The 72,089-nt window shown below is 35.1% G+C and overlaps 1 protein-coding gene across 2 annotated transcripts; it reads right to left on the reverse strand.

The window, feature by feature from the left end:
• Window positions 1-8,657: 8,657 nt before the first annotated feature.
• On the reverse strand, window positions 8,658-31,127 carry LOC141671178 (nuclear pore complex protein NUP160). 2 transcript variants are annotated; one of them, XM_074477332.1, is made up of 27 exons: window positions 30,805-31,127; window positions 29,844-29,976; window positions 29,496-29,760; window positions 29,257-29,317; window positions 27,124-27,281; window positions 26,208-26,293; window positions 25,874-25,975; window positions 25,671-25,768; window positions 25,034-25,154; window positions 18,916-19,098; window positions 18,386-18,578; window positions 17,728-18,293; window positions 16,157-16,319; window positions 15,292-15,569; window positions 14,996-15,183; window positions 13,870-13,946; window positions 13,441-13,787; window positions 11,970-12,038; window positions 11,592-11,877; window positions 11,339-11,455; window positions 11,150-11,258; window positions 10,994-11,065; window positions 10,736-10,862; window positions 10,246-10,353; window positions 9,782-9,922; window positions 9,312-9,485; window positions 8,658-9,211 (listed from the first exon to the last, which is right to left on the reverse strand). In XM_074477332.1, the coding sequence occupies exons 1-27, from the start codon at window positions 30,978-30,980 to the stop codon at window positions 9,125-9,127; spliced, it is 4,485 nt and encodes a 1,494-aa protein (XP_074333433.1). In that variant the 5' UTR covers window positions 30,981-31,127; the 3' UTR covers window positions 8,658-9,124. The 2 variants fall into 2 exon arrangements, with proteins under 2 accessions (XP_074333433.1, XP_074333432.1); XM_074477331.1 differs by having other exon boundaries at window positions 11,559-11,877.
• Between the last annotated feature and the right edge of the window lie 40,962 nt (window positions 31,128-72,089).

Below are 72,089 nucleotides of genomic sequence, written 5' to 3' on the forward strand. Positions count from 1 at the left end.
CTAGTTCTGACACCTGCTTCAGGATCTCCAATAATTAAGTCAGGTGTATGTGATTTGGTCCACTTCCTTGCAGATTGAAGTTGACTTCTAGAACTGGATCCTCCCCATGATCCATGTTGTCTCCATCAGCATTTTCTGATGCTCCCCCTGTAGTTATACTCTCTGAGACTTCAGAGTTTGATTTGGATCATTCAGGATTTGAAGTATCAGAGCTTCCAGAATTATCAGAATTTAACTCATCATAACCAGATGAATCAGAGTTTGAAGAGCTAGTATCAGGTTCTGATGCTTCTTTAGAGTCTTGAGATGTGGTAGGATCTTCAGCTTGCTCCTCCTGGACAGGTGCATTTTCCTTTGGAGTTATTACCACAGATTCAATGACATCAGTACTTACAGGATCAGGGTTTAAGTCATCAGAATTTACGAATCAGAATTTAAGTCTTCATTTTCAAATCTCAGCTGATCGTGATCATTGGAATCTTCAAGTCCAGTAATCTTCTTATCATCAAAAGATACATTGATAGATTCCATGACAACCGTTATTCTTAAATTGTAGACTCCGAAGGCTTTTGTGGAAAGTGGTTATCCAACAAAAATTCCTTCATCAGCTTTTAGATCAAATTTTGACAGCTGTTCAGGATGAGTCTTAAGAACAAAACACTTACATCCAAATACATGAAAGTATTTCAGATTTGGCTTCTTTTTCTTCACCATCTCATATGGTATTTTTCTATGCTTGTTTATGAGTGTTGCATTCTGTGTAAAACAAGCAGTCTGCACAGCTTCAGCCCAAAAGTAGGTTGGCAGCTTTGCTTCATCAAGCATAGTTCGTGGAGCTTCAATGAGAGTCCTGTTCTTTCTTTCTACAACTCCATTTTGCTGTGAAGTTCCAGTGCAGAAAATTCCCGTTTGATTCCATGCTCTTTGCAGAACTCTTCCATTATTGAATTCTTGAACTCAGTGCCATTATCACTTCTTATAATTTTAACAGAATCTTTGACCAACTTATCCAGCTGTCTGACATGATCAGTTAGAGTAAATGCAGTTTCATTCTTCTTGTGCAAGAAGTACACCCAGGTGTACCTTGTGAACTCATCCACTATAACCATAGCATATTTCTTCTTTGCAATAGACATGACATTGACTGGACCAAATAGATCAACATGCAGTAGGTGATAAGGCTCAAGAATTGATGACTCGGTTTTGCTCTTGAATTAAAATTTTCTTTGTTTTGCCTTTTGACATGAATCACAAAGGCCATCAGGAGCAAATACTGATTTTGGAAATCCTCTCACAAGATCTTTTTTTACAAGCTCATTTATGTTGTTGAAGTTTAAATGAGAGAGTCTTTTGTGCCAATTCCAGCTTTCTTCAATTGATGCTCTACTCAACAGACAAATTGCAGAATCATCAGTACTTGTTGCAAGTATGGCTTCATAAATGTTACCATGCATGTAACCTTTCAGAACCACTTTGCCTGTAGAATTGCTTACAACTTCACAGTGTTCTTCAAAGAAATCCACATGATAACCTCTGTCACAGATTTGACTCACACTCAGCAGATTGTGTTTAAGTCCTGAGACAAGAGCTACTGTTTCAATGATGACATTCCCAAGATTAATATCATCATATCCCAGAGTTTTTCCCATGTTGCCATCTCCACAAGAAACTTTTGGGCCAGCTTTCTCCACAAAGTCTGAGAACAGGGCTTTATTTCCAGCCATATGTCCTGAACATCCACTATCCAGTACTAGGATGTTTCTACTGTTGCCCTGCAATCACAAAGACCACTAATGGTTAGTTTTAAGGACCCAGACTTGCTTGGATCCTTTGGCCTTTTTAAGTTTGTTAGCATTTGCAGCGGATTTAATATCAGAGTTTATGCTAACATGCTGTTTATCAGAACTTATATCAGACTTTGCATCATATTTTACACTAGAAAGAATTAAAGCAATTTTCTTCAAAGAAGGTTTTATTTGATAATAATCATAGTATAAACTATGATATTCCTTACAAGTATAAATGGAATGCCATAAACTACCACAATGAAAACAAGGATTTTGTGGCTTAAACCTAACAGACTGACTCTTAACTCCTGACTTAGGAGGTAAAGAGTTTATATTCTTATTCTTCCTGCAAAAAGAAGCAAGATGGTTAGAGTTTCCACAATTATAACATTTCTTTCTAGGAGCATTAGGAACAGGCATATAGCTATTGCTTTTATTCACACCTTCATTTCCATTCCTATTTTTCCTAGTTGCCTTAACCTTGTTGACATTCCTTATTTCTTTCAGCTTATGCTTAAGCTGCTTCTTTGTCATTAAGCCTATGTTGACTTCAGCCGGTTTATCCTGTTCTAATTTGTCAGAAGTTGACTCCTCCTTAACTTCTGTCACAGACTCATTCATCTTTTCGGAATCAGACTTTACAGTTTTTGCTACAAACTTAACAGGATTTACCTTTGGCTTAAAAGTTTATTTAACAATAATTGGCTCAATTTGTTCAGTTCCTTTTTCACTTTTGTTATTTCCATAACCTAAGCCCTCTTTCCAGTTTCCACTACTTAATAAGTTCTGAGTTCCAGAGTTAGTCCAAGTCCTGATAATCTCTTTTTCTTTTTCTAACTCAGTTTTGAGAGATTTATTCAATTTTAGCAATTCATCTCTAACATTAAAAGCATCATCTCTCTCTTTCTGAGTTTGATGGAACATAACTAACTCCTTTTCTAAATAATCATTCCTTTTCTTAAAAGCAAGATTTTCAGAGGTTAATCTTTCACATGTTAAAGTTTGATCTCTGTAGCTAATAAACATGGTTTTAAGATTTAATCTCAACTCAGTAATATCATCAGTATGAAAGGCATAAGTTGTTTGAGGTACCATTAATTCAGCTATTTCAGGGCTGCCATCAGCATTTGCCATCAAAGCATAGTTCACCTCATCTTCAGAATCTGAAGAATCTGTCCAGCTTTTCTTCTTTGTGACAAGTGCCTTTCCTTTGTCACTTTTTCATTTCTTGCAGTCAGGAGATATGTGGTTTTTCTCACCACAAATGTAGCATTTGACATTTGAGTAATCTCCTATGTCAAACTTTCCTCCTCTACCTTCAGATTTTCTGAAACCCTTCTTATCAGTACTTCCACCTTTCTTGAAAAACTTATTTCCCCTTCTGAATTTCCTGTAAGCTATCTTTGTGATATCCTTCACCATAAGAGCACACAATTTCATCATCTCTTCATCAACATCTATTTCAGGTAAACTTTCAGTTTCTGAATCATCATCATCAGAACTTGATGATTCTGAATCAGACTTTGTGATGAGAGATTTTACTTTGCCTTTCTTTGAGACAGCCACTTTGGGGAATTCCGCCTCAGCCTTAAGAGCAACTGTCCTTGACTTTCTCCCTTGTCTCTTGTTTCTTTAATCCATCTCAAGTTCATAAGTATTGAGCGTACCATAAATTTCATCAAGAGTAGTTTCATCAAGAGCATAGTTGTCTCTTATAATAGTAGCCTTCAAATCCCAACTTTCAGGAAGAGCTAAAAGGAATTTTAGATTTGAATCTTCAAGATCATATTCCTTGTCCACTAGCGACAGATCATTCAAAATTTTGACAAACCTGTCATATAAGCTAGTTAATGACTCGTCACTTTTTGAGTCAAAGTGCTCATATTCTTCAGTGAGTATAGTCATCCTGTTCTTTTTGATTGCATCAATTCCCTGGCATCTTGTCTCCAAAGCATCCCATATCTCCTTTGCAATCTTGCAGTGAATTACTCTGTTTGACATGACATTATCAATGGCACTATGCAGCAAATGCCTTATCTTTGCATCCTTGGCAATGGATGAGATATCTTCAGTTGTGTATTCACTTTTCTCCTTTGGTATGGTCTTTGCTGGCTGATCTGCAACTACAACAGAGAGCTTGGTTGGCTTATGCGGTCCTTCATTAATTTTGTCAAGGTATTCTAGATCTGTAATTTCCAGAAACATAGCCATCTTCACTTTCCATATGGGGTACTCAGAAGGTCTTAGTATGGGACCCTTATAGTCTCATATCGACTGTGGATTTGAGTCTTTTGAGTTTCTTCAGTTTTGGCGGGCTTGGTTGGATTTTCTGCTTCTTCAGACATGATTATTTTGGATCTTTACTGTATGTGTGTTAACATAGAGGCTCTGATACCACTTGTTAGGTCACACAACACTGTAGAAGGGGGTTGAATATAGTGTAGAATATAATCAAATCGATTTCGAACACAAGTAACAGTAAACAGATATATTCGATATAATAAACTCTGTTACAATGGAACTGTTCTCTCTCAGTGATGAACAAATATCACGAGAGCTGCTAGGTTACAATGTATAATCTTCTCGATAATGATAACACATAGAGTGTAAACCTATGTTTGTGTTTATATAGTACAAAATTACAAGATAACTTCTAATTGATATAGAATATAATTCTGTCTTCTAAAATATATCAATCAGATATCTTATACAATTCTTTAAGTCCTCTAACTCTTTCCATGCATATCTTGAGTTTGTATTAGTCTCGATCTTCTTTCCTGTAAATCAGCTTCTTTCCTTAATTGTTAGTCCTCCAGTACTTAAGTTCTGATATCCATCTTCAGATATTATCTTCTGATAATCTAAGTTCTGATATCCTTAAGTTCTGACTTCCAGCAAGTACTGATATTTCCTATTTGTTAAGATCTGAAAACCAAACATGAAACATATTAAACATGACATCTCAAATATATCTAACAGAGCGTTTATGTCGCCTCACTCTATTATTCTAATTTTATCAAATTTTAAAGTTGATAAATATTAAAAATTATGATTATCTTATATTTTCCTAAACTTTCTCCACGATTTTCATAATTTAACTTACTATTATTATTAAAGAAATTTCAGTTACCTTAATTTAATAGAAAATATATTTTATACTGTAATCTTATAACCTTCATACTATCATACAGTTGCAATATGTTGATACGGGGTTTCTTGATTTTATATTTTCACAATCTCCATGGATGAATAACAATTTGTTTTTACTCCAATCTTTGTTATTATGCTCATAATTATTTTATTATTTTGTACATATTTATTTTGAGTTTGATAATGGTTTACTTGAATTGATTTTCAGGGTGATAAACAGATAATATATGTGGACATAAATCATTAATGAAATTGTAGTGTTGCTAAGTTTACGAGACTTTATCTAATTTTGTGAATTTATATGTATTTACTTCTGTTGTGCTGTAGAGTAGTTTGGATGTTAATACTCGATAGTTGATAGGCTTCGTGGTTCGTGCTATATGATCAGGGACATCAAAAGATAAAATTTAAAAATACAAATTTATAATCATTAGTGCATTGTTGTCAAGCAGAATTTTACTGTAGTGATGCTACCGGGAATGTCTATCATTACCTGAAAGTTTCGGGTTTTTAGGAGTTATTGTAAATTCAAAATAGTCAAAGTTTTTAATACAAATAGAAAGGTATATATATGAAAAAAAAAATTATAAAATATTGTTAGTTTTCTTTATTATGTATATTTGTTACCATGAGTGTCAACTTAAAAAAAATACTATAAAAAATATATGAATAAAATTATTTAATTTGTACAACATTGCATTAATTAATCTGATATTACAGATTCTTTTATCGATATTTTTTTTAATTTGAAATGTTTTTGAAATTAACAACTTCTAATTCTCCTAAAATTTCTTGATCAGATTAATATTTACTTAAATTATAGATTGTAAATAATAATAGAGTGGTTCATTGGAGCAAACATACTTAATACGAAATAGCAGTTATTTAAACTTATATTTTTTCCGAATGACCAAGACTATGGTTGAACATTCGGTCGGTTCGGTCAGGTTGGGTTGAGCATTCGGTCGGTTCGGTCAGGTTTCACGAAACCTGACCGAACCGAATTAACCGAAAATCGAATTATAATTTTTTTGAAAATAAAACCAAACCGATTTAATATCTGAACCGAACCGTTTACCGAACCGAAATATTTCGGTAAATTCGGTCCGGTTTTTCAAATCGAACTATTATAAAAAATCAGGCAACTCCAACAGTCCAACTCCAATAGTACTGTAGTCTGTGAATCTGTACTTTAGACTGGAGCAAGCAAAACACAACCTGTTAAATGTCATTCACTGGGTTTGCGGATTCTGGAAAATAATTTTGAAAATGAATCTGCATTCTGCAAAACAAGATGCAAGGCAATTAAAAGAACCATTCTAAGAATCTTGCACTTGAATTAGCAGTGCTACAATCAAGACGAATTTACAGTGAAGATCGATGATGGATCACCTTCATGCAAGAGCTATATCTAAGAAATGAATTTGCAGTTAAATACACCATTAGGAATTCTGATAAGATGAATGAAGGAAATAGATTGGATAGAAGAGCTTCGCGACATATGATGATCTCGTGTCAATATTAATGGGAACCCATTATCCTGATATATCAATTCTTCCGTTCCAACAGGAGATGCATCATATCCAAAGATTAATAATTTGGTATTGATACTAAATATAATATATATATATATATAATATAATATAATATAATTAAAAAATATAGATATATTTATTTCGGTTAATTCGGTTAAAACCGAACCAAAAATCTGGTAAACATTTCCGAACCGATTTTAATTCGGTTAAAACCGAAAAACCAAAATAACTGGAATTTTTTAAAAAAAAACTTAAACTAAACCGAACTTAAATTTACCGGTTCGATTCGATTTTTCGGTTTCGGTTGGATTGTGCTCACCCCTAACAAGACCAAATAGAAAATGTGAAAAAATAATCAGCATTTTTTAATTTTAAAAACCTTTTTATTTATTTTTATTCAAATACACATTTTTTATAAATATATAAAAAAAAAATATAAAGTCAGCTACGAAACAAGGTTTACTAAACAAGTTACTGTTGGACGAGGAGCATGATTCTAACATGTAAACAATTCTGACAGATGAGGTACGTACCTGTGCCATAAGTATTTGATTCAGACGGGGAATTCTTAACAACTAGGAACTATTGAATTTTAAAGTTTATGATTTTTTGTTAATTTATCAAACAATAAATAAAATACAAATTCAATTCAAAATAAATAAATTAATTAATAAAAAATATAGACAACTGATGTTTTAATTTATTTATTTTTTTGATGTTATATTCCCATTTGACAAGATAAGATATATCTTTCAACAATTTTTATTTATGTTATATTGTCTAATTAATGTTGCATATAAATTGGTAAAAAACATATATAATATTTAAATAACTATATATTTCCTGAGGCCTTTGTAAAAAGTCGGAAACAATCGTCTAAGGTGGGCTTGGAGTAGAGCTCTAGTCCCAGCCCCTGCCCCCTTAAACCCCCCCTAAAACCCTAATCTCCTGCATCCTATATAATACGTATATAGATTCCCCCTTTAACTTGTAAAAGTAAAAATAACCATGAATGCAATGGCTCAAAAAGATATAGCAGCTGCTTTGCAACTTTGTTCTTGGAAACACCTTGATCTTGATCCTCAAACAGCCCATGAATTAGAACAAGAGAAACGCTTCCAAAAACAAAGGCTGCAGCAGACTATTCCTCCTCCTCCTCCGAACCCACAAACAATTCAGTACGTTCCTCCGACGGAGAATGACAAATTTCCTTCAGCGTTGCGTCGACTTGTCGGAGAACGCAGCCCCTCATGGGAGAAACAGATGACAAGTAGTGACTTGTTGATTAGTCAGACAAGGTTACTGCTAAAACAAAGCTATGTGAAAAATTACTTGTATCCACTTCTGAGTACTAGACAAGTCGACAAACTTAAGAAAGGTGGATTTGTGGTGAATGTTTATGACTGGAGAGGGAATATCTATGAGATGGAATTCAAGCTTTGGGGATATAAGGCGCATGTGCTTACTAGCCAAAACTGGCTTGAGTTTGCAAAACATCATAATCTGGTGAAAGATAAAGATTGGATTACTCTTTGGATGTTCAAGCATGTTGATACTCATCAGATATGTTTCGCCATTATTTCTGAGAGGAAACCTCTGACCGCCGTCCCTGCTGCTGCCGGAGACAAGAGGAAGAAGGTTGTTAGCATCAATCAGTGCAACCGCTTGGAAAGAAGAAGAAAGAATGATCCATGATGTAGGTTATATTATTATTATCAGATGGGTATATTATAATCGTTTATAATTCTGTTAACTTAGTCGCATATAGACATGAGACAGAACTAGTACTAACAACTATATATAGGATCTTACCATGGCCCACAATTAGGGCTTTGTTATAGCTTTGGTACTGGAAATCACCAATCTTTTTGGACTGAAGTTGGTTGATGCATTCAATGTTGACTGGAAAAATATTATAAAAGTATATTAGTTATATACACATTGCTCTCTGATTTATAATGCTTCTGTTGGTTTGTTTTTGTTAATCATGTTTGTTTTGCTAAAGTTTTCTGTTGGTTAACAATGAATGGATTGACATTTGCTTCTTCTTCGTAATAATATAACATCACCAGCTATGGATGATGAATTTCGTTGAAAAGTAAATAAATAAAAAGAGACAAAAAGCATGTCAATGCACAACAAAACAAATGCAGTTATTAATGAATTGTTGATGCAATGCAAATCATCAATAAGAGGGGCTATTCCATTCCACTATTTTTGCATTAGTTTCTGACTTTTGAGCACATATAATTCATTCAGTTACAAAACCTATACAACATCAGTAGCTAGTACATCGCCTTTACGATTTTCTTTTTTAAAGAACCTTAAAGATTTTTTACATGTCATGAAAAGGCCTATTCTATAGAACTTTTGTTCATCTGGCAAGAACTACAACTTTTGACTTGTACATTAAAGCAGGGGCATCCTCTCCATAAACTAGTGAGCCATAGCAATTCTTTACTGGTTCCCCAGTTGATCTAATTTTTCATTAGGTTGCTTAATACGAACCTTGTATTTCATCCTGAGTATTAACGATATTTTTAACTTATATCCTTGTGCCTTCAAATAATACGAGGCACCTCACAGCCTTGTTCAATCAGGTGAAAAAGAAGGTTTGTCGTGTGGTTGTCCATGCAATGAAATGTGGAAAATTTAGCTCTCATGCAACACTTCTTCTGTTTGATGGAGTTTATTACCATGTTGCTGAAGAGAGAGCATATCATCTGAGTCCACCTTTAGCTGAAGGGAAGAGAAAAAGAAGGTAATGTATACACTATGGACTATATACAAAACAGCAGAATAAGATGAAAAATCTATTCTTTAAAAGCCGGTAGAATACCATATTGAGATGATTCCGCAAAGAGCCTTCTATCAACTTTTTGAGCTTCTCACATTGATCAACCATATGCCCTGAGCTAATCATCTCCTTAAGGCGATACCACAAGCGCTCAATAGTCGTGTAAGGAAACCAAACTCCTGCTGTTTTCTTCCGACGAGTAATATCAGCAGGTCTCTGCAATAATCACAACTTCCATCACTGTAGCAAACTGAGTTTATGAAAAACAAGGTCGACAAAAGCTGGAAGATCTAGGCTTTTATAATCACTTAGCAGCAATTGGCCATTACTTAATAAATTGGTTTACATTTCTACTTTTTTAATCAACAGAAGATGATAAGCAAAAAGAAATCTTCAAACCATAGGTGTTGTATCCAATGTTCATTTCCCAAGTTGTAACAGATTTACAAAAAATATTATTAACATAGGTTTCATAAGCTAGTAGTAATGCAAGAAGGAAAGCCTTGATTTACCAAAGAGGCTAGGGACTCGATGTACTCGAGCAGCAGATTTGTAGCTTCTGCATATCGGCCATAATCAACATACAATCGTAGCAATGATGCAGGAGATGATTCATTTCCAGCCATGCCCAGAGTACTTTCTCTTCTACCACCCTGCCATGACAGTTCTTGGTAACTGATAACTTGCAACGATTGACTAGTTAAATTAACTTCATCTCTTTTTAGTGTTTTAGCATGTAATCATGTATGCATCAATTCCCTCCGGTCAAATAACATCAATTTTAACTTTACTTTTCAAAAAACAATCTAAATTTCCAACTTGCCTATTTATTTCCTTGCATATCACACAATCTAATTAACTGCCAGGCAAACAATTTTAGATGGTTGTAATAATAGGATAAAAGATGATAATGTAAGAATTAGATTGTACTATTACGAACTCATAAAATTTCATATAAATGAATTATCAGATTTACCTTAAATAGACGAACTAGCCAAAGAGGCAATTCAATTTGTGCATCACTAGAAAGAAGAGTCTCAGCGATTGCTACTGGTAATCCGGGATGGAATCCTCTGTATTTTTCCTACAAATTTCAGAACATAGATGTTAATGATAAGAAAGAAAATGATTGGTCAGATATTAGCACAGAAATCCAGACTATTTCAGTTTTAAAGAGTAGCAGAGCTTTCATGTACTATTTATATAAATATCAATTGATGCTGGTGTGCCCAGTTTCATGCACTATTCATATAGATATACGAGAACATCCAACTATATCCTGCAAAAATACTGCATGATGGAAACAAGTGCTGAGCACATATAAATGGCAGATAAAAATGATAGGAAAAAAAAATTATCGCAATTTTGTCTACATTAAGACATTTCAGATCTCACTAGCATTCCAGGCACAAACACAATCAAAAAGAAATGTTTCACTTAAACAAAATGGAATACGGTGCACTAACAAGGTAAAATTCTAGTGTTTCCCAGTGGTTCCCAGTAGATTGGTATGTTGAAGGGGCTGTGTCAACGGAACCATAAGCTGGCTCGTCCTTTGATGATTGTAGTAGAAGACCACGCATCTTATTGTTCCTAAAAAGATCACGTACAGAGTTTCTTTAATAAACTATATGCTTAGAGAAAATAATAAGCCAAATTGGCCTAAGAGATGGTAGCGTCAAACAAATTCAAAACACAAAAACTTATCCGAGGAGATAACTTACCCAACCAACAGCGTACCATCAGTGATTGAACAGCATTTTAATGACATCTGAGCAAAAACTCTCTCTAAATGCCTGAAGAAGGATCATGCATATAGACCAGATAGAATTAAACACTAGACATGCAATGACTTTGATATTGGTCATAGATAAGCTAACCTTTTTAATTCTGACCCTCTCCAAAATTTAAGAAGAACTGCAAATGCTGTGTCATATAAATTAGATTGGACCAGAAGGTCAACCAAGTCTAGAGAAGGTTCTCCATTCCCTGAACCATAAAACCAGTAAACCCCGCTTAATTCTCTTTCAAAAAGTAAATGTAGACTTTTAAGCCAGTTGTTAAATTACCGGTATTTGTCCATTTAACATCTGCTAACGAAAGCAAGTATTCTGCTGAGGCCAACACAAACTCATTTTCCAGGATTTCAATATCTACATATGACTGTGGCCTTTTATCACCAGTTGCTGCAGACAATTGCAATGGGAAAACATAATATATTAAGGGAAAAGCAGCAAAAGACAAGCACTTAGAAATGAACATGAATTCATTTTCAAAAGAGTTAGTTACTTTGTTCTTCTATAGTTATTCTAGCCTTTTTACTTGGATAATTTTCTCTGTGTAGAGAGCTCTGATCAGGTATAGGGTCGATCCATGCATAAGCAGGATGAACAAGATGCAGTGCATTAATGGCTGCAGACAGTCCATTCAGCCTCTCTTGCAGCATCGAGGACCGGTGCTGGTAATCTTTCACTGCTGCTTCAGTCCTCAATCGAGCTGAATACAAGTAAATGTAATAAGATGCTCTTCGCCAGTTATGTCGGTGCATCTCACATGCATAAAGAAGCTTAAATGGATTCGGCTTTGCATAAGTATCTGAGCTAAGAGCCTACATATTTAACAAGAATCTCTGGGTTTAATATCAATCTGCCAAGAAATTAGATACAGTAGTATCTTGCTAGAACTACTATTAGCACACACCTTCCAAACAAGCTCTTGTTCCACCTTCTCTGTTAGTCCAATTAAAGGCAGTTGACCATTACAAAGAATCTGCATCGTGAAACATGAATAACATTAGCTGACATTTTTTAGATCAGAATTTAAAAAAAGAAACATGTTACTGTACTTAACTTTTACTCCCTATGTCCCTCCCATTTGTTTACACTTTCCTTTTTGGGATGTCCCTTCTAATTGTTTACATTTCAAAATTTTCCAAAAATAGTAAAGTTTTTATAATTTTTAAAATAACTACATTCACTACTCTCCACTATACCCATTTTATACATATAATATTAATCGGTCTCCCTACTTTACTCACTTTTTTAACTTTCCTCCACTATTTTATCATTTTTGTTAAACTTCGTGCCCAACCCAAATGTAAACATTTGGGAGGGACGGAGGGAGTACAAAATTCAACCAAACTTATACAACATTGAAAAAAATTCAATAAGACATGTGAACAATCTAATGCAAAAAAATTTACAATGAAGTGGGAATCACACACTATAACAAAAATCTAACGCAGAATAAGCAAAGCTGTAACGTGTTTTAATTCACTATCCACAAATTATTTTCGGCCCTTTCCTTGATCAGTATGCGTGAAGGATTCCATTATAAGCCTTACAGAAGAATTATGATTTATCTCACTTCAGTATAACTAGTTTGGCATTTATTGTTAGGAGGATACCCGTACAAGATTTATCACCAACCAATGCATAGCACACAGAAAACCAAAAAATTAGTTGACAGGTTCCACTAAGCCGTGGTAACGCCTTATTCAAATAGCACGTGAAAACAACCACGTCCTAACTTGTATTATTAATCAAACCAATTATAAATAATACAATCAATCAAAAGGATGTCTTAGCCTAACAATACTTAAGCATCCACTCCCGAGCAGTACTTAAATCTACATCTGAAGCACTACAATATAATATGACTATGTATATAGTCATCCCAAAATTAGCTACCAAACTTTACCATTCTTGTTATACAAGTCTTACCATCTTTAATTATTACAGTACCTAATTGCATACCTTTGTGAATAAGACATACAATCTGTAATAATTTTCTACACATACAAATAATACCAAACTCATATATGCATTGCATCACCAAGGCGCATACAACCATATTGGGTCGAACCCAACATTCATTGCAAGGTAATACATGACAGTATTTCCTTGTGCTTTCGATATGCAAATATAGACATACTAAAGAATCTGTTCCTAGGCTTCTATAAGTGCAAAGGCCAGACCAGAATCACCAATTTGCATATAGGCAATTCCTCCAAATTTTTAATTGACAGGTGATTCCTTGTTATCAGTGTTAATTATGGCTTCAGGGTCCGTTCCCAGGCGTAAGTGCAAAGGCAAGATCGGAATCACGAAGTTGGTCAGTAATATCACTAAACCAGTTGAAAAAAATTGAAAAACATGAACATATGTCTGACCTGAACTGTGCCACGCTCGTAAAGAACAATTATGAAACGCCTTAGACATATGTACTTGCTTTCTTCATCTGGATTGGAAATCATTGCACAATACGCATCATAGTAATTATTAAGATCTAATGTGAACTTAAAGACATTGGCCCAAAGTCGTCCCCTGACAACATTTGCGGATTCTTGAAGTTGATCTACCCCAGAGCTATCTTCTGCAAAATTAAGAGCTTCATCTACTTGTTCTAGTGCAGCAAAAGCAAATTGGGAAGCAGCTTCACTCAAATTATACTGTTCAAATATCTGCATTGCCCATTGATAATAGTGAAGCTTCCACGCAGCAACTGACTGACAATCAACTGGGTAAAACATATAAAATATAAATTAAGGATATTAAGCTTCTTCAAATCTGGAGAATAAAATTTAAGTTTAAGTACTTACTAAATTCAAGATAAGGTAGTCCAGCTTCAACTGGCAAACTCTGCAAAGCCTTGGGAGCTCCTTGAGTAGATGCGGCTCTGAAAAAGAACATACAAGTAATGAGAACTCTCAGCAAAGCATGGGCGTGTGAGCTTCTAAACCTAGTTACCTTTCCCTTCTTGGATTCCCTCTCCCGTTTCCTATTTCTCTCAATTCTTTTCCCTGTCCTAATCATCGGATCTTGCTTAACCTTCATGCAAATATTTATGTAGCTCTCATGCACAGTATCTTTTATCCTATTTTTCTTCTTTTGAAAACTTAATGGATGTCATTATTAAACTCGTATACAGAGCTCTTACTCTACTTCACAGATTTAATGTCCTAAAAAAATTGACATTCCTCCATGTGTTAATCTAGCATTATTCTAAGCTTCTCAATTATTTGTTATCAACGTGAATACACTTTACACCAAAAGATTTGATAATATTAATACAAAAAAAAACACAATAGCACTTTTATTTCAAAGAAAAAATACAACTATATAAATGTTTACACACACAGGCTACAACCTCTTTTTCCTTACTAGAGCTGCTGCTCTTTCTTTCGCTCTGTTTTTTTCAGTTGTATTTTACAAATGGAGTTGTTGTCTTATTTATAGACTTCTGAGACTAGTTAATACCTCATTGCTTACATCACCAGACATCTTCCTGGTCTCCTGGTCATCTTCTATTTACTAGCTAACAACAAAGACTTCAACCATAAGCCTACCTTATTTTAGGGTTTGAACAGAGACCAGCCTGTACGTGTATACTGAACATAAAAGAGCTAGTGCCACGATATCTGTTTTTCATGCATGTGTTACCAGCTGTATGTTTATTTTCTTCAGTTTACATTTGAGCATGTATTGTATTTTGCACAACCCACCTATTTACCAGGCCTTCACAACTGCCTGGGTGATCTTTCTTCAACACACGCATTTGACTTGCATGAAATGATAATCCTCTGCTCACCAAATTTTCAGGACTCTAGCTTAAAGGTTTTAAGTAGCTACAATTTTAATGTACATATACAACTCAATAAGCAAGTCATGTATACATCTCATATATGACAATAATACAATTAAGCTTTCCAAAATCTGAAAAGATACCTAAAGAAGCAACGAACGGCTTCACAAACTTTGTGTTCCTTCAGCAATCCATGTAACTTATGCTGTGCTTGAGCAAGAAGGCAGCAACCCAGCAGATGAAGGCAAATAGAGAAATGACCGTCCACACTTTGAATGCTTTCAGATGTTTTTTCTTTACGTGAATGTTCATCCACAAAAGAGAGTAGATACTACGAAAAAACAAGAAATTTAGTAACTATTATTATCCAGAAGTAAACTACCTCGCAATCATCATCTACTGCATAATAGAAAAAAGATCAATGAGAATAAAAGGAAACCTGAACAGCATCAAATTGGCCATGTCTAAGTAAGACTAAAGCAAGCTCAGTTGAATGGCTGAAGAAAGCAGATGACTCTTCCTCAGTCCTGCCCCAGATTATCCAGCTTGTGAAGTCTCGGACTAGACTAATAATGTTGCTTGGTTCAGGAAGGCTTGTATGAGACATGTGGCTTGTGTCTTCTGCGGAACCATGAAAATTCAGCAATAATATAAAAGCCAATGGGAAGTCACTCTTGCCAAGTTTTTCATTCCATGATCTCTTATCAACTTTGCTATCTGACCATGCCACCACATTAAAGAAAACAATCAACATATATTAGGTGTAAGCCTCACAGGGTTCTGACTTCCAAACATCTCAAAAATTTAACAGCGACAACTGACAAATACTCATTGGTATCACAAGGCAGTACAAGAACAAAAAGAGTCGTTAATTTGGTACTGAATCAGTAAAAAATATTAGTTAAAATAATTTTATGCATCTGCGATACTAAAGAATCCTCCCTCCAGCTCAAAATTATAGTCCCGTTTTGACTTTTTTAGTCAAATTGACCAAACTTTGACCGAAAATTACACATGTTATATAATAAAGAAATATTAAAAAAATATATCAGAAAGTATATCTAATTTACTTTAAAATGTAATTTTCAGTTTCTTTTAACTACAAAAAATGATTTTTTCAGTCAAAATTTGGTCAATTTGACCAGAAAATAGTCAAACAAGACTAATATTTTGGGATGGGGGGAGTAATTTGATAGAATGTTTTCCTTTCTGAAGTATATTGGGCTTATCATTATATGTATCCACCAAAGCCAATCATTTTGAGCAATGGCTTTTATATAGATCAGTCATATAAGTATGCATACCGATTTGCAAAGATGAAAGTTGTGAGCTAAAATCTTCAAATGCCGGTGCTTCAGAAGGTGTAGTTGCAAGAAAATAAATGATATGCCACTCAGTAATAACCTCATGTATCATTGGAACCAACTCCAGTTGTATTCTGGAAACGTCATCAGGTAGCATGTGAATCTGCAGAAGCCAGACCAAGTATTTGATTTCCATTATATCAACAAACAGCTTTTTAGATCCCAAATATTAACACGACTGCACTCTGCACTACCAAATTTTGTCCCATTATGAGAAGAGCAAATTAACAATATAGGGTACCCACATCATGGAACTGATTTTACACTTAGGAATGTGGGCAAAGTCTTACTTCCGGCTACATCCAGGTGTTAGAAGTGGGTCAGAGCTTAACTGTTAACTTGATAAATAATAGTAATGGACTATTATAAAATCTTAAGATTTGTGAGGAATAAACAATTAGGAAACTACTCCAAAAATACCCAAAATAAAAAAATTTATTCCATTGAGCATAAAAAGGTAGGCTACAAGAAGTAAATATCATATTATGATTTTTTATTAAGTTTCACACCAACAGAGAAAATGAAGATGTTACTAAAAGATCATTTATATATACATTAAACACCTAAACAAAGTAAATAAATTATAAATCAAACTTAAAGATAACAAGAATTATCTGCAGGAAAAATCTAACATTACATGTTACCAGATTCCATAGTACAAAAGAAAAGTTACGCTATTTTGTCAAAAAAGTAATACTTTGGAATATGTATGATTGTTTGATTGTTCCTTTGGCTCCCTTGAGTTATGGACCCCCTAATACCTTCTACTGGGTATAACAGTCTAAAATCCCATGCTTGCAGAGCTTGGGCTCGGCCCTACATTTCTATTCATCTAGTACACTTTTACTATTAATTAACCGAAAAAATACCCCACTTGGGCTCCGGAAGTAATGTAGCAGTATTCTAAATATCAGGGATCGCTCCTGCATCCGTAAATCTTTAAAAATGACAGCACAAGGTTGTACAAAAAAATTCTAGTCTTTTTAACATGAAACAGCTTAGTAAAAAAGGTTTTACTTAGTCGTCCCCTAGGCAGAAAGGCGGGAAATAATATATATAGGGCGTCCAGCCCGCCTCGACTCTGATAGGGTAGAAGAATTAGACAGTGCCACTAGCGTACACTAGGCAAATTAGGCGTTCAACTATATATATTAGATAATTGTCTCATATACAATTGGAATTTGCTTATTATAGCCTTTGAGTAATAATATTCATAAACTTGTACCATTATACTCATAACATCAGTATTAAAATTAAACAAACAAAAGTTAATACAATCCATTTGATTTAAACGCCTAAAAATTAACAAAAGTATATTTAGCATTAAGAAAAATCAAAATATCTCTACATAATGTCTAATAAATGCCTATATATAGCTGAACGCCTAGTAGAAAGCCAAGATATCAGGTTGCGACTCGGTTCACTATTACGACGCCTTAACATGTATGCTAAAACATGAAGATAATTGTTTTAGTTTAGAATCCATAATAACCGCATAAGATAAAACTGACCTGGCCACTTATGTTCACCATATAGTTGAGCAACAAAAGTACATCCAAAGCAGATTCAAACATCACTTTTGCAACTTGAGAAGTAGATTGAACCGTTACTGAACTCTTGACATTAAAGACTATATTATTTTTCATTTTATGTACAATTTTGCGAGGTACAAGAAACTTTAGGTAGCGCTCTATCACATCCAAAACTTTTCCCCACGTAACAGCTTTGCTGCACAAAGAGTGCAGTGACAAAAACATATTAGCAGAGAATTTCCTCAGCCGTTTATGGTCCGCAACTTCTTTCTCCCAAGAACTATCAGTGCCTAGCTCTGATCTTTGAAGAGCTGTTACTGATGAATTAAATCCAGTGTCTAGAATCTTCAGTAGATGAGGAACGACTTCTTGTGATGACATATTTGGTGTATTGAAAGGTGACTCATAAAATATAGCTGATGAAGCTCTTCCCAATTGTTGGCTGACATTACTAATGCATCTCAGCACCCCGACAAGTACTTCAAGTTCAGAATTTGAAAACTCAAAGCCATGTTTGACAAGATCGCCATATTCCTCAGAAGAGCCTGACAGCATGTTAATTACGTAACGAGAGTGTTTTGAAAATTGAATGGAACCTTGTATAGAGGATATTTATAAAAATAAAGGAACAACATACTGTAGATAAGAAGCTCTATGTCCTCCAGATAACGGAATAAGGTGATCGAATTCTTCCTGATTAAACCAACAGCACCTGTTGATGAATCAACAAGTAACCCACATAGTGCACCATTTTTGCACCAGTTGTGAAAATAGCGTTTGCAAAAGGTTTTCCAGCAACGAAGAACTGAAACAGGAGTTCCAGGGAAACCCTACACCAATAAAAAGAATTAGCAACTCCTATTTGAAAAAAACAATGAGAAAACTGGGTGAGCGATTGCTTCAAAATGATTTTTTAAACAACTTGACGGAGATGTCCATTTCTCATTCTTTGTATATAAGACAAATATTTTCAAATTTTAATTTAAATTTTATGTTATCATGCTATCAATTGTAAACTTGGAATTGAATCTGTAGCTGTCCACAGTAAACATTAGTAGAGAATATATCCATAAAGCTGCAAACTAGTTTAATGGGACACTTATTCTTTCACGAGTGGAGAATAAAAGAAACCAGAGAACAGACAAATTTGGAACTTGAATGTCAAACCTCGTTTTCAATAAGTGAGAGAATCTCCTTCTTCAGTCCATCAACAGTTAAGGAATAGAACTCCGAATCAGAGAAGTGTTTGTTATAATCTTGCAATGTTGCACGAAGGACAGTATTCTGATGCACTCCGCAAAGAAGCAGCCTTCTTAAAAAAATAGATGATACAAAGGAGAAAACCTGATCCTGCAAAAAAATAATTTTTAAATGTATTAAAGCAGTACAATATAACAAGTAAATGGTGTGCTACGACAAAAACGAAAGGCACTTAAAATAAAAATGAATGTCAAACCACATTTAAAATGCATCCAACATTTTGCTGGGAATGCCACCAAGAAAGAAAATGGGATAGGAATAACAGAGACCAAGAAGTCAACAGCTAAGAACATATGCATTATGTATACATTCTTGAAAGAGAAGGCTCAACTATAACTGCAGAGAAAGGAGAAACGGCTCTCCCTATTTTTAACACATAGTAGGAGACAGATTTTACTGCATGGGATCAAATAACACAAATTGATAATTAGGATAATAATCATTTCTATGTTTACATATCTTATGTTACTGCATGGAGTTGTCTAACATAAATTGAGAAGCATTCAAGATAATCCAGAGATCTGTCTGAGTTTCTAATTTTCTATTAATTCTCTGCAGAAACAATTTCTATTTCCTTTTCTTATCCCTTCAAGTTACTTTAATTGTTTAAAGTTCTTACAACATCCAAAGTAAACTTAATTGGCAGATCTATATTTGCTTACTCTGCAGCACTTTATGAGGTTGTGTCTTCCCTAAATGATATAGAAAGAACACGTTAAACACATGTAAATTACGATTGATACCAGGTTAAACATTCAAACCATACAAAGCAAAATCAATCTTGCTCCGGTTTGCTACTATCTTATGATGTGAGATGTGTGAAACCCAGCTACTTTCAGTTACCAGCTCTCAAATTCTTGTGAACCAATTTCTTATTTCTCTATGATCAACGTAAATAACCACAACATAATCCTACCCATATCCCTCAAGCTAGTCATCTAATTTACTTGCATCTGTTCACTAGGAAGTTTGTTACAACGAACGAAAAACCTTCTACAGAGAAATATGCTTCTGTAGGAGATAACTATCATGTTGCTCCTAAGCAAAGACCACTGTTATGTATAAATGTGCTTTATGTGTGTGTGTGTGTGTGTGTGTTTGTAGAGAGGGAGAGCTGAAGGACTGGAAACTTTCCACTAACAGTTAAATAAAAAAGAAATAATTGAGATTCCTTGGTGTGTCCTATTCCTATCCGTGCAAAGGTGATGTAAGTTAGAAATGAGAACCCCCAAAACCATTAAAGAAACCCCACTAAAGAACACATAAGAATGAAAAAGAAACTTCCGGCTGTAGAAAATTCATGTAATGAAGCAGATACTAGATTCTTCATATCCATGGTGAGGACATCAGTTTAAAAGGCCAAAGACACTATTTGGGAACAACTTAAAAGGCTTTGGAAGTCCAACATTTGAAAGACTCTAGTATTAGTTCATTAATTATACAGATCATCTTGTTTGGTTTCTTGAGAGAATTGTTATCCCTAGAATTTCACCAGAAGTCCAGAACCCTTGTCCCATCACAAACTCTGCCCAATTGTACAAATTCAATACAAAAATGAAGTAAAACCTAAAGAACAACTCATGCCATACGATTAATGAGGAAGAGGTGAGAAAGAAAACAAGTAGCTCAATTGCATGTCCATACAGAAAAAAAAACCTTACATTTCAGCAACTAAGGGATAATAAGGCCATTGTCTATGAGACTTTTAAAACCTATGAAACTTTAGAAGTCATAAAACTTAAAAAATTTATTGATTGCAAGTGCTTATTCAGGAGCTGCAACATGCATGTTAGTGAGAGTACATCACAAACGCCCCCGTTGGGCAAGCTATATCTGGGCATTATCATCTTATAGTTGTTTCATTGGTGCTTGCTAACCTGGAAAGCAGGGATACTTGGGTTATGTGAAGAACCGCGTATGCGGTGCGCGATGCGTGCGGGGGTGCGCCGCGGTGCGCCGCGGTGCGTACGCGGTGCGCCATGTGGCGTGTCGGCGAATTTGAGAGGCTCGATACGGGGGGGTGCGGGAGGGGTAGTTTTTGTAATTTCACATCAAATAAAACACAAACAAAAAAACACAGGGTCTTTGTAATTTAATTATTTACCAATTGGGAGTTTACAAGCCCATCCCTAATTGGAAAGGAGGCGACGAACTGCTCCAGTGCTCCACGAACTCTCCGGCACCGACGAACACTCCGGCCAGCTGCTCTTCTCGTAAGTAATTCTCCTCTTCTTCTTCTTCTTTTTCTTTCTTCCCTTTCTTCAGTCTCGAGTTGTCTGTGTAGTCAATGATGTTCGTCCTTCGTCTCCGTCTTTGTAGTCTCGAGTTGTGTGTAACTCCATATACGTGTGTATATGTCTAATTGACTATATGTTAATTGGGCCTGAATTTTTGATTTTGTGAACTAGTACTCAACTCTCCTGTGGAGTTGTACTCACTGTCAATTTTTTTTTGTTGATTATTTGTTTAATAATGATTATTTTTATGTTTTTGTTTATTAAATATTGTTATTATATATATAATATACTCCCTCAGTCCCTTCCAATTGTTTACATTTCTGAGAAAGTGTCCGACACGCATTTTAAGGAGTATAAAAAACATAGTTATGTAACTTATTTTTACAATTTTCTTTTTCTGAATAAAAGTTGAATGTTTTAATTTTTATTCAGAAAAACAAAATTGTAAAAAAAAAATTACATAACTATACTTTATATGCACCTTAAAATGCGTGTCGGACACTCTCTAAAAAATGTAAACAATTGAAAGGGACGGAGGGAGTATATGTTTGCAGGAATATAATGTTTCAACTTTCAAACCTTGAATTGACAGAAAAGATGCAGTAGTAGCTACTGCCTTTTTTTTATTTGTAATTTTTTGCTTTTATTTTTGTAGTAATGGAGCAACAATCATCAACAAGTTCCGCAGCAACTACCGGTGCTTCTCTAAGCCAACCTACGGGAGGTGTTGATGTTTTATGGAAACACATGACTAAAATTGCAAAATCAGGTGGAAGGAGCGGAAATGCAAAAATCAAATGCAACTTTTGTAATTTTGAATTCATTGGGTCATATTCAAGAGTAAAAGCACATTTGATGAGAATAAAAGGTCAAGGAGTTCAAATTTGTGCCAAAATCACTCCACAAATCTTTTGTGAGTTACAAAGGGAGTTGGCGGAGGAGGAAGAAAGGAGGAAACCAATTGACATTCCACTACCTCCTTCATCTCAAACTCAATCATGTAGTAGCGCTTGGGGAGGTGGAGCTAATAAGTCGCAAATGGACGGATTAAAAAGGAAGGCAATTGAAAACAATAATCCAATTCAAAAAGCGTATAATATGGACTTGAGAGCGCAATTGGATAGCGAGATTGCAAGAGCATTTTACTCCGGAGGCTTGCCATTTCACTATGCTAGAAATCCTCATTACAATAAGTCATATACAATGGCTTCCGAGTTCAACCTTTCAAGCTATGTTCCTCCCACTTACAATGCTTTACGCACCACATTGTTGCAAAAAGAAAGAGCTAATGTTGAGAGGTTGTTGGTTCCAATCAGGACTACTTGGAAGGAGAAAGGGGTTAGTATAGTTTCCGATGGATGGAGTGATACTCAAAGAAGGCCATTAATTAATTTTATGGCGGTTACAGAAAATGGTCCTATGTTCTTGAAAGCGGTTAATTGTGAAGGTGAAGTCAAAGATAAATTTCACCTTGCTACCTTGATGCGAGAGGTGATCATGGAGGTGGGACCTCAAAATGTGGTTCAAGTTATTACCGACAATGCTCCTGTTTGCAAGGCTGCAGGTATGATCATTGAGGCCTCATTTCCTCATATATTTTGGACTCCTTGTGTGGTGCATACTCTTAATTTGGCACTAAAAAATATTTGTGATGCCAAGAATAGTGAGTCCAATAGAGAGGTGTATGATGAGTGTCATTGGATTACTGAGGTAGCTAGTGCTGCAATGTTGATTAAGAATTTCATTCTTAATCATAATATGGTTAACACTATGTTCAACCTTTTTTCTCCCTTGAAGCTTCTTTGTGTTGCTGAGACTAGGTTTGCATCTGTCATTATCATGCTTAAGAGGTTCAAACTTCTAAAACGTGCTCTTGAAAGATTGGTTCTTTGTGAGGAGTGGAGTACTTACCGTGAATATGATCTCCCGAAAGCTCAAGTCATGAGGACGACGATACTTGATGAATATTGGTGGGATAGTGTTGATTACATTCTTGAGTTCACTGCTCCTATGTATGATATGTTGCGTTTCTCTGATACGGATAAGCCTTCATTGCACTTGGTTTATGACATGTGGGATGATATGATTGAGAAAGTGAAGAATATCATATATAGGCATGAGAAGAAAGAGCACTTTGAAGAATCTCCTTTCTATGATGTAGTTTATGCGATTCTTATTGCTAGATGGACTAAGAGTTCTTCACCAATTCATTGCTTAGCACATTCACTCAATCCAAGGTAAATTTATAACCTCTAAATCAATCTAGATAGAGTCACATTTGCATGTTACAATTATTGATGGATTTTATTTGATATGTGTAGGTATTATAGTTATGATGGCTTAATGGAGCTCCTAATCGTCTTCCCCCTCATCAAGATATTGAGCTATCTCAAGAAAGAAATAAATGTATTAAGAGATATTTTCCGGATGGGGAGGCAAGAAAAGCTGTAAGTATTGAGTATGCTCAATTTTCAGGACAGATGGATATCTTCGGTAATGCTGACTCCATTGAAGATAGAGGCACTATGGATCCGAAGATGTGGTGGCTTGTTCATGGAGCTTCAGCTCCAAATATTCAAAAAATAGCTTTGAAACTATTGGGTCAGCCTTGTTCTTCATCTTGTTGTGAAAGAAATTGGAGTACTTATTCCTTTATTCATTCGGTTAGAAGGAATAAGATACTACCAACTCGGGCGGAAGACTTGGTTTATGTGCACACCAACCTTCGACTCATTTCTAGAAAAAGTGACCTTTATTTGAAGGGAGAGACAAAGTTGTGGGATGTTGGTGGTGATCACTTCATTCCACTTGACGGTGCCGAGGAGCTTGAGATAGCTAGTCTTTCTCTTGATGAGCCCGAGATGGAACGGATGATTTATCAAGATGATGATGTTTAGTTTAAATTTAGTAAATATTAATTTGACTTTCATTTGTTAAGACTTAAGAATGATGAACTTGTGGATTTGATGACTTTCATTTGGTTGAATTAGAATGCCACTTTTAATTGTTAAATATTTGATGTCTTTTATTTACATTGTCTAAGTAATTGTTAAATATATATATATATATAATATATTTAAAATATTTTAATATTTGCCGTATCCCCCCGCACCCGTATCCCCATTTTTTGAAATTTGCCGAATTCCCGTATCCCCGCACCGCGCACCCCCGCACCCGCACCCGTGCTTCACAGTTGCTAACACAAGTCTATGGGATGGTCCAATAATACCATAACAGAACATTATGCTTGTGTATATTGAGCATGATCAAGCTGTATGGAATATTCAAACATGAATATATATATATATAAGATTCAAGAAAAAAGTAAGCACCCAGTATAATAATACATTGAAAGACTGATTTAGAAACAAAGTCAAGTCCCATTAAGTTTCTTCATTCCAAAAAACTATCTGACTGGAAAGGGCGAAAGGCCCTACCTAGATTGAATATATCTATACAATTTGACTGGTACAGAATATGAAACTGTTTATACTTTAAACATAAATGGCATGCTTTATATTGCCCTGTTCACTTGTTGTAATTCGTCATGCAAACTTTATATATGTGAATTTTAAAACTAGTAGCTATAGTCTATAGGAAGATTGATGAATTGACTAGGTGCTAAGTACCTCTCCATCATCCTCTAAAGAACATTAAGTCATTAATGTATGATGTATCTAAACTAGTTTCACCTTCTCGTACATAACAACCAAATTCAAGCAGAGGTGCCATTTAATATAGAAAAACTATCTACTGTGATGTGACAACTAGCAGGGATTCTCTAATACCTTCAAAGAAGAAAGCACCGAGTGGGAAAGCCATAGAAGATCATCTGAAGAATGCTCGGGACTTTGAAATAGCTGATCTGCAACATATGACTCCTGCAAAGCATAGCAGTTTGACTCTCCCCTTGAAAAATTTGCAGTATTAGTAAGATCAACCGTAAAAAGCTAAAAAAAGATACTGGGATGGAGGAGGAATCAGTAACTATTCAAAATTACAAATGAGGGCAGCTGATACTGAAATTAGTAGTGAGCACATACTCTTGATTTAGAAATATAAAGTAAAATTCAGAACCGAGAGATGTCAAAAGTATACTCTTCTTACAAGGCAAAATAAATAATACAAAACCTTCTTCACAAACTATGATTGCAATTAATCTAATGTGAATGTACTTGTATGAGCATTTTCATCCATGCAGTGAGTAATGAAAATACAGATTTATAGACAACACTAATATAATATGTAAAATAGAAACGGGGTTTGGAACTTAAGTAATTATGATCGAATTCCAGAGATATATGTAAAAGCTCCAGAATATTTACTTGATGCTGCTCAAATTTGGAAACTTCAGGTTCAGACTCGCATCATAAACTCTTTGTGGATTTAAAATCACTATTAACTACTAGCTTCTAAAATACTCACCCACCAACGTTGGAAACAGATAATTCTTGCATCTCCAATCCATCTTCTTTTAGAATCCACATCTTATTTGATGTAAGCTTGATATCAATGAGTCCACCCTAAAAGAGTCACCAAGGTGGGCAATTGGGCATGAGACGATTACTACACACTGATTAATGAAGGAAACAGAGAATAGTCCATATAACATGCAAACAAACAGTTACCTCATCCAAAGATATATTGATTATGGGTTCAAGTGATACATTTGTCTTGTCCCCTGTGCTAAAATGGAGTCTATATACATTGACCATCTCCATGCCAATTTCCTTTACATTAAACGGAAAAGAGTCAGCATCACCAAAATTCTCAATGACAGCAAGAAACTTAAACACGGTACTTCTTTAAACAAAATTATCAATGGACCAATTCACAGGAATATAATTTACATACGACATTGGCAGATCATGATTATGCATAAAGAATAATCAACAATATAAGCTACATGGCACATGTTGAAAGCATACTAGAAGAATCGTAAATAGAATAGTTTAAACGTACCAAATTACTTTTACATAGAAATGCCAAAGGAATTACACTTGATTCACTGTTAGCTTCACCCACCCATAATCTTGCATGTATAGCTCCTAATCAAATCAGTATTAAACACAGAAGTCAAAATACAATGAGAAGAGCAGCATGATTATTATTTTAAGAAACTATTCTATGTGAAGATATTCAGGATATAGAATAATGCATTCTACTTAAATTCGGCATAGTTATATAGTTCATATATTGAAATGTTACTATCATTTTTTAGGGAGGGGGAGGGGGGGTCACTACATTTCCGAAACAAAGAAACCTAGCTTCAAGGTAAAGATGGGACATACAGGGGACAGATCAACTTAAATTTCTAAAACTAAAGCACCCTACATATCAAAGCACATCTCCTTGGCCCTGATTTAAGTTAGTTATTACAAGTACAGTAGATTTTTTAAACCAAAAAAAAAAATCAAGATTATTAAAAGCTCTGCTATTTTGCTCTTGGCATATATAGATAAAGAACCTGCCTTCACAAGTATGTACTGATTTACACAGGTTTGTGTTTCTCATGGATGTGGATTATCATTGTTAATGTTTAGAGGAGAGCATGTCTGTGGCTGTGCCTCTTCAGAATGGAACACTTAAAGGAAGATGGATGCTAAGATGCTTTGCAACCTATGTGTACTTATATCTTGAAATACATTGGTAGCAGCTGATGAATGCAACTTATATTAAACACAGTCCTATGCAACAACTACTTTCCAGTACCAAAAAGTTCGACTGGAAATGGAATATATGCTTACATGTTTTAAAGACTAAAAGACTACCAAACTGAAAATATAACAATGATTTTAACAAAAGCCACTTGCTACATATAAGCATTGCTTAAATAAAATGTAACCATCATAAGGTTAGTAAAGTTTACAAAATTTGCCTGTCAAAGTGGAAGCGCTGAAATTGTGATTGAATATTCTGCCACAGCTTAAAAGGTCCCATACAAATAAGGCACCATTGGAATGGAGAACAAAAACAAGCTCCCCCCCATGCACCTTTGCTATTACTAAACTCTGTACAGAAGCTATTGTCCTTCCCCTATATGACAAATTAAGATACAACACAATTTCTAAGTATAAAGAACAAAGACGTGTCAAAGAAAGCGTGGTAATCAATAAAATTTAAATAAATCTAAAATGTACTCGAAGCCTTTCAAGACATATACCTTTCCTAAGATATTCAACTACAAATGCCATAATATTGATTCCAGATGAGCTTGTTAACTAGTAAGGTGCAGTGCGGAAGCTATCTTGTTCTATAAATAAAGGCTGAAAAGTTCTAATTTGGCCAAGGGTAACATAAACATATAACATCTTGCAACATATGATTTGGGGCTTTATAAGTACATCAGAAAAAAAGCTTTATTAAGTTCTTTTTCCAGATCATTTTATATATCTAAAGTATCAATAGATTATATGGTGACATTAAGTACAGCTGAATATTCATTGCTGAGAGAGGAAGTGAAAGAGCTAGTTGTTATATATAAGAAGCCTTCTGTAGTTTTCTGAAATTAAATTATTACTCTTTTGTACAATGCATGCTTTTAATGCACAATGGATGGATTTAAAATTTTAAATTGATAGAAAATACTTAAAATTAGGATGCAATATAAAAAGAGAGGGATGGCGAACAGAATATGATTGGCTTCCAGTAATGGTAAGCGCCGGTTGGATTCAAATCACTATTTGAAATTTTGAAAAGTTGTGTTACTGAAGACTTTGACAAAGTGGGGTCCTAGATGTTCAATTTCTCAGAGTTTCCCGTTCTTTAAAATTGGCTCGTGATGTGTTAGCATCAATCCCTATGGGCTCTTGGGAGTCTGCTTTCAGCACCGCAGGTCAAGTACTTAATGATTTATCAGATGAAGATTATATTTATTTGATTCAATTACCGATCAAATTTATTTGGTTTGATATTTAGAAATGCACATTTCCTAATAGTAACACAAATATACGATATAATTTCAACTGGGTAACCAAATATCCTGACTGACTGATCACCTTCAATTGAAGTTTAAGAGCACATTCACGACCAACGGTGCCCTAGAAACTAGAGAGTGGTGTGAACTTTACATGATCCCTACAAAATGCTATGTTGAACGCCAAGCTGATCACAGCCACACTATTTGTTAAGCATGCTAGTAAGTTTAAACATTTTATGTGTATGATCGTCATTACCGGAACAATACAAAGAGATAATTTGCCTCTGGAAGTTGCAAGGAACAAAATTCACGATTATAGACCTTAAAACTAAGAGTATTTGTGATGAATGTGGTAATATGGAGAAAATTTGTGACAATTCTATTTTAATTTTTTTTTTATTTTCTTTTTTAAAATTATCATCTAATGGATAGTTTAATTGATGTATAACATATAGTTGATTAAATATGTGACAATTCTATTTGAAGTTGCATTTGGTGAGATACTATTAACCTTTGTCCAGTCCAACAATAAATTTGAAATACTTCACTGAAAAAAAAACTATTTCCTAATTTTAAAGTATAGCTTATAAGTGGTTTTTATGTCATAAATTAAAATTTGGCAAAAGTCAATAACTTGTGTTTCACTTGTTTTATGTTATAAGTTACTTCTTAGGTCAACCAACATCCTATACACTTCATCATGTTCCTCCTCAACATAAAACAGCAAACATCTTACAAAACCCTCTTCTGTTCCAAGTGAGAAATAATAAATATGCACAACCCAGCTTAAGAAGTACAACTTCAATTTTGAAAGTTGTATATCTATGGGCAACATTTATATAGGGAATACGTAATTAACAAGGGAATGTAATTTGACTCATTTTGGCGGGCTTCGGTATCTAGTAGATCTTTTACTTTGTATACATTCTAAGATTTACTGCATGAAACCGCCAAGTTTCACTTAAAAAATATATTTCAATTGTAAAAATGAAAGGGATATCTTATAATTCTAATCACATATATCACGAATAAGAGCAATGCTATAAGGAAAATTCTCCTGCGTTGGACAATTAAATATCTCAGATTACAAACCTTGACACTAATCCCCACAGACGACTGAAACCAGCATCATCCCGCATCTCACGCATAAAACCTAAAAGGTGGGATGCAAAAGATATTTTAGATAATTAAAGAACAAATAAATGGAAGATGGCAGAAATTATGCACATTTGAAGCAAACTTATTATAACATATATACGATAGATAAAAAGTATCGCCTGCGAAAGAACTAAAATGCACCAGTTTGAGAAAAGTATGGGACAGTTTCGTACCTGGAGCACTGGGGTCAAGCGTACCAAATTGGAAACAGCTAACGAATCCATCATTTCCCCCAACTACAAAAAATCCAGTAGTGGCTGCTGCAGCAGTTATAGCTTCATACTGAGCATACAATTTCACATTAAGCTCCATGATCTCAGATTGAGGCAGCACAGCAGAAGATGCATAGCTAAGACTAGATTTCAGTTTAACAAGGTAAGCAACTCCTGAAACAGTTAGCGCATAAAGCATGTATGGATACCCAGATCCGTAATGCTTCTGCAGTTATATAAACAATCAGCAAGTTCCAAACACAATAACCTTATAACTTCACTATAAACATATATATGCAAGTGACAAACCTCGTTTCCACATATTACAGCAAACGGAGAAAGTGCATCAGGAAACTGAATTTGCAATCCGACTCTCGGAAACTCTTTGTCGCCGCAAAACTCTACTATCTCTAGCTGTCTAGGCTGACTTTTATGAATCCTCCTGTTGTACAAAAAATTCAATTAACATTAAACCTTGAAGCAACCTTGAACCAAATTTAACCTTAAAAGTCCACAACAGAACCACCCTAGATAAAGTAACCTAAATCCAAACTAACTACTTCGTTTTGCCGCCTCATATCAAGTAAAACACGTCTTGTCTATCTGCCTCATTTTCAAAAACAAACATAACCGAATAAGAATATCATTCAACTGCACCAACCTACACTAAACACTTAGGGCTTGCTCCCGAGTTTTTTAATGGGAAGGAAGGAAGTGATTAGGAGGTAAAGTACTTTCATCCCATTTTTGGAGTGAAAGTTTTGGAGTGGAAAATTGTCAAATTTGCATTCATTAACACTTGCTTTCGCTCATTTTATAAACTCGGGAGCACGATTCCGGAGGGAAATGAAACTACTTTACTTACCCTACAATTGCTTTCCTTCCTTTTTAAAACTCGAGAGCAAGGGGTTACTTTGCAATAACTAATCTACAAAATCAAGCAAAAAACATCTAAAATACTGAATTAGCATCCAACCTACAACAACCTCTAAACGAATTATAACGAAATATAGTAACAAAACCTAATCGTCTCATTTTTCTGCCTAGTATACAATAGAAAGAAACACGGAAACAGAGATAGAACCAACTCGTAAGCCCTAAAACAACCTAGGCATTAAAAAAACAAACATAACCGAATTAAAACAACATTCAGCTCAACTAAAAAACACAATGCACCAACTAATTCATCAAAATTACGCAAAAAAATACCGGAAAAAATCAAAAAAAATCACCAAAACTACACAGAAACATGAAATAAACGCTTTCGAACCATATAAGATAGGACGGGGGAGTTCCGATGATGGAACACGCGGCGGCATCTTCAGTCGGCGGAGCGAACGGCGGTTGCGACGGTGTAGTAGAAGTGACGGTGAGTTGAAGCCATTGAATTGAATCGCTGCCGATAATTGGCACCTCCATGCCTGCTAATACAGATCTATTAGTCATTTTAGATACAAAATTTGTGCGTATAGGTCGGTTTGTAAACCCAGCGAGTAGTTCTGATAAACCCTAGTTCATGTGTAGAAGTGGAGGGGAATTAAGAGGCAATTTCAAACACCGACTGACCCATGACTTTCGACCGGTCTGCCGAGTCCAAAAAGAATCGCAAAAAGAATGCCTAACTAATTTAAAAACTTTTAAATTCGTCATCCTATGATATTTTCGTTAATTTTTTAACAGAAAATTTTGAAAAACAATTAAAAAAATATGAAAAAACCAAAAAAAAATATGAAAATCACATATAGACAATTAAAAAAATACTTAAAACGTCCTAATAACCCAAAAAACTATTTAAAAGTCTTAAAAAGTCCTAATTATTAAATTTGTTATATACATAAGATTTGTCATAGAAAAAATTCACAGTTTTCAAACTTTTGAATTTCAAGAAATTTCAGATTTTTAGGATATTTTCATATTTTCAGATCTATTATGATTTGTTTTCGTTTTTTTAGCAAATTTTTTCAAAAAAAAAAATCAGTTTTCCGAATTTTCCAGATTTTTTAGATTTTTTTTAATTTTTTGAATATTTTTTTTAATTTTCCGTAAAAAAGTTAACGGAGCCGGCAAAAAATGACGAATTTGAAATTTTTTAATTAGTTAGTAATTCGTTTGAAAACTTTTTTAACTCAGTTAGCCAGTTAACTGACTAAAATTGCCCGTTAACTCGGAGAATTGCAAGTGAGAGTTGTTAAACTTGAAAATAATTTTTTTATTTAAAATTTGTAAGATAAAAATATGTTCATTTTTTTTATTTAGAAGTACTAAAGTTAAAAAAAATATAACAAATTAAAATATATAATTTTATTGGCATTTATTACTCCCTCTGTCCCGTTGATTTGTATACGTAGGAGGTGTTGGGCTTGTTAAACAGTTTTAACTCCACGTTAGTATGATATTGTCCGCTCAGGGCCGAGCCAACACGGATTTGTTTTGGGATCACTCCCAAAAGGCCTCATACTAATAGAGTTATCCGGCTTCTTATATTCTAGCATGTGCCCCTCCCACAAATGATGTGGAATAACTCCTAACAGTCTCCCCCTTCACATATCGAGCTTGACACCTGTCGATTCTGCCTCCTTCAATGTGATCTGGCTCCCCCTTGACCCATACTGAAAGTCTGTCTGTCTCCACCTTAAGCCCGTCTTGAGATAGCCCATCCTGCTTCCTAGGTCCATTCTGAGAGCTCATTTGAGATTGTTTTGGACCGTTATAACTAGCAAACTGCCCATCTCATAAACGATAACCCATATTATCTAAGCCATAACCAATGAAGATACACTTCTTTACTTTCGGATCAAGCTTGTCCCTGTCGGAATCTTTAACACGCACATAAGAAACACAACCAGAAACTTGCAAGTGTGAAAGATTTACCTCTTTTTCTTGCCACTCTTCTTCAGGAATCTTGAACCCCAAAGGACTTGAAGGTCCTCTATTTATTAGATACGATGATGTGCTAACTGCATCTGCCAAAAACATATTTGGCAACCCTGCATGTAATCTCATACTATTGACCCTCTCATTCAAGAATCTATTTATGCGCTCTGCAACACCATTTTGCTGTGGTGTCTCTAGAATAGTTTTAATTATTCTAATCCCAAATTTCGCTTAATAACTTTTAAACTCATCACTACTGTATTCACCACCATTATCTGATATCAAACTCTTCACCTTCAAACCGGTCTAATTTTCAACTTCAGTCTTCCACTTCTTGAAAGTAGAAAACACATATGATTTATTCTTCAAAAAATAAATCCATAGCTTTTCTAGTGGAATCATCAATGAAAATGACATAGTAGCGAGATCCACCCAATTACGTAATTGTTGTTGGACCATAGACATCTGTATGAACTAGCTCTAACTTCTTAGCCTTGGGGGTCCTCCCTGATTTTGTAAAAGTAACGCGTTTCTGCTTTTCAAAACACATGACTCACAAAATCCAACTTCCACATTCTTCAACTCTGAAATCTTCCCCTTCGAAGTTAACAACTTCATACTTTTTTCACTCATATGACCAAGCCTTTGGTGCTACAAAGTTGAAGACTCAATTTTATCAGCAACTGCAATTGCTTCATAGCTAGATTGTTCAACAATATACAAAGTCCCTTTTTTCTCTCCACGAGCAATAACTAGATTCCCCTTTATAATCTTCTACTGTCCGTCTCTGTAAGTAACTATGATACCACTTGTTGGGCTTGCTAAGCAGGCCTAACTCCATATTAGTATGATATTGTCCGCTTTGGCCGAGCCCCCAAGAATTTATTTTTGGACACATCCCAAAAGGCCTCATAATAATGGAGTTATCTGATTACTTATATTCTAGCAAGTTTCCCCTCCCATAAATGATGTGGTACAACTCCTAACAGTCTCCCTCTTCACACATCGGGCCCAACACATATCGATTCGGCCTCCTGATTGTGTGATCTGGCTCCCCCTTGACCCACACTGGAAGTCCATCTCGATATCTGCTCCCCCTAGGCCCATACTGGAAGGCCCACCTACCTTTTTCTTGAGCATATACTAGGTAACCCATCTGCCTCCTAAGTTCATTATGGGAGCCCGTCTGAGATTATTTTGGACTGTTATAACATGAAACTCTGATACCACTTGTTGGGCTTGCTAAACAGTCCTAACTCCACATTAGTATGGTATTGTCCGCTCTGGGTCGAGCCCGCACAGATTTATTTTAGGATCACTCGCAAAAGGCCTCATACTAATGAAGTTATCCGGTTGCTTATATTCTAGCAATATGCCCCTCCCACAAACGATATGGAACAACTCCTAGCAGGAGGTGCGGCACTGAGATTAAGAAAAAATGTAATTTAGTAAAAAAAAGGTAAGAAAAGTGGGTAAAATGGTGGAATCAATTAATATTCAATGTATAAAATGAGTGTAGTGAAAAAAATTAGTCGATATAAGTGGGTGCAGTTATTTTTATATTATAAAATTTTACTATTTTTAGAACGTATACAACTGAGAGAGACGTCCCAAAAAGGAAGCCGTATAGAATTGAACGGGACAGAGGGAATATGTGTTTACCAGTGTGTTTACAAAAGACATGTTTTATCCCGGATCATTAATCTACAACTCATTTTAAATTTAATTTAACTAATTTACTAGGTCGCGCTTCCGAATGATTTTTAAAAAATTTAATAAATATGAAAATCTAAAAACCCTCTCTTTCCTTAAATGAAATATTAAGACTACGTCATAGATGGCCTATCGTAATAGTTTTATCATTAGTGTTACAAACTTATGTTACATTTGGTACGCTCATCTTAATCTACTGTTACATTGGACATTTGATGTTAGCATAATAACCTTTCCAATATGTGGTTATAGCTAGAAAGTGTTGCACATTGCAGCATACAGGAACTTATGTTACCATAGGATATTAATGAATAAAATGTTATTATTTTATAAAAATTTAGAAATAGATAATTGTTTAAATTTAAAATTAAAAAATTTGATTTTATAACAAAATAATTATTTAAATATATTATTTTGATCAAATAAATGAATAAGTTTGTTTTTGTATTAAATTAAAGTAATAATAAATTTTAATATATCAAAATTTTAATTTTCAAAAAAAATGTAAATAATCCTAGTATATGATTTTAAAATTAATTAATTTTGATAAATTATGTTTTTAAAAAAAATTATAAATTGTACTAAGTAAGTATTACTGTTTTTAAGTAATAAAGAATTTGGTTATCATTTAATATACATTATTTATTAAAAAAAATAAAATTAAATACAAATGAGGAAAAATTGGACAAGCGGCAAGCATATTTCACATGAGCGGTTAATACAAAATTTTGGAAAAATTTAATAATTGTATCATTGTGCGGACATATCTTTCTATCTTTCTACCTCTCCCTCGTACACACTCTCTCATCATATGCGCTCTCTCTCCGCGCTATAAGAGTAAATTAGCTTGCCCTCCGTGATTAAGGTACTCTCCTCCTCACTCAATTCACATTGTCTGTGTCTATTTGTGTGTGTATATATATATATGTTTGTTTTTGTTAATTGTTAGTTTGTGTGATTGTGTTGTGATTGTGCTAGTCTGTTTATTGTTTAGAAATGTTTGATTTGATTAGCTAAGCTTTTTAATTGTCTGAAAAATACATCGTACGTGAATACTATACTTTTAGGGGTCTGAAGAAAATAGTGATGGGAACTCGAGAAATATACGAGGAGAAACTGAGAAAAGGGTATCGGCAACCCCCGTTGCCCTCGTTGTCTTTCTCTCCTCGACCCTAATTTTGTACTATCTCCCCCCATCCCCTCTCTCTTTTATATGTATTATTAGATTTTTACAGTGCATGCTCGCTAGGAATTTGACTTGATATGATATATAAAGGAAAATGGGGAGTAGACTATCACTTCTGTTTTACATGATGCCACTGTTGTGGTACGCTGCTATTATTTCTTCTTCTTGCAGACATGTTTTATATGTTGATAGGTAGTAGTTAATTTTGTAACTTCCTTACATGTTCTTTTTTGGCCCCGAAATATGGAAGTAGACGACTAAATCAAGTTTTTGCGGCATGGGTTTGAATGAGAATTATGAAAACCAGATGTCCAGCAGCAGACAACATAATGAAGTGAACATTATCTGGTTTCTACAGTTCTCATTTGAACTTCTGCTTGTGTATCAATGAATGACTAGTAAATAGGAAAATAAAAAAGAAATGAAATACCTATCATGTTTTGTTCTATCCTAAATATTTGTTAAAACATGTATGTTGGGAGGGTGAAGAAATTTTATTTAAGAAGCGACTGCGAGACATATTGCTCGTTACCATATGCAGTTGTCTAGATAATGCTTTTTGATTATTTATAAATTGATATGTCTTATGTGCAAGACTACCTAAGATGTCATTTTCGCAAAAGTAAAGTTTAATATCGTTTTTCGTGAGTTGCATTCAGATTTTGTGCAAGTTCACTAAATATGTACTTGGTCTCCTTATTCATGTAATAATAGCTTTTGGATGAACTTGATGTATGTGGAACGGAGAAGTGGTAATGTCGTTTTACGGGAAGTGGTAATGTATGCGGACGTTGAAATAGTTTTGTCCGCAACTATGAAATATGCAGCACCAGCCACTGCAATAATATAAAAGAACAATGCTCCGTTATAATCAAAATATGTAGACCAAAGTACAAATGTCTGTACATTATATTTATCAATACGTTCTTACATGTGGAGATGATAATAGACTGAGCTATGTGGTTAAGGTTGGCTCTAGCCCAAGGGGGCATCCTAGCACTAGCCAACTGCATATATATGAAGAAACAAAAAATGAACATGATGTCTTTCTTGTAGCCTGTTTATTAATATTCATGTTTATATTACCAGCCTAGTACTTTGTTCATGATCTAAACAAAAATTTAAAAGATATGATAAACATACTCATTTCTAAACTTCTATTTAAGTTTGAATTTTTTTCATATTTGCGACAAAATTTTGAAACTACACTTTCTATTTTAATAATATGGTGCACACTGTTTTGGTGTTCTCATAGCTAATTATATTTTTAGATTTATTCCCTTCAAAAAAAATAAGATATGTTATATCTTACCGTCGAAATTAAATTGTTGTTGTTCATGTATATTTACTCTAGTTAGTTATTGTATCTATACTAAATTTGTTTTCATTATTATTTATTTATTTTAAATTTTTAAATGAAAGGTTTAAAATGTTATAATGATTTGTTGTCCTTTCTGATTGAAGGTAATTATAATGTTACAATAATATATGTTATTGTTAATTCAATGATGGTGATTAGCTTACTAACTTGAATGGGTTCATTGTTGCTTAATTTTGTTACATATGTAATCTGCTTATTATTGTTGTGGTAACTTGATACAAGAATATAGGAACTGGCTGTAAATATAATCATTCACTAATTCAGTTGCATGTTTAATTTCATGTATATTTACTCTAATATTATTGTTTGTTCATTGCTCTTATATATTATAAATTTGGCATGTAGTTTGGAGAAAGAATCAGGCTTTTTCTTTAACCTGAGATACTTCGAGGAGAAAGTTATGTCAGGTGAATGGGATGAGGCTGAGAAATACCTGTCTGGATTTACCAAAGTGGAGGACAACAAGTACTCCACGAAAATATATTTCGAAATCCGGAAACAGAAGTACCTAGAGGCTTTGGATAAGTGAATTTAATCTCTCTATCTTATTGCTCTATATACCTTTTCATTTTAGTTTACATGGTTTTGATTTTTCTAATGTTTCGTTCTTGTGCTCTGATTTATTGGAACGAGAAGCCTGAAGCTGTTGACATACTACTGAGAGATTTGAAAGTATTTTCCAATGACAGAAGTGATTTATACAGAGCAATGACTGAGCTTCTACCTTTGGATAATTTCAGGTATAAGATGTGATAGTATTATCTAAATATGGTTTTGATTCCATTAATATATTTGTATGATATTATTCAACTATATAATCATATCTTTTAAATTTTTGTACTCTTGGTGGTTCTTTCTTTAATTTTTTGTATTTCTTTATATTGATGAGTACGCAAGTGCAAATGAAAAAGTAACTAAGATATTGTTAACAACATCGCGCAACCTAAGTGCTCCATTGACACAGTTTGAAAAGGTTCGTGTAATAGTCTTTCCTGCATTTATATATAAGTACTCAACTCTGTTGTCCAATTTTATAGTTCATACTTTGTCATTCATCAAAATGAGCTCTCCTAATCTGGTTAAAATGTGTTCCTGCATTTTGGTTGTAGACCCCTGCTACCGGAAGACTTTTGTTGTATTTTTGTCGATAATGTACTTTTACGTTTCGGTTGTTAATGATCTTTTTGACGAAACAACAGGAAGCTGCTAAACTATTTAAATTTACTTAACAGTATGATCTTGTTTATCTAACGCAGTATTCATAATAATTTGCTTGATGTTGAAACCTTTTACAGTCTGGAGTTCAGTTTATTCAGTTGGATGGATCTATAACTATGAAGGCAAGAGATGCTACCATCACAAGATTTACCGAGGATCCAGATTGTAGATTATTTCTCATGAGCTTGAAATCATGAGGGATTGCATTTAATCTCACAGTGGCGTCACTTTTTTTTACATATCTTCTTTTGCGTACCCCAAGTGTTATCGTATATTTCAGATTTTTATTTATCATCCTAGACTATAGACTACATACCTGTTTTTTGGATTATGTGGAGTTGGTGGTGAATTGTGTGAAAACTAAAGTAGTATTTGGTGGGGTTTTGTGAAAACCGATTTGAAGTTTGGTTGTTTGAATTGTTTATTTTGTTGACTTGTATGAAAAACAGGTTTATGGCATGTTCATTTTACAAACAAATCATGTCAAAAAAAAATTGAGAAATATGTTACATTAGGTACTTCAATGTTATAAACAAATTGGTATAATATAATACAAATCATTATAAACCTGTTACAGTAGGGAAAAAAATGTTACAATGATTTTATGGTCCACATGTGGGGCCCATAGTGGCCTCATATGTGGGGCACATTTTTTTTTTGCAAATTCTAAGTGCAAAGGTAACATACGTAGTGTGATACTATAGAAATACTTTGATGTTACCTTTGAAACCTATTGTAACACAAAATTTAATGTTGCACCACGGCAAGGGAATATTAGCTTAGGGCGAAAGGTAACTTGAAAAAAAGCAACATCAATTTTATGTTACCTTTGGGGCTTTGGCTGGCTATGGTAACATTTTTTTGGCCTATTATAATATTTTTTTGCTGGTGATATAGGCCGTCTATGGCGTAGTGTAAAATACTCACCAAACGGAGGTCAAACGCCCAGAATGCCTATTGGCAAGACGAACCGCCCAAAATTCCCACTAAATACGCATATCTGAAATAAATGTTCTATTTTTTTAATTTTGTAAAGAAAATGCATCTCCAGGATGTGTATTCGTTGTCTACAGTGAACCATTACGCATCTCCAACATGTGTATTCGGGTTACTTAGACAGTGAATACGCATGTTGGAAATTCGTATTCTTTACAAAATTTTAGTAATCAGAATATGCAGGCTAGACATACATAGTCTGTGGGTATGAGTTTGACTTCCAAATAAAGGTTAGACTAAGATTAACATAGTTGTATGAGTTTAAAATATATTTTCTTTTCCAAATTTAAGCATATTTCATTAATAATTTGAAATAGACTTAATCGGGACAAACCCCCAATAGATCATGCAACCAGGTTGTAAAATAAATAAATGAGCTAAATAATTCACCACTTTGTTTCGGGATTACTTAACTAACTGGATATAAATATTCTGAAAATTAAAAATGAAGATAATGGTTTCACGAGCAATCCAACATGCATCTCTCCTAAAAATAGTAACTTCATAATTGACCCTTACATTAATTCCATGTATAGTTCAATAATAAGAGGGCTCAATTGCAAAAGCTGAGCTTAGAAACCTCATATACTACACCATATATGGCCTGTTGTAACAGCTTTTTTCAGTGTAACCAGCTAAAGTGTGACCATAGGTACCTTAAAATTATTTTTGCTATCTATAGTTACACTTTTTTCATTGTAATCATTGGTGTCATTAAGTGTAACCATAGACAAAATGAGGCATCTATGGTTACACAAAATTTAATGTTACCATTGATATTTAAAAAAGTGTACCCAATAATCAAAATTTTAGGCGGTTAAATAAATAATAGAGGCGGGCTTGAACTGGGCTTGAAATTTTAATGAAAAACAAGGGGGGGGGGACAATTTCCCTTTACTGAAACTAAAAAAACTTAAACTAAATTTCATATCTCTTACGACCACCTCGCTCAACACACTCTCCTACATCTCATACATTTTATCTCTCTCTCTCTCTTTGTCACAATCTCTCTCTCACTCATCTCACTCGTCACTATCAATTGTATCTTCAACTGTAATCGGGTCTTCAATTATGTCTTCACTCCAATAAGGGTTTCAGTATTAGGCTTTGAATAATTAGGTTTTTTCTATAGATGTGTTTATTTGTGTTTTTTATTTTTTATTTGTTTTTCTTTATTTCTCATGTTTATATTTATGTTCATTTTTATTTGTTTTCTCTATGTGTTTCATATTTTAATGTTTTAATTTGTATTTTTTGTGTTAATTGAGATTGGATTTGTAGACAGGTTTGTGTTAATTGGCCAAAGCAGCAACATATTTTTCTTCTCCCGGACTTAGTATTGAAAACTGAGGATATTTTTTTCAGGATTAATTTATATCTCTCGTCTCAAATGGTTGGGGAAACAGCTAAGGTATTAGAGTATGTATTTTTTCAAGATATGTTGACTTTACAAAGTAGTACAACCATGTGCGTATATATGGTTCAATATAGATTAAGCAAGTTTGTATTATATAAAAATACACATGGATACCCTTTTTTAACTCCATATATGTAAGCTCTTAGAAATTATTTAGTGAGGTGGGCTCTTGTTGTATTTAGATATTGGAACATGGGAAAGTTCATTTTGTTCTGCTCTCATGTTCTACTCTTCTATTGCTACTCCATATATGTATTTTGTTTTTTTTGTTTTAGATATTGAATTCCTAATAATTTCAATATGTCCATCAGATGCTATGTCCACTACCTCACAATATTCTGACAATATTGCAGCAAATGCTATCAAAAAGGGATGGAAGAGGTATTGATAGGAACCAAGATATTTCTCGCTTGCGAGAATTTTATAAGCTATACAGAGAGATAAATAGAGTAGACAAAATGCCGGAAGATAAAATGTTACTGAGAGAGTCCTGTATGTTTAACGGAAACCTTGGAGAGTATGTCATGAGTAGAGGGAACTAATTGTCTTTTAAAGTTGTTTTTTTCATTCATTCATCTATGTTCAGTGTTACTCTCAAACTTTGTTGTCGTTTATTCAATGTTACTACTAAACATAGTTGTTTCCTTTCACTCCTAAGCATTTCAAAATGTCGTCATATATATACTTAATTTTGATTTTTTAATTTACAGTTAAGTTTTCAACATTTTTGTTCAATACTTTTTATGTCTAAACTTTAGGTTGGAACGAAACAATTAAAGAAAAAAAGGGTTTTTATAACTCTTAAATTTTCAGGGGCAGTACTAGAGCAGCTTAGTAATAGAATCACAAACAGACAATAGGAAACTCACCGATAAATCAGATGTGTATTCTTTTGAGGTTCTTCTGCTAGAATTGTTAACAGGGGAAAGCCCTTCAATTTTAGGGGATACTGGTGACTACCGTGATACACTGGATTTGCCGCGATGGGTGCAGTCAGTGGTAATGGAAGAATGGACTACGTAGTGTTTGATTTGGAGCTGTTAAGATACAAAGGAATCGAGGAAGAGATGGTAGGATTATTGTAAATTGCATTGGCTTGTACTTCAGAGTTTCCTGATCAATGCCCCATAATGAGTTCCGTGTTGAAAATGATAGTGAAGATTCGAGGTATTCAAGTCACTTCATTTCACAACTCAGTTTCAGATTCCCCTACTATCGCTCTCGAATGGTAGTCTTCTTTTATCTTGGCTTCCTCTACCAGATTCATAGATATAATATGTTCACACTATGTGCACAACTTATAAATCACTCAGATCATCATCTTATAGTATTTAATGTTTAGTTCTTTAAGGTTATCTGCAGTTTACCTCAACTTTGTCATGAGTTTAACGATAAAGGTTAGCAGTAGAATCTTAAAATAAATGACAATGATTGTAGCAATCATAAAATCGTAAAATGAATAATAAAACAAATGTAAATCTTTAATATGTGCTGATTTTCATTTAACACTCTGTATATGTAGTCATCATGTTGGCTTTGCTAATGTACATGAAAAACAAATGAATAATACTGAAGGCAAGTGTAATTCCCTCGATAAATTAATATATAAATGGTGATGAATATACATAGAATATATAAAAACCTAACATGGGTTAAAATTAATAGTGAAGATACTTTCTTGTACTTTATTATAAGTATACTTGCTCTTTTTGTGCATGCTAATTCACTAGCACTAAATATTATAAAAAAATTATTTTCACTACGAAGAGAGAATACTCTTGAAGTTCATAAATAAGTGAAAAAAATTGAAAAAATCAATGGGATCAACTAAAAGTTGATCTACATCACTTTGTATTAATAAAATGTTTTAATCTATTGACAATGTTTGTTTGTAAAAAATATGGTCCAAAATTTACATGATGTGTTCATTGCAGTGGCTCGAAAAACTAAAAGCTGACTCTTTTTTCTTATTTTTTTTATTTTTGTATTATATTATAAGTATTAAAGTGCTTACCTAGTTCATTCTATTTTGTGCATGTGTTTAAATGTTAACATGTACATGTTGTTCACTACTTATTGACGTATGTTTTATTATAATACTGTTAAAATTATTTAGCTTGGTTGTATTTCTAAAAGATTTGATCAGTTTGTTAAATCATTATCGTTAGTAATGCAATATAGATATCTAAAACATTTAAAAATTAGTTGATTGGTTTAAGTTTAATATTCTTTATTTTCCTAGTTTGAGTATTTGAATATATTTCTTGTACTGCTTGAATGCTATATGATATTCTAAATTTTTATGCATTATCTAAAGTAGTGGGCTGCATTCTCTAAAACATTAAAAATCCAGATGATTTGTTTAAGTTCCTCGTTCTCCATACACCAGATCTCCATTTTATGGTTTTGTTGTGTGTGGGAACAAATTTCTGAAAACTCTTGCAAGGAAAGGATCTAACATCTTTTGCAGGCGTGCTTGCTCAGATAGAATCATGTAAGGCAATAGAGCAATCACTTGCTGAGAATAAAAAGAATGATAATGCAAGTAATCTCAAGGGACAAACTAAAAGAAGATATAGTTCTGCAAGTTTGGAGTATCAATGAAATGCTCGAAGCCCTTATCGAGTGAATGATACAAGGTCATGGAGAGACTGGAGTCCGCCGTCGAACTTTGAGAAAAGAGTGATCAAATATGCTAAAAGGTCGTGGGATTCTTCAAGAAGCCAGAACGTTTAACTTCATGGCAGAACATGAATAAAAAGAAGTATTATGAATATCATGAATCCATTGGGCACGATACTCACGAGTGTCGCCACTTGAAATATGAGATTGAGGATTTGATAAAAGCTTGGTATCTCGGGGAATGGATTGTCACGGAGGTAAAGCGAGATAGAGGAAATAAGGACAAGGAAATGGATGAATGGTGTTCTCTACGAGTAAATCTTGATGATAAACCTGAAGACATAAAGTTCCAGAGAGCCGAGAGTATTATAGTTATTTAAGGAGGATATCCATTAATTGGTGACGACAATCGAGCATTGAAAAGGCATGCTAGAAAAGCAAGACATCAACCTTTCACCAATATAAGCAATTTGGAGGATATGCCACCAAAGTTGTTCAATGGCGAATCTACTGATATTATCTTTAGAGAGATAGAATCAAGATGGATACACCGCCCACATAATGATGCGCTGGTGATAAACATGCAGATCGGGCCGATGAATGTCTATCATGTTTTTTTGGATAATAGGAGTTCCACAAACATCCTATAATATATTATATATAAAAAGTTGGGTTTCCCGGACCATGATATGATTCACGAGGATGCTCATGTATATGGTTTCACTAGAGAAGCAGTCAGAGTGATGGGGTCAATTAGGTTTCCAGTTATATTAAGAGAAGGAGCTCTTTATGTTACTCTAATGATAGAGTTCAAGATGTTACCTCGAGATTATATGCACAATGTGCTGGTGGGAAGACTTTGGTTGAGGGATTTTAGAGTGATAACTTCAATCCATTAATCGATGATCAAATCCCCTACACCCAGCGGGGTGGGTAGTATGCGAGTTTCACCATATGACTCGCAAAATTGTTATCACAAGTCTATTAAAGAGTTTCATAAATTAAGGTATGAAGGAAGAAGTCTCTTCGAGGAAGACGAAACAAGCATGCAATCCAAACCAAGTGGTGAAATTCATGCCAACTACTTTGTTAAAGATCCAGAAGAGAGGATTACGCATATGGTAAGTCCTCCAATTTTGATGTTGGAAAATGGTCCAAGAATTAGCGTTGTTGATAAAGTAGTGGTAGGATTCGAATGATATGTTGTGCAACGAGAAGTTAATGGAGAAAGGCTTGAAGGGAGGAGTGAATCATTTCAACTTCTAAATAACCCTCTTGAGGTTGATGCTCCCCTAAGGGAGGATGCGCCCTCAAGGAGTGAGATGTTGAAAATAAAAAGTTCATGGGATGTGGATGCTCCTCCAAGGGAGGACGCGCCAACTTGTTATGAAATATTTGAAACTTTGCCTTATCCTGAGGTAGATGCTTCTATTAATGAGGGTGCGCTCTCAAGTGAAATAATGGATATAGAAGATCCCCGAGATTTTGATTTTGATCTAGATCCATGAATTTTTATGCCCTATCATCCCTTTAAAATTGAGTTAGCCTTTCCCTCATCTCATGACTTAGCTGAGATCCAATCTGCAGGAACCTACTCAGATCATACTTGTCTACTGGAATAGAAATCATAAAGGGGTTTGTCCAAATATGCTCTAATATATGTGACCTTATCCGTGTCTAAGGAGTTTGGGGGAATTGGGACCAAGTTCTTAGCTGGCTTTCCTCGATGATCTTCATTCTCGCAGACATCCATATCTTCTATAGGATGGACCGCCCCAGTTCCATCGGGCTTAAGTATAGCAACATAGCAACTTTGGGCCATTTTATGATCTCTTCTTTCTTTTCTGACACCATTTCTGGTTGGGAACTTGAGCACCATGTGGTAGGTTGAGGGCACGGCCTTGAACGCGTGAATTCTTGTCCTTCCAAGGATAACATTGTAGTAGAGGCTGCCTTCACAACCTAAAAGTTTAACATTTACGTGGACTCTCCTGGCTCTTTTCCAATGGTCATGGGAAGTTGTATCTCTCCTTCACTTGGCACTCCACTCCGTTAAACCTGCATATGGGTGCGTCCAAAGGGGTAAGTTGAGAGTCATTGTACCCCATCCTAAAAAACATGTCATGGAACTGAATATCCACGAAGGACCCATTTTCAACCATGAACCTTTTGACATGACAGTTTCTAATATATGTGTGATAACTTGATAATTATCTGGAGGAAACTATAGACCCTCGAGGTTAGGGTCGCCAAATTCAAGTGGCATCTACGTCTTAACACAATTATGCGCATCTCCGACTATACTCATCACCTCTCTTACATAGGCCTTTCGAGAATTCTTCATTGTCCCAACGACTATTGGACCTCCTGAGATCATGTCGAATACTGGCCCTAGGGGATGTGGGTTACAATCTTAGTCATTACCCCTTTGATCGTTATCTCTCTTCTGGCCTCCGCCATCTTCACCCTTGGTGAAACGCCCAAAATTTCCTCTTTAGATCAGATAATCGATATCATCCTTAAGTTTCCTGCAATCATTGGTATCATGACCAACATCCCTGTGAAACCTATAATATTGGTTTTTGTCTCTCTTCTCGGAGTCTCCCTTTACCGGCTTCGGCCATCTGAACTTTTTATTTTTCTCAATTTCGAACAAGATTTGGCTCCTTAGAGCGTTCAACCTTGCATAATCAGTGAATCTCGATCCTTGATTCTTCTTATAAGTGGAATCAGAGTTCTTTCCAGTCCAAGGTTATTTTCCGTGGCATCGTACTTTTGTTTCATCCTTCGTTTCTTGTTGCCCGCGGTCTTATTATTTATGACCATCTTCTCCATGCTTTCCTCGACCTTGATATACTTCATGTCTCTATCCTGGAGCTATAACATGATTTTAAGGGGGAGCTTGGCTAGGGATATCTTGAAGAATGCATCCTTATTTCCTTGTTGTAGGGATATCATGGCCACATTATCATCAAGTTCTGGGACCTTCAGGGCCTTCTTCGTGAACCAATTTAGGTAGCCTTCAAAGGACTCCTTCGCTTCTTGTATAAGGCCCATGAGAGAAGCTGAACTTTTTCCGTACACTCTTCCACTGATGAATTGCTTGATGAAGGCTTGGCTTAGATATCTTAAGGACTCAATCGAGTTGGGAGGTAGACGGATCTACCATCTCTGAGCCATACCAGATAAGGTTTGAGGGAAGGCTCGACACTTGATATCGTCGTTCACGGGCTGGAATAACAGGGCATTGGAAAATGTCCTCACATGATTCGCCGGGTCTCCGGTACCATAATTTGACTTGATGCTGGGCATCTTGAACTTCCTTGAGATGCGGGCGTTCATAATCTCCTTAGTCAATGGGGGTTCGGATTATCATCAAGATCTCCTGGGGGAATTAAGTCATCCAGATCAATCATTGGGGTTACAATCCTTTTTCTCAGTATTGGACCTTTCAGGTTTATGATAAGAGGAAAATCCCTTGATCTAACTATCAGAGGGGCTCGATGCATCTCTATATCACGTTTCAACATTTGGATCTTGGCTTCATAGGACTTAATCCTCTCCTGGATATACCGGGCACTCGTCTATTTGGTGCTTCGGGGATGTTGACAGTCTCTTGGTAGAGGCTCCTTGCTAGCACGCCTCCTCCTTGGAGCAGTCTCATCTTTTGATGAATCTAAATCTCTTTCAGAGTAAGTTCCAGAAAAGTATCATCCTTCAGGGATAGTCCAAGCCACAGATATATTGGGGCATCCTTTTCTTGTCCTTTTCCTTGTTGTGAAAGGCCACTCCCTCCAATCTTAGAGTACAAAGGCATCCTGTAAGGGGGATTAGTTGTTCTTAGAATCACGACTATTGAAAACTCATACCCAACAAAAAACAATTAATGGCAAATACAGCTGTTAAAGTTGGGAATTCGTCCCTAGGGGTGGATTGAGAGTTGGGGAATTCGTCTCGAGAGGAAGATCTTGGATTGGGGATTCACCCATTGAGTCTGAGTTTCAGTTGTCACTACCGGAACTCCTCTTCCGAGAGTGGCATAGGTAGATTGTGTCGGGATGACAATGCTGGACGAGATAGTCCGTGACGGGATTGGATCGTCAGTTCCATTGTTACTTCTACTCCATGTACTTAACATGGTTGATGTTGTCTTCCCATATATGGCACAAAATATTTTCGAATGAAAACTAGGGTTTCTTTAGCAATTAATTCTAGAGTTTGTGCATTTCAAGCTTTAATGGGTGTTCTCGTATTCGAGACTAGTTGTCCTTACAAGATGCCTATGTATTTTTGTGTTACAGAGATTTAAGCCAAAAATATACTTCTAGATTGATGGGTATAGCCCTTTATATAGATGTTGAATCTAGGATTTTATACTTGTGTTGGGAGACTTGGTGGACAAGTCTCCAACTTAGAAGGTAATTAGGACTCCTATAAGGCAGCGAATTCTAAATCCTTCATTGTAAGAGTTAGTTTCCATGTTGGACGTCATGTCTCCATTCTTCAGCTGTATTGGGCTTTGGCCGCGAACATCATCGTTCATGAACGTTGTGGGCCTAGGCCGTTTTCAGTCCGTGATAAGCCTCGAACGACATGGTTCGTATTGGGCTATGGATATGAAATTTATGTGTAATTAATACGACAATTATTATGTCTTTAGGGTTTATTTTTGACCCATATCATTACCCATGTTTCATTTATATAAACTTTGTTAGGTTTAGATATTAATAAACCACCACTCTTGACTAAAAACCTTAATTAATAGGTAAGTTGCCCACTTGATCATTAACAAAACAAAAGTTTCCACAAACTCTTTCTCTTTGTTGTATCTAGATATTTAATAATTGAATATCAATAAAACACAAAATTAATGTACAAAATTAATATCTATAAATGTAACTTTAGAGATATCTACGATCTCAACACTTGAGTTTAATGTACAAAATTTACACCCGGGCTTTAAACTTATTTTATGTGACTTACTAGTAAAAAGTTTTAAATTTTTTTGTGTTAGTCGGGATATAGCCCACCTTACCTTAGTCCTTGGGCACCCACAACGGAGTCCTACTTCGCTGATTGGGACACGTGAAGTGGGAATTCATCAAAATAGGGACTCCACTTGCATTGTGAAGGAAGAGAAAAAAGTGGGTAGTCCCATGTAATAACCCCAAAATTTTGAACTCTTTTTGTAACCCTTATGAATAGTGTTTTTGCTGATATTGCTGAATAAGAAAACTTTTCATGCCACACTATGTAGGGGTTCTTTTATTGTTATTCTGAGATCTTATTAGCACTCTATATGATATATAAGTGTATGTAAAGATCGTCAGAATCCAAATTCAAACACTTTGATTTTTCCCAAAAAAAATCCACCAGATACCGAAAGAATGGAGTATAAGGTAACAGGATAAAAATGATTTAAATTCAAGGATTATAAGAGAGGATCATAAAAGGAATATAATGTATTGAGAAATGTTAAGGAAACCCAAGTAATAAGATCCCGGGTATGATCCCTCAAATGATAAACGAAAACGAAAGTTAAGCGAACTGTATAACAGATCAGTGGTCATTAGTCAAGTAATTAGAAGCTAATCAAAGAGGTTAGTGAGGATAATGTCATCAAACCAACAAGAAGAGGACAATTGTGGGAGGATGACATAACATGATGACCTAAGCATGACCAAAGAGAAGGGTGTTGTTGGTTGATTGTGAACCACACAAAATTCACCATGGTTAAAAGTAATAAATCAAATCAAAAGTAAGCAACCAAGCAAAACAAATCACAAAAACACAAAGTTGACTTCATTTTCTTCAAGAAAGCTCTCAGCCTTTCTCTTTTTTCAAGAAGAAAAATCCAAAATCCAAGATCCAAGCCTTGTTAATTAGTGAGGTAATTATCTAATACTCCTTATACATAGATATAGCTATCCTATAAGTTTGAGCTTCAAATTCCTTCATAATCTCTTCCTAAAATTCATGGAAGAAGAGGGTGAATAGTGTTTTTCAAGAACTTAAAATTTTGTTCTTGAGTTTTTGTTTAGATTAAGCTTGGGTAAGGACTTTCAAGGGTGATTCCAAGCTAATTAGTTACTCCCACTCACAAGGAAGGTATAATCTCTTAACCTAGCTTTGTTATTGAATGTTAAGAGCTTAATATGAGTATTATAGTTCATAAGAGGCTTGATTGTTGTGTATGTAGAGATTAGTTGGTTTTGTGATGTTTTTGGAGTTGTAAATCTTGGTTATTAGTTAAAGAACTTAAGAATAGTTTTAGTTCATGTTTGAGATTAATATAAATTGGAAAAACTTGAGGTGTTGGGGCTGTTGTAGTGAGGTATGGATGGAGTTTGGTTGTATGGTTGAATTGTGGTTGGTTTGTGGTTGATTTGGAGTAGAATAAAAATTGGTAATCGCGTAAATATAGCCGTCGTAATGTCCGATTTACTTTAGACTGTTTTTGTTCTTAATATCAGGACCCGAGAACTCACTGTTAGGTTTTGACCATTACCATGATTAGATAGTTCATGTTACGAGCTTCGTTTTGATATGTGGTTCGTTTGAATCCGATAAACGGTTTAGGAGAAACGACCGGTTTAAGTAACGGTATTTCGCGAACGAACCATTACCACTCGCCTTACTTTGAAACATAGGTTAAAGACCTTAAAAGACTAATTGGAGTATGAAACATTTATGTGAAGTGTATTATGCAGTTGGTAAGGCACTCGCGAAAGAATCGCCTTAAAACCCTTAATGGTTAATTTATTAAATATGGTGGAGCCGAGGGTACTCGAGCGACTTAAGTGAATCGTTAAGCGCAAAAGCGAACGTTAGGGTCTAATTGGTTAAAGTATAGATTCATAAGTGACTTTGGTTTAATTCCAACTTATATGTTGTTTATAGGTTACCAGACTCGTCCCAAGCCATTTATCACCCCCAATCGCTCAGGCAAGTTTTCTACCCGTTATACTGTTGTTGTGATGTATACATATGTATATGCATTATCTTGTGATAGATGCATGGTGGTTAATTAGCAAATCTTGCGATATATTGGAGCATGTGATATGGTATATATGCATGTCTGTTTCGTAATCTTGATATATATATATCTGTTGATTCAAATGCTTATTAGTTGCATAATACCTATGCTAGAGATAAGCAGTAATTGCGTATACCCATAGTATAGGGGACCCAAAGGTGAACATTTTCTAAAACCGGGAGTCGATATTCCCGAGTATATTATATATATATATTTATATATATATAGATATAGTTTTCAAAACTATGAATCGAATAAGGTTTATTCGATAACTTTATTTTATTAATGAATATTATTTGAATATTCATTCGAGGACTTATGACTCTGTCTATTTTATTAATGAATATTATTTTGAATATTCATTCGAGAACTTATGACTCCGTCTATTTTATTAATGAATATTATTTTGAATATTCATTCGAGGACTTATGACTCCGTCTATTTTATTAATGAATATTATTATTTGAATATTCATTCGAGGACTTATGACTCCGATTATTTACTAATTATTATTCTTTATTTTATTAAAGAATAATGTGTCGATAATCAAACTCACTTTTGATTATTCAAATAAAGATAGTACTTTCGTATAAGTATATCTTTGGTTATTTAATATTCATTTCAAGTATAAGTTTTAAAAATTCTACTTGAATTATTTTTATAAAGATTATTCTTTATGGGAATATTATTTAAATAATAATATTCAGAAATTTCTAATATATTGGGACTGATTTATTTTATTAAATCAGCATCACTCCAAACATTCATAAAAATGTTTTCGAGTCTTCAAAATGATTTTAAAGGTTAGGGCGAATCCCAAAGCTCATTTTTATATTTAAGATCCTCCTTTCGAAGGGGATTTAAATACTCGCTCAAAACCTGAGGGATCCGACTCTGTGGTGTATTTTATATTCGCAACAAGGTTGCTATTCTGATAAAAGAAATTTTGATTACTTACCCAACACCCGGGAAGTAAAATTCTTGGAACAAGTTAATTCATTAACAGGCATCACCAGGGAAATATCGGTGAGTTTTCCTTTCCAACTAGATACGACTTCTTGGTGGAGCCGTATCAACAAGTTTCTACTTGGGGAAAGTGGGGACGAGCTTTACGTTTCAGAGTCATGGATTTCATCTGAACTAGGAGTGGCGTAAGTAGTCGAGTGGCGCCGGCCCAGCCTTATTATATTGGCCCAAATGGCCCGGAAGTTCCGCTAAGACGGTCCATTCCTTAGGAGTCCAGTGTTCGGTTGACAAGTAAATCCGACAGGTTCTCCTCTACATGTAGAAAATGGTGGGGTTGCACTACTGCGACTGATCATCGTAAGTGATCTTCCTGGCGTGACAAACTCCCGTAATGAGTTCATCATCCAGTTGGATATTTCTGCAACACTACCCGGAGCTTTTCGATCGAAAGGCTACGAATGGGTGATTGTCGAAGCATTGACAAGGGTCAAACAGTTATATGGTGTTTCTATTGAATGAAGTATCTCGTAACTTCATTTCCTTTAAAAATATTTTAAAGATTGAATCTATTTAAGTCTTAACTTGTAGTCTCATCTATGGGACGAACTTTTGAAACTTATTATACTTTGAACAGTGGTAGTTCAAGTAGATTTCTAAAAATGGTATAAGTGTAGTGAAGTAATTGGTAACTTCATCTTCCTTTTAGCTTATATCCAGTAAGTAATTACCTTACACTTGATAAATGATTCTAGTAAGTTATCCATTTAGATACTTGCATTATTGTTTACACTATATATTATCTTGCGAGCTGTAATGCTCACTCTTGCTTCATTTCTTCATCACACAACAACAGTTAGGAAAGATGGCCAGACTCAAGCAGACCCAGCGCAAGCGCGTGGGAAGCGTCCCGCGTCTTCCCGTTGATGTTGTAGCTGCTATAGCTGCAGAGGTTGATCTATTGGTAGATCAGGCATTCTACTTTTGGGAACCAAATAATGTATAATTATAACTTGTGGCAGATAATGGCAATTAACTGTAAACTTATCAAGTAATCATTTTGGGTTGTAATAACTTTTAAATTATGGATTTAAGGACTTATACTTATTTCAATTTCATCTCTGAGACTATAACGGGTTGTGGTGTGTGTTAGTGTGGGGTCATAGCATGAGGTTATTTATTATTAATTAAGTTAAGTGATATTGTGGAAAGAAAGACCGTGACGACCCGGATCCCCGACCCCGGATCTGGGGGTGTTACATCCCATCTCCCGGGACCGTCCTACCTCACTTCTTTATATTATTTTAATGTTGATCAATGAAACATGTATGCAGTCTTTATATTATTGCACTACATATATAATATAATAAGATATATCGGGTCCTTGATTATTTGGAAACTTGGATCAGTGTTGCATGTATTTATTCGTTTTTCCAATTTTCCCACTTTTACATTAGAGAAAGTGATGGTGCTAAAGTGGGTGATACTGTTATAATATAGCACCCACAAAAAAAAATCAACTTCAATGTGATGCTAAACTTAGATGCAAAATAGCAAAATGCTATACTTGGTGCTAAATATAGAATCAAGTATAGATGTTGCTATAATTATCACCAAAGCATGCAATTACCAAAATATATTAATAAATTAGTATTGACAAAAATAGTTTTGTACTTTTAGATTAGATAATTAGAATATAGCTTTATTTATATATGTTTCGTTCTATTTTATATCTATCATTGGACCATAAGTTCTATTTTAGCAACAAAATAACTTTTTGGTTTAAAGTTATAATAATAGGTACATCAATTTTAAAAATACCGTTATACATGCCTTTGGTGGCATTAGATGGGTCCAGTTGGTGTGGGAAATGGGACTAGAGCATTGTGGATGATTTTGTAGTCTTAATGAAGGTCTGCCGAGTCGATGGTCATCAAATGGTGAGGCCAACCGATTGAAAAATTTATACTAGTATTATTCAACTGCTTTTGTCACCACAACAACTAGATAACGACTACAACATTTTCCCTTGCGGAGGTCAGACTCATGGAGTATTCTTCTGTGCGGTAAGAACAGCTACAACGCTGGCCAAATGGATGTCTTGAACCACGAGAAATGACCCAGGCATCCAATTTTCTTTAGGCCACACATTGGAGTAATAAGAAAAAAGAGGGACTTGCCCACTGAAGTGGGCATTGGCCAACTGACACACATGTATGTAAAATTATTATATTTCACTTCACTCAATGCTAAGTTGATGTTACTACAAATCTGGAAAAAAATAACTTAAACTTTTGCAATGTTTATATAAATTTATGTGACATTTAATAAATTAATTAAATTATTTTTTTAAATATATGTAAAAACATATCAAAATTATATATTTAATAACAAACAAATATTTTCATTTTTTTAATAAACATATAAAATACACTCATAGTACTAATTTTCCGAATTACTATCTCCGTCCAAAGTACAATGTCCATTAAAACATATAAGATATACATAATTAGATAGTACATTTAGTATATTTTAAAAGTAGTTCAAACATAATTTTTAATATTAGGGCAAAAATTTGTCAATTTGACTCATATAAAATCAAAATGGACATATAATTAGGGATGAAGGGAGTACTATTACTTTTCCACAAATGCTCAACTATCACTTTAAAATGTATAATTATAATTTAAAATAATATTGAATTAAATTAAATTAAAATGCATTATAAGATATCATCTAATTTAAAATATAAAATAATATAGACAAAAGGCCCTACAAAATGTGGCAGGTGGGTGCTTGCGTTGGAGCTGGTTGGCCACTTTATTCCCGGTTGGAGTCTTCTAGAAAAATCAGCTACACTACAACTAGCTACCTATAAAAAATGTAGTACACTATCTATGGGTTATCTATGTGGTGTGTTATCCATGTCTGAAATGTGTATGGGGTTGTGTTGTCTACATCATCCCATACCCCCATAATTTTCATCCCTTTCTTGAAGCCGTGCAACTCAATGGTCTATTCTATTTTCTAGTCTGTCAAAGTCAACTTTACTTGGATGGATAGTATATAGTAAATGATAGTTCAGACCAAATCTAATAATAAATTCTCTTCTAGCATTTTTAGAGCAGAGGAAAAGATCACGGAGCAGGGTCTAGTGTCTAGTCTTGCAGTGTATAAGTCTGCTGCAAAATTCTTCACCGTCTGTATAGGTTTTTCTATTGTGTACATGCACACACTAATAACGACGGAGATATATAAAATCATAATTAATTAAGTAATTAAGTAATTATATGTAAAAAGTTCATGGGATGTGGATGCGCCTCCAAGGGAGGACGCGCCAACTTGTTATGAAATATTTGAAACTTTGCCTTGTACTGAGGTAGATGCTTCTATTAATGAGGGTGCGCCCTCAAGTGAATTAATGGATATAGAAGATCCCCGAGATTTTGATTTTGATCTATGGTCCATGAATTTTTATGCCCTATCATCCATTTAAAATTGAGTAAGCCTTTCCCTCATCTCATGACTTAGCTGAGATCCAATCTTCAGGAACCCACTCAGATCATCCTTGTCTACTGGAATAGAAATCATAAAGGGGTTTGTCCAAATATGCTCTAATATATGTGACCTTATCCGTGTCTAAGGAGTTTGGGGGAATTAGGACCAAGTTCTTAGCTGGCTTTCCTCGATGATCTTCATTCTCGCACACATCCATGTCTTCTATAGGATGGACCGCCCCCAGTTCCATCGGGCTTAAGTATAGTAACATAGCAACTTTGGGCCATTTTATAATCTCTTCTTTCTTTTCTAACACCATTTTTGGTTGGGAACTTGAGCACCATGTGGTAGGTTGAGGGCACGGCCTTGAACGCGTGAATTCTTGTCCTTCCAAGGATAACATTGTAGTAGAGGCTGCTTTCACAACCTAAAAGTTTAACATTTACGTGGACTCTCCTGGCTCTTTTCCAATAGTCATGGGAAGTTGTATCTCTCCTTCACTTGGCACTCCACTCCGTTAAACCTGCATATCAGTGCATCCAAAGGGGTAAGTTGAGAGTCATTGTACCCCATCCTAAAAAACATGTCATGGAACTGAATATCCACGAAGGCCCCATTTTCAACCATGAACCTTTTGACATGACAGTTTCTAATTATATGTGTGATAACTTGATAATCATCTGGAGGAAACTATAGACCTTTGAGGTTAGGGTCGCCAAATTCAACTGGCATCTCTGTCTTAACACAATTATGCGCGTCTCCGACTATACTCATCACCTCTCTTACATAGGCCTTTCGAGAATTCTTCATTGTCCCAGCGACTATTGGACCTCTTGAGATCATGTTGAATACTGGCCCTAGGGGATGTGGGTTACAATCTTGGTCATTACCCCTTTGATCGTTATCTCTCTTCTGGCCTCCGCCATCTTCACCCTTGGTAAAACGCCCAAAATTTCCTCTTTAGATCAGATAATCGATATCATCCTTAAGTTTCCTGCAATCATCGGTATCATGACCAACATCCCTGTGAAACCTACAATATTGGATTTTGTCTCTCTTCTCGGAGTCTCCCTTTAGCGGCTTCGACCACTGAACTTTTTATTTTTCTCAATTTCGAACAAGATTTGGCTCCTTAGAGCGTTCAACCTTGCATAATCAGTGAATCTCGATCCTTGATTCTTCTTATAAGTGGAATCAGAGTTCTTTCCAGTCCAAGGATATTTTCTGTGGCATCGTACTTTTGTTTCATCCTTCGTTTCTTGTTGCCCGCGGTCTTATTATTTACGACCATCTTCTTCATGCTTTTCTTGACCTTGATATACTTCTTGTCTCTATCCTGGAGCTATAACATGATTTCAAGGGGGAGCTTGGCTAGGGATATCTTGAAGAATGCATCCTTATTTCCTTATTGTAGGGATATCAGGGCCACATTATCATCAAGTTCCGGGACCTTCAGGGCCTTCTTCATGAACCAATTTAGGTAGTCTTCGAAGGACTCCTTCGCTTCTTGTATAAGGCCCATGAGAGAAGCTGAACTTTTTCCGTACACTCTTCCACTGATGAATTTCTTTATAAAGGCTTGGCTTAGATATCTTAAGGACTCAATCGAGTTGGGAGATAGACGGATCTACCATCTCTGAGCCATACCAGATAAGGTTTGAGGGAAGGCCCGACACTTGATATCATCGTTCACGGGCTGCAATAACAGGGCACTGGAAAATGTCCTCACATGATTTGCCGGGTCTCTGGTACCATAATTTTCCTTGATGCTGGGCATCTTGAACTTGCTTGAGATGCGGGCGTTCATAATCTCCTTAGTCAATGGGGGTTCGCATTATCATCGGGATCTCTTGGGGGAATTAAGTCATCCAGATCGATCCTTGGGGTTACAATCCTTTTTCTCGATATTGGACCTTTCAGGTTTATGATAAGAGGAAAATCCCTTGATCTCACTATCGGAGGGGGTCGATGCATTTCCATATCACGTTTCAATATTTGGATCTTGGCTTCATAAGCCTTAATCCTCTCCTGGATATACTGGGCAATCGTCCCTTGGGTGCTTCGGGGCTGTTGACAGTCTCTTGGTAGAGGCTCCTTGCTAGCACGCCTCGTCCTTGGAGCGGTCTCATCTTTTGATGAATCTAAATCTCTTTCAGAGTAAGTTCTAGAAAAGTAGCGTCCTTCAGGGATAGTCCAAGCCACAGATATATTGGGGCATCCTTTTCTTGTCCTTCTCCTTGTCGTGAAAGGCCACTCCCTCCAATCTTAGAGTACAAAGGCATCCCGTAAGGGGGATTAGTTGTTCTTAGAAACACGACTATTGAAAACTCATACCCAACAAAAAACAATTAATGGCAAATACAGCTGTTGAAGTTGGGAATTCGTCCCTAGGGGTGGATTGAGAGTTGGGGGATTCGTCTCGAGAGGAAGATCTTGGATTGGGAATTCACCCATTGAGTCTGAGTTTCAGTTGTCACTACCAGAACTCCTCCTCCGAGAGTGGCATAGGTAGATTATGTCGGGATCTCAATGCTGGACGAGATAGTCTGTGACTGTGGCGCCCTCCAAACCCGGGTCAGAAGTTTGGGGTCCACACATACACCTTAATTATAACCTGCTTATAACAATAATAAAGATAATAATAATATATGCAGTGACCCTACTTACCAACCACCACGGACCGCAACAGGTTAAAGTATGCACACAAGCCAAACACTCTAATACATTACAAACCGTTCAAATCCCAACTATTTCAAACTCAAACTGAGTATTAAACATTATTACAAACTTTTACAAACTTAAATTATTCCAAAAGAAGCCTACTAGCTCAGCTTCCTCAACCTGAACCCCTAGCTCTCGCGCTGGACTGGGGATCCTCTTTACCAACTGGTTCCTTTTTAACTGGAAAGAATATAAACAATATTGCACAAATGAGCTAACTAGCTCAGCAAGTCACAATGACAAAACTGAGAATAATGATCATCAGGTGAATATGGTTATGATATCAAGTGAACAATGGATTATGATTTAGAATTGGATATTATACTTTTAATTTAAAAACCAAGGTTAGGCTGCTGATCAGTCACGCACTAACCCCGAGCAAGGCACACATCATTGCTCTAACTACTGGATCCAAGGCACACATTGGCCTAACTTGACCATTATATGGTCTGACCACGAATCTGGTCCATAATTTTATAAAAACAATCCAATTCTAACTTAATAACAGAATATGCAATAATAAACAATAACCGAAATCATTAACAACAATAAATGTTAAACAATGAAAGGGTTTCACTCCTTGTAAGGATCAATAAGGCAATTTAAAAGCTTGGATGCTGGGTAATGAAAGAATTGGATAACAAAGGAATCAATATTTCAGGGTTTCAAAGATTTAGGCTTTCAAAGCATAGTATACAATAATTGAATGTACAAGTAATTCAGTTCAGTGTTTGGGATTTTGTTTGCATGTATTTGTGGAGTCGTATCGTAGATTTGTGGTTCTTGTTTGGGTATACAATAATCAATGGATTAGAAAGAATATGATTCATGACTCAAGAACAATAACTGAAATCAGGATTTAGGTTTCTGTACTTCAAAGCACTTGCAATATCACAGGATTATCAAGTATTATAATATCTCGAGAAAGTTCAGAACACTTGCCTAGTATTATCTTACTACACTGCACTCGTTTTCAATCACAACCGTTTTACTCCTCAACTACCTGTTTCCCTTTCCTACGTCTTGCCTCTTCTGCTCACATATCATAAACATCTATCAATAATTTACTCATAGAATTCTATTCAACACATACTACTATCTACCCTTTGTTTTACCCAAATCCGATTAACGGATTGAAAGTTATGCAATAATCAAGTAAACACCGAATATATAGACCGATAGTCAATTAACAAGTCACATATAGCACATAATACATCACGTAATCAATGATATATTATTTATAAAGAAGTCTCGGGTCATAAATAGGCTTTCTGGTATTTAAAATGATTTTTAAAACATTTTTCGGAATTAAAACAGGTCGTTAGATCAATTTCGGGTTAATAAACAGGGTTCGGTTGGCCAATTCTGGTTCCGAAAAATTTTTAGAATAATTATCGAGCCTTGGAAATAATGTAGAATAATATTTTAAAGCTCGAAACTATTTTTCAGAATTTTTAAATCATTTTTAAATAATTAAATCTAATTAAATAATTAATTAAAATCAATTAATAATTAATTAATCAATTAATTTTTGAATTAATTGACCAATTAATCAATTATAAATTATCTGAAATTAATTAACTAATTAATTTAGATTTATTTGTGAATTAAAAATAATTTTCAGAATTAAAATAATAATTTTTAGAATTTTCAGAAATTAAAAATAATTTTTTTATAATAAAAATAAATAGGAAATATGATTTTTAAACATTTTATAAACAGGAATCCTAAATTTGCAAAGTCTGGAAACTTCGGAGACCTAACTGTATCGTCCCCAAAAGTCCAGGGACCAAACTGCACTTTTTACACCCCGTCGCCGGAAAACACAGAGGTGGCCGGAGAACACGTTCCCGGCGTCCTCACCCCACCAACACCTCCAGATCACATCTACACAACACCAGGAATACAACCATGCAATCAATTCATCCTAACAATCCCTGAGTTGGCCGGAATTTGGCCGTGAAATTTCCCAGTTTCCGGCGAACATCGGAAAACTTCAAAACACAACTCCCTTCTCTACAGACCTCGTTGGTTCATGAAACTTATACGACTAGATTGCAAATTTCACAGAGAACACAACCCACTATAACACAACATCAATCTATCACATAATAGGAAACCCCCAAATTTCAATTAAGAACATTCATACGGGTTATAAACCCTAATTTTAAAATTCGAAAATCAAACTCAAATTTGAACATGTTATTGAACTCCAAATCAGACGTATGACATATGAAAATCATCAGGAAAACAAGCTCTACAACATGCAATCATCAAATCATACAAACAATCATCCGAACAAAAATTCATACTTTTAATAAAATAAATTCGAAAATAAATAAATTTTTAGAAAAATAACCTTGATTTCTGCAGTGAAACAAAGCTCAGAATCTGATAGAACACTTCAAATCCTTCGTTTTGGTTACTCAAGCTTTGAAAACAGAGATCGGTAACGCCTTCGTTTTATTGTTTGATTCTTAGAACAGTTTTAGGAAAATAGGGCTTTTCTCTGAAAATTATATAATTATCTGCCTGCAAATGATTTTGATACGAAATAAAATACGGTAAAAGGCTATTTATAATTACGGAAAATTAGTATCCCGTTGGATCATTCCGGATATAAAACGGTACGTTTATTTGTAAAAACTGATCCAAACGGTATCGGTTTTCGGGATAATTATCCAAATCAGTACAATTTGTACTGCGGTCTTGGTCTCAGCGCCTGGTTACACGTATTACGAAGTGATAATTGTGATAGTTTAATAAAAAGCTCCCGTTTATCGAAAATACGGGTTTTATTGATTTACCGAAACGAATATTGTATCGAAAATGTTGCGCCGGGACCCGCGCAGGACAAACCGTACGCTGGATCGAAAAAGTCGAAACATGGAATATGCTCGGAATATTATAATTAGGTTAGGAAGGAGTTCTCGAAAGAGTTTCGGGTTCCAAAAACGTAACAACGGTTGACGTCGGTTGGTTCCCTTTTTTATAAAATAGATTTTAATTACCCGGAAAAAGATTTCAGAAATTTCATATGATTCTTCTAAATCCATAAACCAACATAAAAATAATTAGGAAGATATGACAATTATCTATATTTTATTTTGGACATATAAAAATTAAAATACTTAATTAATATTATATTTGAATATTCAAGTACAGATAACACTTAACAATTAGCTCACAGAATAGATACTGAACACACATAATAATTACATAATAGCAAAATAATTACACGATATATCCCGGGTATTACATCCTTCCCCCCTTAAAAGGATTCTGTCCTCAGAGTCTCCTAAGAAAACAAATGAGGGTACTTTTCTCTCATATCACTTTCTAACTCCCAGGTTGACTCTTCAACCTTTGGGTTTCTCCATAATACTCTTACTAACTTTACCACTTTATTTCTCAATACTTTCTCTCTCTCTTCTAGAACTTCTACCGGACTCTCTATATATGATAAATCTGCTTGAAGTTCTATTGGCTCATATTCTATTACATGCATGGAGTCTGGATTATATTTCTTAAGCATTGATATGTGAAAAACATTGTGAATGTGCTCCATGTGCGGAGGTAACGCCAACTCATAAGCTACTTTGCCAATACGCTTTAGGATTTCAAAAGGTCTGACATATCTTGGGTTTAGCTTCCCTTTCTTCCCAAACCTCGTTAGTCCTTTCCATGGTGATACTTTCAATAATACCAAGCTTCCTTCTTCAAATTCCATGTCTTTTCTTGACTGGTCTGCATATTTCCTCTGACGATTTTGTGTGGCTATTAATCTTTTCTGGATAATTTCAACAACTTCCTTTATCTGCTGCACCAATTCGGGTCCGAGTATTTTGCGTTCTCCTACTTCATCCCAATATACTGGAGATCTACATTTGTGTCCATAAAGGGCTTCATAAGGTGGCATCCCAATACTGGCGTGATAACTGTTGTTATAAGCAAACTCTACCAGGGGTAAATGCTCGTCCCAACTTCCTTTAAAATCAATAGCACAAACACGTAGCATGTCTTCGATTGTCTGGATCGTTCTTTCACTTTGGCCATCCGTTTGGGGGTGATAGGTCGTACTCATATTCAATCTTGTTCCCAAACATTCTTGAAAATTCTTCCAAAATCTTGAATTAAATCTTGGATCTCTATCAGATACAATAGATACTGGAACTCCATGACGAACTACTATCTCTTTCAAGTACATATGAACTAACTTATCTAGCGAAAATCTTTCATTTATAGGCAGAAAATGAGCTGACTTGGTAAGTCTATCTATTATAACCCAAATGGCATCATGATTAGCCCTTGTCCTTGGTAATCCAACTATGAAATCCATGGTAATATGTTCCCACTTCCACTCTGGAATCTCCAATGGCTGTAGCAATCCGCTTGGTCTCTGATGCTCTGCTTTAACTCTCTGATAGGTATAACATTTGCTAACCCATTCCGCAATTTCCCTTTTCATATATGGCCACCAATAATTCTTCCTTAAATCTCTGTACATTTTGGTACTCCCTGGATGGATGGAATATTTTGAACTATGTGCCTCTCGTAAAATTTCATTTTTCAGCTCCGTTACTGGTGGAATCCAAATTCGTGAAAAAAACCTAAGAATACCTTGATCATCTTGTTGCGTGCATAATTCCTCACCTACCAAACTATTTATATCTTGATCCATTACCTCTTTCTGGCATTTCTTTATTTCTCCAATAACTCCGGTTGGAAAATCATACCGTACACTTTTGCTTCCTCAGGCTTGCAAATTCTAATCTCCAATTCCAAATTTTGAAATTCTTTATATATCTCTTTAGGTACGAACAACACATTTAACCTTTCCTTCCGACTTAACGCATCTGCTACGACGTTCGCCTTACCGGGATGATAATTAATCAAGCAATCATAATCCTTGATCAATTCTAACCATCTCCTTTGTCTCATATTAAGTTCCTTCTGGGTAAATATATATTTCAGACTTTTGTGATCCGTGAAAATCTCACACTTTTCTCCATACAAATAATGTCTCCAAATTTTCAAAGCGAAAACTATAGCTGCTAACTCCAAATCATGAGTAGGGTACTTCTGTTCGTGTGGTTTCAATTGCCTTGACGCATACGCAATCACCTTGTCGTGCTGCATAAGAACACATCCTAATCCTTTGTAAGAAGCATCGCTATAAATTACGAAATTCCCTTGATCGTCTGGAAGTGACAAAACAGGTGCTGTGATTAATCTCCGCTTCAATTCCAGAAAACTTTCTTCGCACTTGTCATTCCATATAAACTTTTCATTCTTTCGTATAAGCTTTGTCAATGGTGTTGCAATTCTTGAGAAATTCTGAACGAATCGTCGATAATATCCTGCCAATCCCAAGAAACTTCTTACCTCAGTGGGTGTTCTCGGTCTTTCCCAATTCGTAATTGCCTCGATCTTTGCCGGGTCCACTTTGATCCCTTCATTACTGACTATGTGTCCTAAGAACTGAACTTCCTGTAGCCAAAACTCACACTTCGACAATTTAGCATATAACTTCTTTTTCCTTAAAATCTCCAAAGCTGTCCTTAAATGTTCCGCATGATCCTCCTCCGTCTTTGAATAGATCAAAATATCGTCTATAAATACTATAACAAACTTGTCCAAATATTCCTTGAAAATTCTGTTCATCAGGTCCATAAACGCTGCTGGGGCGTTGGTCAATCCAAAAGACATTACTAAAAATTCATAATGTCCATACCTTGTTCTGAAAGCTGTCTTTGGTATATCTTCTGGTTTGATCTTCAGTTGATGATATCCCGATCTTAAATCGATTTTGGAGAAATACTTGGCTCCCTTTAATTGGTCAAACAAATCATCAATTCTGGGTAACGGATACTTATTCTTGATTGTCAACTTGTTGAGCTCCCTATAGTCGATGCACAGTCTCATGCTTCCATCTTTCTTCTTGACAAATAATATCGGTGCACCCCACGGGGATACGCTGGGTCTGATTATTCCTTTCTCTAACAGCTCTTGTAATTGTTTTGCTAACTCTTTCATTTCAACGGGCGCCATTCTATATGGGGCCTTGGATACTGGTTCGGTTCCAGGTGCTAAGTCAATTGCAAATTCAATTTCTCTATCTGGAGGAAGTCCTGGTAACTCGTCGGGAAACACATCTGGAAATTCCTTCACAACTGGAATATCTTCAAATTTTGCTGGCTCCTGACTTCTGTCGATCACATATGCTATGAAATGCTCACATCCTTGTCGTAGTAACTTCTTGGCTTGAATCATCGTTAAGAACTTCTTTACCTGCTTCTGTCCCTTGAATGTTACTATTCTTTCGTCTGGCGTTTTCACCATTACTTTCTTATTTCGACAATCTATCTGAGCATCATGCTTAGATAACCAATCCATCCCTAATATAACGTCAAATTCTCCTAACTTAAACGGTATCAAATCTACACAAAACTTACTACCAGAAATCTCAATCTCACAATTTCCACAAACTTGATTCACAGTTACACGTTCTTGATTTGCTAATTCCACAGTCATTATTTCATTTAAATACCCAACTGGACAATTTAACTTACTAACAAAATCTTGTGAAATAAACGATCGAGTTGCTCCCGAATCTATTAACACTTTAGCACATAAAGAATTTACATTAAGCGTACCTGCCACGACATCCGCATCCTGGATCGCATCCTTCATCGACATGTCAAAAACTCTAGCCCTCGGAGTCTCATTCATTGTTGGGGTAGATCCTATAATCCTTAATACATTACTGACTCGAGCTGGTGTCTTGCAATCCCTGGCCATATGTCCTGGCTTCCCACATTTAAAGCATGTAAATCCAATGACTGAAACCTTCACTGCTGGATTCCGGATAGGCTGATCCTTATTTGCTGGCTCTCTTGCTGGCTGATTTCGGCACTCCCTCGAGTAGTGTCCTTTCTGGTTGCATTTAAAATATACCACATTCAACTTGTTACAAACTCCTCCATGCTTCTTTCCACATACTTGACAATCTGGAAAAGTTAATCTCAATTGATTCGGCTGATTCACATTAGCTGGACGATTGCCCTGGCCTCCGTCTCCTGCATTTTCTCTCCTGAAATTAAAATTTCTCCCTGGCTGAAACTTGCCCTTCTTAAAATTTGGAAACTTCCCTGTTTGTGACTGACCCTCACTTCCCTCAACTTTCCTTTTCTTGCTTTCCTTTTCTTTCTGGAACATCTCACTCTCTGTCTCTGCTATCATAGCTTTCTGTACAACCCCGGCATAGGTATCCAATTCAAAAATAGCTACCTTCCCTCTGATCCATGGCTTCAAGCCTTGCTGGAATCTCATAGCTTTCTTTCTATCAGTATCAACATACGACGGCACATACCTTGACAATTCCTCAAACTTCCCCTCATAATCTGTTACCGACATGTTCCCTTGCTTTAATTCTAAAAACTTCAGCTCCATTTGATCCTGAACAAACTGAGGAAAATATTTTTCTAAAAACAATTCCTTAAACCTTTCCCAAGTAATAACATCTGTGCTTTCCAATGTCTTCACCATCTCCCACCAATAGGTGGCCTCATTCTTCAAATAATAACTTGCAAATTCAACCTTCTGCTCCTCTTTCACTTTTACCAAGGCAAATGCCTTCTCTATTTCCTTTAACCACACATTTGCTTCAATTGGCTCTAAGGAACCCTTGAATTCTGGTGGGTTTACTGCCTGAAAAGTTTTGAAAGTTACCTGGGGATTGGTCTGTCTCTGCTGTTGTTGTGCCAGGTGAACTATTTGTTGGGCCAAGATTTGAAGAATCTGGGCTATTGCTGGGTCCATGGGTCCTGGGTTCACATTCTGGTTTGTATCGTCTTGGTTGTTATTGTTGTTGTTGTTGGTTTCTTTATTCTGGGTGTTGGGGCAGGTATTTATTCTGGGAGGCATTTTCTGTAAAGAATCAATCAATTTATTTAGCTTTTGAATCAAATCTTTGTATAAAAGAAAGGTTTTGTAAAACAGGAATATCTCTTTTTGAAAACAGTTGTAACTAAGTAAATTGCATGCTTCTTTACAGAATATAAACAGTTATGGAAAACAGGGTACATGGTATCACAAGGTATACTGGTGCAATAAATAAGGTAAAGTAAAACAGGTGCAATAAAGTAAATGATAGTGTTGGAAAAGAAAAGGTACTGATATATAGATCAAAAGTTTTAGGCAGTACAAGCGTAAAGACGCTTCGAAAGTAAAAATAAAAAGGGTACAACAACCTACTCACTAGTCAGCATCGCTAGTCTATAAATACAACTCAAGAGTCTACTGATACACACTACACACTACTGTCCATACTACATAATCATAACAACACTGCTCAGCATCTCCATCTCAGAATCTCTAACTCATGGCAAATCTGGACCTCCTATCTCCTCAAGCTCCTCTAGAACCCACTTAGCCCACTCCACTAGGAAATCAGGGGTGATGTCCTCATGTGTAGCCTCAGCAATCCTCACAGCAGCTGTTCTGCGAAACGCCTGGAGCCTCTCCCTAAGTCGCCTATCACCACTCCCCATCTCTCTGGTACGCATGATATGCAATAACTCCTGGATCTGACCCTGTAGGAATCGCTGCTCCATAAGGCAAGCCTCAAGCTGATGATATGGGACAGGATAGGAAGAGAACTGGAAAGGTACTCCTGTAACTGAATGACTAGTAAAGCCTGAATCAGCAGGTGGGGGTCCTCTAACAGCTGGCCTCATGCCTGGAGGTGGAATAGCCTGCAATGGTACGGGCTGCAACACCGGTGGAGGTAGAATAGCCAATGCTGGTGGAATCACAGGACGTGGATCCGAGGCTGGTGCTCCAACTGAAGGCTCTGAGTGATCAGCTGATACGGGAATAAAAGAGTCGGCCATCTCTGCTATCTGAAATCATATCGTAATATAAGAATCTCGTACCACGACGCAAACTATACTAATACCGGTTCTACCATAACACTCAACCTCTCGACGTTCTATCATCCTATACCTTACTTCTAATCCTATCCCTCTACCCATTCCCGTCAACCTAGGCTTGTGTCAGTGACTTATAACCTGTAGCTCTGATACCAAACCTGTGGCGCTCTCCAAACCCGGGTCATAAGTTTGGGGTCCACACACACACACCTTAATTATAACCTGCTTATAACAATAATAAAGATAATAATAATATATGCAGTGACCCTACTTACCAACCACCACGGACCGCAACAGGTTAAAGTATGCACACAAGCCAAACACTCTAATACATTACAAACCGTTCAAATCCCAACTATTTCAAACTCAAACTGAGTATTAAGCATTATTACAAACTTTTACAAACTTAAATTATTCCAAAAGAAGCCTACTAGCTCAGCTTCCTCAACCTGAACCCCTAGCTCTCGCGCTGGACTGGGGATCCTCTTTACCAACTGGTTCCTTTTTAACTGGAAAGAATATAAACAACATTACACAAATGAGCTAACTAGCTCAACAAGTCACAATGACAAAACTGAGAATAATGATCATCAGGTGAATATGGTTATGATATCAAGTGAACAATGGATTATGATTTAGAATCGGATATTATACTTTTAATTTAAAAACCAAGGTTAGGTTGCTGATCAGTCACGCACTAACCCCGAGCAAGGCACACAACATTGCTCTAACTACTGGATCCAAGGCACACATTGGCCTAACTTGACCATTATATGGTCTGACCACGAATCTGGTCCACAATTTTATAAAAACAATCCAATTCTAACATAATAACAGAATATGCAATAATAAACAATAACCGAAATCATTAACAACGAAATCATTACAAACCGTCCTCACCCCACCAACACCTCCAGATCACATCTACACAACACCAGGAATACAACCATGCAATCAATTCATCCTAACAATCCCTGAGTTGGCCGGAATTTGGCCGTGAAATTTCCCAGTTTCCGGCGAACATCGGAAAACTTCAAAACACAACTCCCTTCTCTACAGACCTCGTTGGTTCATGAAACTTATACGACTAGATTGCAAATTTCACAGAGAACACAACCCACTATAACATAACATCAATCTATCACAGAATAGAAAACCCCCAAATTTCAATTAAGAACATTCATACGGGTTATAAACCCTAATTTTAAAATTCGAAAATCAAACTCAAATTTGAACATGTTATTGAACTCCAAATCAGACGTATGACATATGAAAATCATCAGGAAAACAAGCTCTACAACATGCAATCATCAAATCATACAAATAATCATCCGAACAAAAATTCATACTTTTAATAAAATAAATTCAAAAATAAATAAATTTTTAGAAAAATAACCTTGATTTCTGCAGTGAAACAAAGCTCAGAATCTAATAGAACACTTCAAATCCTTCGTTTTGGTTACTCAAGCTTTGAAAACAGAGATCGGTAACGCCTTCGTTTTACTGTTTGATTCTTAGAACAGTTTTAGGAAATTAGGGCTTTTGTCTGAAAATTATATAATTATCTGCCTGCAAATGATTTTGATACGAAATAAAATACGGTAAAAGGCTATTTATAATTACGGAAAATTAGTATCCCGTTGGATCATTCCGGATATAAAACGGTACGTTTATTTGTAAAAACTGATCCAAACGGTATCGGTTTTCAGGATAATTATCCAAATCAGTACAATTTGTACTGCGGTCTTGGTCTCAGCGCCTGGTTACACGTATTACGAAGTGATAATTATGATAGTTTAATAAAAAGCTCTCGTTTATCGAAAATACGGGTTTTATTGATTTACCGAAACGAATATTGTATCGAAAATGTTACGCCGGGACCCGCGCAGGACAAACCGTACGCCGGATCGAAAAAGTCGAAACATGGAATATGCTCGGAATATTATAATTAGGTTAGGAAGGAGTTCTCGAAAGAGTTTCGGGTTCCAAAAACGTAACAACGGTTGACGTCGGTTGGTTCCCGTTTTTATAAAATAGATTTTAATTACCCGGAAAAAGATTTCAGAAATTTCATATGATTCTTATAAATCCATAAACCAACATAAAAATAATTAGGAAGATATGACAATTATCTATATTTTATTTTGGACATATAAAAATTAAAATACTTAATTAATATTATTTTTGAATATTCAAGTACAGATAACACTTAACAATTAGCTCACAGAATAGATACTGAACACACATAATAATTATATAATAACAAAATAATTACATGATATATCCCGGGTATTACTGTGACGGGATTGGATCGTCACTTCCATTATTACTTCTACTCCATGTACTTAACATGGTTGATGTTGTCTTCCCATATATGGCACATAATATTGTCAAATGAAAACTAGGGTTTCTTTAGCAATTAATTCTAGGGTTTGTGCGTTTCAAGTTTTAATGGGTGTTCTTGCATTCGGGACTAGTTGTCCTTACAAGATGCCTATGTATCTTTGTGTTATAGAGATTTAGGACAAAAACATAGTTCTAGATTGATGGGTATAGCTCTTTATATAGATGTTGAATCTAGGATTTTATACTTGGGTTGGGAGACTTTGTGGACAAGTCTCTAACTTAGAAGGTAATTAGGACTCCTATAAGGCAGCAAATTCTAAATCATTCACTGTAACAGTTAGTTTCCATGTTGGACGTCATGTCTCTATTCTTCAGCTGTATTGGGCCTTGGCCGCGAACATCATCGTTCATGAACGTTGTAGGCCTAGGCCGTTTTCAGTCCGTGACAAGCCTCGAACGACATGGTTCGTATTGGGCTATGGATATGAAATTTAAGTGTAATTAATACGACAATTATTATGTCTTTTGGGTTTATTTTTGACCCATATCATTACCCATGTTTTATTTATTTAGACTTTGTTAGGTTTAGATAATAATAAACCACCATTCTTGACTAAAAACCCGAATTAATAGGTAAGTTTCCTACTTGATCATTAACAAAACAAAAGTTTTCACAAACTCTTTCTCTTTGTTGTATCTAGATATTTAATAATTGAATATCAATAAAACACAAAATTAATGTACAAAATTATTATCTATAAATGTAACTTTAGAGATATCTAAGATCTCAACACTTGAGTTTAATGTACAAAATTTACACCCGGGCTTTAAACTTATTTTATGTGACTTACTAGTAAAAAATTTTTAAATTTTTTTGCGTTAGTCGGGATATAGCCCACCTTACCTTAGTCCTTGAGCACCCACAACGGAGTCCTACTTCGCTAATTGGGACATGTGAAGTGGGAATTCATCAAAATAGGGACTCCACTTGCATTGTGAAGGAAGAGAAAAAAGTGGGCAGTCCCATCTCCCGGGACCGTCCTACCTCACTTCTTTATATTATTTTAATGTTGATCAAAGAAACATGTATGCAGTCTTTATATTATTGCACTACGTATATAATATAATAAGATATATCGGGTCCTTGATTATTTGGAAACTTGGATCAGTGTTGCATGTGTTTATCCATTTTTCCAATTTTCCCACTTTTACATTAGAGAAAGTGATGGTGCTAAAGTGGGGGATACTGTTATAATATAGCACCCACACAAAAAAATCAACTCCAATGTGATGCTAAACTTAGATGCAAAATAGCAAAATGCTATACTTGGTGCTAAATATAGAATCAAGTATAGATGTTGCTATTATTGTCACCAAAGCATGCAATTACCAAAATATATTAATAAATTAGTATTGACAAAAATAGTTTTGTACTTTTAGATTAGATAATTAGAATATAGCTTTATTTGTATATGTTTCATTCTATTTTATATCTATCATTGGACCATAAGTTCTATTTTAGCAACAAAATAACTTTTTGGTTTAAAGTTATAACAATAGGTACATCAATTTTAAAAATACCGTTATACATGCTCTTTGGTGGCATTAGATGGGGCCAGTTGGTGTGGGAAATGGGACTAGAGCATTGTGGATGATTTTGTAGTCTTAATGAAGGTCCGCCCAGTCGATGGTCATCAAATGGTGAGGCCAACCGATTGAAAAATTTATACTAGTACTATTCTACTGCTTTTGTCACCACAACAACTAGATAACGACTACAACATTTTCCCTTGCGGAGGTTAGACTCATGGAGTATTCTTCTGTGCGGTAAGAGCAGCTACAACGCTGGCCAAATGGATGTCTTGAACCACGAGAAATGACTCAGGCATCCAATTTTCTTTAGGCCACACATTGGAGTAATAAGAAAAAAGAGGGACTTGCCCACCGAAGTGGGCATTGGCCAACTGACACACATGTATGTTAAATTATTTTATTTCACTACACTCAATGCTAAGTTGATGTTACTACAAATCTAGAAAAAAAATAACTTAAATTTTTGCAATGTTTATATAAATTTATGTAATGTTTAATAAATTAATTAAATTAATTTTTTTAAATATATATAAAAACATATCAAAATTATATATTTAATAACAAACAAATATTTTCATTTTTTAATTAACATATAAAATACACTTATAGTACTAATGTTCCGAATTACTATCTCCGTCCAAAGTACAATGTCTATTAAAACATATAAGATATACATAATTAGATAGTACATTTAGTATATTTTAAAAGTAGTTCAAACATAATTTTTAATATTAGGTCAAAAATTTGTCAATTTGACTCATATAAAATCAAAATGGACATATAATTAGGGATGGAGGGAGTACTATTACTTTTCCACAAATGCTCAACTATCACTTAAAAATATATAATTATAATTTAAAATATTATTGAATTAAATTAAATTAAAATGCATTATAAGATATCATCTAATTTAAAATATAAAATAATATAGACAAAAGGCCCTACAAAATGTGGCAGGTGGGTGCTTGCGTTGAAGCTGGTTGGCCACTTTATTCCCGGTTGGAGTCTTCTAGAAAATCAGCTACACTACAACTAGCTACCTATAAAAAATGTAGTACACTATCTGTGGGTTATCTATGTGGTGTGTTATCCATGTCTGAAATGTGTATGGGGTTGTGTTGTCTACATCATCCCATACCCCCATAATTTTCATCCCTTTCTTGAAGCCGTGCAACTCAATGGTCTATTCTATTTTCTAGTCTGTCAAAGTCAACTTTACTTGGATGGATAGTATATAGTAAATGATAGTTCAGACCAAATCTAATTATAAATTCTCTTCTAGCATTTTTAGAGCAGAGGAAAAGATCACGGAGCAGGGTCTAGTGTCTAGACTTGCAGTGTATAAGTCTGCTGTAAAATTCTTCACCGTCTGTATAGGTTTTTCTATTGTGTACATGCACACACTAATAACGATGGAAATATACAAAATCATAATTAATTAATTAATTAATTAATTAAGTAATTATATGTAAATATCGAATTTTTATATGGTCTTTAAAAGTAAAGTGGCTTGCTCTTTTAATTTTTTAAATTTAATATGTCAAACAAATATTTTTTTGACATGTCAACAAAAGACTGTTAGTAGAAAAAATATAATGCGACATCATTCAATCTATTCTATAAATTTCAAAGTGGAGGCTCTAGATTATAGATGATACTAGTTCAAATAAAATTTCCCAGAAGTCCACAAACAAAGTAACTGGTACTAGTTTGACCACATGAAACTGAGTTTACCTTATCTCATCGTGCTTGATTGACGATAAAGATTTGATCATTTAGATAAATAAATTTAAAAAGGATTACTCCAATACACGATTACATTAGTTTCTAGTTTTCATTTTTAAATCAATTTATGTCAAAATATCGAGTATACATGTAATTACTTAAAATAGTAAATAATACAAGACTAAACAAAATAATTAAAAAGAAATCAAGAATAAGAATTAGCTAAACCATTGTTGTTATTACTCACTATATATCAATATCAGAACTCAAACCCTAAAAGTAAAATCTACAATAACTTTTAACAAGCCGCATTTTTAGAGATTTTGAAAATAT

Source organism: Apium graveolens, chromosome 7 (genome assembly GCF_009905375.1).
Source record: "Apium graveolens cultivar Ventura chromosome 7, ASM990537v1, whole genome shotgun sequence".
Classification (NCBI taxonomy): domain Eukaryota; kingdom Viridiplantae; phylum Streptophyta; class Magnoliopsida; order Apiales; family Apiaceae; genus Apium; species Apium graveolens.

Excerpts from the sequence above, each read along its gene's own strand:
- LOC141671178 (XM_074477331.1), bottom strand. The coding sequence starts at position 30,980 with ATGACTAATAGATCTGTATTAGCAGGCATGGAGGTGCCAATTATCGGC. Across the intron at positions 18,579-18,915 it reads TCTCACTTATTGAAAACGAG|GGTTTCCCTGGAACTCCTGT; the intron begins GTTTGACATTCA and ends TTATTGGTGTAG. Across the intron at positions 9,923-10,245 it reads GGCTAGTTCGTCTATTTAAG|GGTGGTAGAAGAGAAAGTAC; the intron begins GTAAATCTGATA and ends CTGTCATGGCAG.